General features: G+C 43.5%; 7 protein-coding genes across 14 annotated transcripts in view; 2 read left to right on the top strand and 5 right to left on the bottom strand.

The window, feature by feature from the left end:
* Positions 1-25,327, top strand: part of tead3a (TEA domain family member 3 a) — a 29,826-nt gene extending 4,499 nt beyond the window's left edge. Inside the window, exons 4-16 of one of the 6 annotated variants that reach the window (XM_061792321.1) lie at positions 2,915-3,155; positions 13,485-13,549; positions 13,696-13,758; positions 13,870-13,932; positions 16,096-16,107; positions 16,633-16,743; positions 16,846-16,889; positions 16,989-17,050; positions 17,712-17,845; positions 17,934-18,104; positions 18,350-18,490; positions 18,578-18,730; positions 22,362-25,327. In XM_061792321.1, the coding sequence (XP_061648305.1) occupies positions 2,915-3,155; positions 13,485-13,549; positions 13,696-13,758; positions 13,870-13,932; positions 16,096-16,107; positions 16,633-16,743; positions 16,846-16,889; positions 16,989-17,050; positions 17,712-17,845; positions 17,934-18,104; positions 18,350-18,490; positions 18,578-18,730; positions 22,362-22,475 (1,374 nt within the window). In that variant the 3' untranslated portion in view covers positions 22,476-25,327. The remainder of the gene's footprint in view (positions 1-2,914; positions 3,156-13,484; positions 13,550-13,695; positions 13,759-13,869; positions 13,933-16,095; positions 16,108-16,632; positions 16,744-16,845; positions 16,890-16,988; positions 17,051-17,711; positions 17,846-17,933; positions 18,105-18,349; positions 18,491-18,577; positions 18,731-22,361) is intronic. The other 5 variants (XM_061792580.1, XM_061792493.1, XM_061792403.1 and 2 more) reach the window with 5 other exon arrangements.
* A 2,900-nt stretch (positions 25,328-28,227) lies between these two features.
* LOC133486158 (plakophilin-1) lies at positions 28,228-41,952 on the top strand. Its single transcript, XM_061790953.1, has 15 exons — positions 28,228-28,425; positions 30,268-30,386; positions 32,404-32,571; positions 32,655-32,806; positions 32,906-33,047; positions 34,238-34,445; positions 34,519-34,687; positions 35,505-35,622; positions 36,854-37,018; positions 37,098-37,274; positions 37,573-37,726; positions 37,821-38,007; positions 38,545-38,629; positions 40,521-40,631; positions 40,752-41,952. The coding sequence occupies exons 1-14, from the start codon at positions 28,272-28,274 to the stop codon at positions 40,593-40,595; spliced, it is 2,073 nt and encodes a 690-aa protein (XP_061646937.1). The 5' UTR covers positions 28,228-28,271; the 3' UTR covers positions 40,596-40,631; positions 40,752-41,952.
* Positions 41,953-43,028: 1,076 nt separating this feature from the next.
* tnnt2a (troponin T type 2a (cardiac)) lies at positions 43,029-48,536 on the bottom strand. 2 transcript variants are annotated; one of them, XM_061791232.1, is made up of 14 exons: positions 48,344-48,536; positions 48,244-48,254; positions 47,851-47,910; positions 47,275-47,325; positions 45,848-45,877; positions 45,690-45,711; positions 45,489-45,552; positions 44,913-45,029; positions 44,763-44,840; positions 44,488-44,598; positions 44,302-44,411; positions 44,119-44,209; positions 43,634-43,674; positions 43,029-43,209 (listed from the first exon to the last, which is right to left on the bottom strand). In XM_061791232.1, exons 1-14 carry the CDS (start codon positions 48,379-48,381, stop codon positions 43,176-43,178), a joined length of 858 nt encoding a protein of 285 aa, XP_061647216.1. In that variant the 5' UTR covers positions 48,382-48,536; the 3' UTR covers positions 43,029-43,175. The 2 variants fall into 2 exon arrangements, with proteins under 2 accessions (XP_061647216.1, XP_061647296.1); XM_061791312.1 differs by lacking the exon at positions 48,244-48,254 and having other exon boundaries at positions 48,344-48,365.
* A 416-nt stretch (positions 48,537-48,952) lies between these two features.
* Positions 48,953-56,150, bottom strand: lad1 (ladinin). Of its 2 annotated transcripts, none has more exons than XM_061791077.1 (13): positions 56,009-56,150; positions 55,002-55,181; positions 54,471-54,681; positions 53,468-53,541; positions 52,457-52,628; positions 51,906-51,998; positions 51,721-51,764; positions 51,596-51,644; positions 51,175-51,218; positions 51,015-51,081; positions 50,088-50,216; positions 49,870-49,959; positions 48,953-49,417 (listed from the first exon to the last, which is right to left on the bottom strand). In XM_061791077.1, the coding sequence occupies exons 1-13, from the start codon at positions 56,044-56,046 to the stop codon at positions 49,334-49,336; spliced, it is 1,275 nt and encodes a 424-aa protein (XP_061647061.1). In that variant the 5' UTR covers positions 56,047-56,150; the 3' UTR covers positions 48,953-49,333. The 2 variants fall into 2 exon arrangements, 1 of the variants encoding a protein (XP_061647061.1); XR_009790976.1 differs by lacking the exon at positions 48,953-49,417 and adding an exon at positions 50,792-50,820.
* Positions 56,151-58,668: 2,518 nt separating this feature from the next.
* On the bottom strand, positions 58,669-60,027 carry tnni1a (troponin I type 1a (skeletal, slow)). The gene is made up of 5 exons (XM_061791577.1): positions 59,870-60,027; positions 59,647-59,778; positions 59,397-59,486; positions 59,137-59,313; positions 58,669-58,998 (listed from the first exon to the last, which is right to left on the bottom strand). Exons 1-5 carry the CDS (start codon positions 59,924-59,926, stop codon positions 58,894-58,896), a joined length of 561 nt encoding a protein of 186 aa, XP_061647561.1. The 5' UTR covers positions 59,927-60,027; the 3' UTR covers positions 58,669-58,893.
* A 3,536-nt stretch (positions 60,028-63,563) lies between these two features.
* On the bottom strand, positions 63,564-67,181 carry phlda3 (pleckstrin homology-like domain, family A, member 3). The gene is made up of 2 exons (XM_061791719.1): positions 65,180-67,181; positions 63,564-64,007 (listed from the first exon to the last, which is right to left on the bottom strand). The coding sequence occupies exon 1, from the start codon at positions 65,689-65,691 to the stop codon at positions 65,260-65,262; it is 432 nt and encodes a 143-aa protein (XP_061647703.1). The 5' UTR covers positions 65,692-67,181; the 3' UTR covers positions 63,564-64,007; positions 65,180-65,259.
* A 541-nt stretch (positions 67,182-67,722) lies between these two features.
* Positions 67,723-69,004, bottom strand: part of csrp1a (cysteine and glycine-rich protein 1a) — a 4,528-nt gene continuing 3,246 nt past the window's right edge. Inside the window, exon 6 of the mRNA XM_061791441.1 lies at positions 67,723-68,373. Within this exon, the coding sequence (XP_061647425.1) occupies positions 68,297-68,373 (77 nt within the window). The 3' untranslated portion in view covers positions 67,723-68,296. The remainder of the gene's footprint in view (positions 68,374-69,004) is intronic.

The following is a 69,004-nucleotide window of genomic DNA, read 5'->3' as shown; positions in this document are numbered from 1 at the left end:
TTTACTGCATGTGCACTTCGGTACATTTAAAAAATATAAAAAATCATCTGTAAGCTATTTATTTCTGAGTGTAAAATCATATGAAACAGTTTTGGGATCATAGTTTTGTTATATTTACAGTTTAAATAATTGATGGATGCATGTAGACCCACCCTTTTCAGGGGGGTGTCAATTAATTGTGGATTTTCACTATCGTGTGTGAGCGGTCGTGGGTTCACATCCGGGCTCTGACCTTCCTGTGTGGAGTTTACATGTTTTTTGTGTAGTGTTGGTGCGCATTGTCTTCCAACTTCAATGATGAGTAAAGTTTTCGTTTGCGGCATACCGGCCCCGCGACATCAGGCCACCATTAACGTCCGACGCACAGAGAAAACTGCCACGGAGGACTTGATTCACGTTTAGTAACCATACTGCTAAAGTTAGTGTTGTATTGCTCGAATCAATGTCGCATCTACTGTGCACAGGACTTGTGTTCACCTTGTAGGGAATGAGAGAGTGGTGAACTAATGTGTTAAACTAATAATTTTCATGAAAATGAACTCATTTTAGGGATTCTGTACAGTCAAAAGAACTGCTGTTCCCATCACTAGCACAAACAGATTTGCAGGGGGGGAAAAAGCATCTTTCTACTTTAAGACCCGTTGCACAACAACTTTTAAGTCCGTCACGTATCCCTCCCCCTGTATATCACAATGGTCTTGAAGACTTTACTCTCTGGGTCGGCCCGATTTCTATGGCAACAGCACAGTCCTGTCGCCAGTGATTGAAAATAGGAAAGCCCTGCGCCTAGTGCGTCCAACAAGCCTGCACCGCAGCAGGGGAAGCTGCGCGACCACACTGATCCCTCTGTGGCCCGACTGTGGCGTGAACCATGTTAGCCGCACTCTGGAAAACATTACACACCAGCCGGGGTTCTGTTGCAGATGTCTGCTCGTGTCTTTTAGGAGACTTGGAGCATCCTCAACAATAACAGAAGAATGTGTAATTTCCTCATGTGGCCCGTGCAGACGAGAGATCGGGCTTTTTTTAAGTTAATGTGAAGTAGATTTTGGCTCTGCTAGTTTAACCAGGGCTATTTGCTCAGGAAATGGACTAATATTGGAATCGGACTACACCTATCGGAGCTGATTTTGATCTCATCAGTTCTCGTGGCGTAAAATTGATTATGATAACCATAGAACTGAGACCTAGTGCTAGTGTGGCAACAAAAGCTGCCCTAGTCAGGTCATGTATTCTAATCAGTCAGGTCAAATCCACATTAAAACATGACAGAAATAATGGGTGATGACCTACTGTAATTGAATTACTTAATTGTAATTGAATTACTTCACACACACCGAAACTTTGGAGCCTGATTCGATATAACGCCGGCATGTTTACGTGCAACCGTTGGCTATATAAGGCTACAAAATATTTCGTTGCCTGCTTGCGAGCTGTATCATATTAAAAGTATGTGAACATACCTCGAGCAGGCCTTAAATGGACGTAATCTCCAGAGCACCGGTGACCACCAGCACACGGTTTTTCCCCATCTTGTTCTTATAATAGACGCGTCGCAATGTCGTTGCGATGGTAACGACTATATCCGGTCGCGTTTGAGTTGACAAGATAAAGCACCGTGATCGTAAAAGATGGGATGCGGTGGTATCGGAATACAAGATTTTATTGCAGTATTCTGACATAGTGCAATCGTGAAAGACCAAATTTGTCTGATCCAGACATCACGTGTTGTCTGTCTCAGACGTGTTGTCTGTCCCACACTGCTGACATGTTTTTTTTTGTTTTTTTAAATAACTATTGGCTGTCAGATTTTTACAGTAGTACATCAAAAGACATGCAACAAGGCTAAAAATAAACTAGCTTTTGGATTCAAATATACTGTACACGATGGCAACGCGGCATAAATGTCTTTTTTTCGGAGCCGATAAATGACGTCGTTGATCGAATCGGCGAATTATGACATTAAAGCCGATCAGCATAAATGCTATTTATTGGTCAATACTGATCAAGCCAATCAGATCGGTGTAAGTCTGTTAAGAATGTTCAACTATAACTATTAAAAGGTGCCTGTACAGTTGAAGGCTATCAATTAATACATTTAAATAACCATTTTAAGGGGGCATAACTTACTTACTTACTTATTCAGGCTGGTGCTGTCCTAACTAAGCTTTGTTGCATCAACTGATGAAGCCTGCTCGGATAAGAAGCGAGACGTCTTCTAAGATGACCAGAACAGTCCATTTGCGATCCATTCAATACCCTGAAAATGAAATGACTCGGATGAATGAGAATCTTCACAGGCATCAAATACTTACGTTTTTTTGCTATTCATGGCAGGGCTCAGCCCCTATAGCCCTACCCCCCCACCCCCAACGCAGGGGGGTTTATAATTATTGCTACTGTTGGGTGGCTATGCAAAACAAATGTCAGTACATTATTAAAGAGGTGTATCAATACAAAAAAGTGCATAAATACTGTATAATAACCAGTGACCACTGTATCAAAATGAGCCTTCTTAGTGAATAATTCTTTTTTTTGTTTTTGTTTTTTGTTTATTAACATTGGAAGAATCAAAACTCTGAGACCTCTCATGTAAATGACTCACTTGTCTCGCATCAGTGCCTCCTTAGCTCCTCCCACTAGTGCAATGAAAAAAATGGCAACTGCATCATGTGACTCCAACCAAAAATAGACTGGACTGAATATGGTTGCATTTACAGCATCTGTAGTTTTGTCTGTCTGTGGCTCTGAGGATGGCGGGCACCGCCCTAATTACATCAGTGCACACATACAAAAGTAGACGTCAAAGAACATCTCCATCAAAGGTGGATATAATATATTTTTTTTAATGCAGAAAGCAATAATTAATGACACTTTCACAAGTTCGTCCATTTGAAATGTCCTGCATTTTCAGGGTGTGGCTGGAGCCGTCATCATTGCGTCGGAGTGGAGTTGCCGTAGCAGCCCTGACGGGGCGCAGGAGGAGGGCGGCGGCGAAGGAGATGGACTCGGTGACGGGCCAGACCGGGGATTGGACGGCGACCCCGAGGGGGTGTGGAGTCCGGATATCGAGCAGAGCTTTCAGGAAGCTCTGGCCATCTACCCTCCCTGCGGCAGGAGGAAGATTATACTCTCAGATGAAGGCAAGATGTATGGTGAGGAAGTCTCTAGCTTTTTTAAAAAACATTACTTTTTCCAGTTTAGTCTCTAAAAAAAAATATATATATATATATATATATATATATATATATATATATATGAAAGGATCCCATAAAAGGTGTGTCAGAAAGGTTTCAGGTCTTGTTACAAAAGATGTTTCAAACGCTGACTTTTCCCCTTAAATGTGGGCCAGAGGATCACACAGCACATCGTCAAAGGGTTCCTGCAACGTTTGCTTCATTCAGTGCGAGACTTGTGGCAGCTTCACCATGACAACGCGCCTACTCACAATGCCTTGAGCATCCGACAGTTCCTGCCCGAGAAGAATATCGGCGTAGCAACATACTTCACAAGCACTGGCTCAGTTTTTTTGTTTTTGTTTTTTTGTCTTAAAACTTTTCTGACACAAGTCCTGGAACCTTTCTGGCACACCTCATATAACATTCTATGTAATGGCACATTTGGGACAGGAGCTTGGAAAACAGTGACCTCTAGTGGATGGAATCCTTTTTAATTAACCTTTTTAAAGAAAATGGGATCGTTTGAGATGGCTTTTGTTGAGTGACACTAGTGTTGGTAAATACATGACAAACAATCTACAACCTAATGTTAATAAAATGTGTTTAAGTATGTTTTTATGCCTGATGTATTGAAGGCTTTGGTGTGGGTCCAACATTCTGAGCATATTTTGTTGGTACACTTTTCTGTAGTAGACTCTTTGTCATGTAGGGAGAGGAGCTGGACCGAAGAGCAGGCGGAGGCAGATTGATTGTGATGAACAGTTTATTTAGGAAGGTAATGGGGGCGGTCCTGGGTGCATTGGCAGGCAGTGGTGTGGACAGCTGGCAGGCAGTGGAGAGGACAGGCGGCTGGCGTGGCGGCAGGAATGAGGTGGATCAGGAACACGGAGGGAAAACACTGAGAACAAGGAAAGACACAGGAGGACAAAAGGGAACGAGGAATAGAGTGGCTTACGTGAGGTAAATGGGTCGTGGTACCGCTGGAAGTAACTGCAATACTTTGGCGAGGATTTCCGGGAACAGCCAGGCTTATATGTAGGTGATGACGAGGGCTGATTGGAGACAGGTGCTGAAAGAGAGAGGGGAGGGGAGAGAGAGGGCACAAAGCCTCCTGCCAGGCTTCCCCGGTTGAGCTGTATAGAAGTATCCAGAAGAGAGGATGAGCTTACGGGAAATCCACGCAAGCTCCTCCGGCCCATAGCCTTCCCAGTCGACCAGGTACAGGAACCCCCTCGGCCTCACGTCAAGGATGCGCGACACATGATGGTCGTCAATAGTGGGGGGTGGGGTGGGGGCTCGGCCAGAGGGCTCAGGGCGCAAGTGGAGACAGGCTTAAGCAAAGAGACATGGAACGTGGGGTGAATTTTCAAGGACTGAGGAAGTTTCAACTGGACGGAAGTGGGATTGCTGATTTTGGTAATGTGGAAAGGACCAATGAAACGCGGAGTAAGTTTACGGGATGATGATACCCCGAGGATAAGCTGGCTGCTGCTCCCCACCGCCTTGCAGAATTCCTTCCAGACCTGATAAGAAAACTGGGGACCTCGATCGGAGACTGTCGATTGGGATACCATGGAGTTTGAACACATGCAAGACAAGGAAGTTAGCAGTTTCCAGGGCGGACGGGAGTTTGGGGAGAGGCACATAATGTACACATTTGGAAAAGCGATCGATGATAGTGAGAATGACTGAATTACCTTCTAAGGGGGGCAGGCCGGTAATCAAGTACACGGCGATGTGAGACCAAGGGCGGCTTGGAATTGGCAAGGGGCGCAACAGGCCAGCTGGGGGCAGGTGTGAAGACTTCCCTCGGGCGCCGACGGGGCAGGCTTGGGCGAACTTGGTGTCTTTGATGAGGCTGGGCACCAGAAGTGCTGCTGGATGTGCTGGGTAGTACGGGTGATGCCAGGGTGATAAGTGAGTTTAGAGGTGTGGGCCCACTGTAGGACTTCAGACCGTGCAGAATCAGAATCATCTTTATTTGCCAAGTATGTCCAAAAAACACACAAGGAATTTGTCTCCGGTAGTTGGATCCGCTCTAGTACGACAATGGACAATCAATTGACAGAGAACACTTTTGAGACATAAAGACATTGACAAACACAGTCACTGAGCAATAAAGGGTTGCTAGTTATCTGGTAATGCCGGTACAATTATTATTTTTTTAATTGTACAAAAAGAGTCCTCTAGCACTTAGAGCAGTTCGAATGACTAATATTATAATAGTCCGGTGCAATGACTATTGTGCAAAGGGCGCTGAGAGTTCAAGGAATATATGCAGTTTAATGTGACTAGTAGTGCGATAATCTGGGACAATGTTGATTGTGCAAATGTTGCAGATACTCCTCAGTCAGTGTGCAAATGGGGAAGATGCTACTCTGGCGTGAGTGGCCAGTATTGATCAACAACAGATATGCAAATAGTGCAGCGTGGCAATACTACTACAGTGAGTGCACGAGTAATATATAATTGGCCCAACAGAAATGTGACAACAAACTCAAGACAAAAAAATTCGCAGCATGTTGCAATGGAATTGTAGGTTAGCTGTTTAAGAAGTTGATTGTAGGAGGGAAGAAGCTGTTGGAATGTCTGCTAGTTCTAGTTTGCATTGATCGATAGCGCCTACCTGAGGGAAGGAGCTGATAGAGCCGGAGACTGGGATGTGGAGGGTCCGAGGGTTAGTCTTTTCAGCAGTTTTGATTGTCTGTTGCAGTCTGAGTTTGCCCTTTTTTATAGCAGCACCAAACCAGACTGTGATGGAAGAACACAGGACTGATTCGATGACCGCTGTGAAGAACTGCCTCAGCAACTCCTGTGGCAGGCCGTGCTTTCTCATAAGCCGCAGGAAGTACATCCTCTGCTGGGCCTTTTTTTAGGACGGAGGTGATGTTGATCGCCCACTTCAGGCCCTGAGAGACTGTAATTCCCAGGAACTTGAAGGTCTCGACGGTTGACACAAGGCAGCTGGACAGCGTGAAGGGCAGGTGTGGCGAAGGATGACTCCTGAAGTCCACGATCATCTCTACAGTCTTGAGCATGTTCAGCTCCAGGTTGTGTCGGCCCCACCACAGCTCCAGCCGCTCCACTTCCTGTCGATATGCAGACTCGTCTTTGATGAGGCCGATGACAGTGGTGCCATCTGCAAACTTCAGGAGTTTGACAGCCGGGTGCGTTGAGGTGCGGTCGTTCGTGTAGAGAGAGAAGAGCAGCGGAGAGAGGACAAAACCTTGGGGCGCCCCAGTGCTGATGCTGCGTGTGGATGAGGTGGTCTCTCCCAGCCTCACCTGCTGTGTCCTGCCCGTCAGGAAGCTGTAAATCCACTGGCAGATGGCAGGCAAGACGCTGAGCTGGAGAAGCTTGGAGGAAAGGAGTTCAGGGATGATGGTGTTGAACGCTGAGCTGAAGTCCACGAACAGGATCCTCGCGTAGGTCCCTTTACTGTGTTCTAGGATGAAGTGCAGTCCCATGTTGACTGCATCATCCGCAGACCTGTTCGCTTTCTGGGTCGTGGGATCCAGTACAAACAGGCGGTTTGGAGGCCCAGTCTTGGGATCAGGTTGGTTCTTTTGGGCCTCGTTGACCACCTGCTCGATCTTCCACGTGGCTGCTCCAATGAAACAAGAGGACGGGTGAATGGGTTCGGGTTCGGCTGAGCTCGAGGGTGGCGAGTGAATACGGGACAGGACATCTGTCTTGGTGTTATGGGAACCGAGACTGAAATTGAACCTGATCCGGAATAGTGCCCAGCGAGCTTGTCAGGGGTTGAGACGTTTATCGGAACCGAGGTAAGCGAGGTTTTTGTGGTTGGTCCAAATGAGAAATTGCTGTTCAGTCCCCTCCAGCCAGTGCCTCCATTCCTCTGACGGGTAAAAAAAAAATCACAGGGGTGTAGTTTCTGGGTATTGGGATTCCGCTGCGAGAGGACAGCTCCAGCGTCCGAGGTGTCAACCTCCACCACGAACTGGAGGGAGGGGTCAGGGTGGCACAGAATTGGGAGCATTGGTGAACAGGGATTTGAGTTCACTGAATGCTTGGGAGGCTGTCGGGGTCCATTGAAAGAGGGGGAGCTGGTGGATGTGAGGCTGGTGAGGGGGATTTGCGACCTTGCTGTAGTTGCGGATAAATCGACGGTAGAAGTTGGCAAATCCGAGGAAACGTTGCAGTTCTTTCCAGCTGGTGGGGATGGGCCAGTCGGTGATGGCTTGGATCTTGGCGGGGTCCGGTTGTAGTTGTCCTTTCGCAATGATGTAGCTGAGGAAATGTACTGAGGAGAGGTGGATTTCGCATTTTTCCGGTTTGACAAACAGACGCTTCTCTAGAAGGCGCTGGAGGACCTTGCGCACATGCATGTGGTGTTCTTCGGGGGAGCGGTGACTTGTTTTTTATAGTTATGTCGTTGAGTCCACGGTAGTCTATGCATGGGCGGAGCGTGGTGTCTTTCTTTTCCACGAAGACGAACCCGGCCCCGACCGGAGACGAGGAAAGGCGTATGGGACCAGCAGCCAGTGAGTCCCTGATGTAATCCTCCATTGCTTTTTTTTTTTTTTTTTTTTTTCCTCCGGACGGGATAGATTGAGCAGTCGGCTGGTGGGAAGTGGAGCTCCCGGCAAGAGGTCAATGGCACGGGGGTGGTTTAAGAGATTGCCAAGCCCTTGCTGAATACTGGGGAGAGGTCATGATACTCTTGGGGAATTTGTGAGCGGTCCACTGGGACGGAAGAGGGTGGTGGGTCTTCTGTGGGGGGAATGGCAGAGAGCAGACAGTGGGAATGGCAATGAGGGCTCCATCCTGTAATTGATACAATTGATAAATGATTCCAGTCTATGGCGGGGTTGTGAATTTGGAGCCAGGGAATACCAAGAACTAAGGGGGTCTCAGGGGAAGGAATGACAAAGAGGGAAATGTTTTCGCGGTGATTACCGGAAATGAGGAGCGTGATAGGCACTGTTTGGAATGGAATATTCCGCCACGGATTTAGCGCCCTGAGTGAGCAGCTTCTTTGTCCTGAACGGAGTGATCAAATACTTTACGGAGTTCGGCGGAAAAGGAATCGAATGAAAGGAGTACCGGGGAGGAGTTGTACTATAAGGAAGTGGACTATTTTGCTGCTTTGCCGCGGAGGAGGTTCGTGACATATGCTACTTTGGATCATTCGGTGGGATAACTGTACGGTTGAAGATTGAAATCGAGTGAGCAATTAAGTAGGAACTGGCTACATGTACCTAGGTCCCCGGAGTAGGGCACGGGCGGAGGGACATAAATGTTCTTTGTACAGGAAGCAGGGTTCCTTGGAGGCTGTGGGCTCAGAAGGAGTACTTACAGGAGGAAGGTCGGCTTGCATCTACGAGGTAAGCGGGAATACTTGTTGCGTGAGGGAGTGTAGGGATTGCATGATTTCTTGGAGTTTTTTCATATGTGGGCGCCTTGGATGGTGAGTGCGTTCTTAAGCGCCTCCGGGGTTGCTGGGTTCATAATGGCCAAAGTATTCTGTCACGTATGGAGAGGAGCTGGACCCAAGAGCAGGCAAAGGCAAATAGATTGTGATGAACAGTTTATTTAGGAAGATAATGGAGGTGGCCCTGGGTGCGTTGGCAGGCAGTGGAGAGGACAGGCTGCTGGCTTGGCGGCAGGAATGACTTGGATCAGGAACACGGTGGCGAAAACACTGAGAACAAGGAAAGACACAGGAGTCAGAAAGGGAACGAGGAATAGAGTGGCTTACGTGAGGTAAATGGGCCGTGGTACCGCTGGAAGTAACTGCAATACTTTGGCGAGGATTTCCGGGAACAAGCGGGCTTAAGGCCTCTTTATACTCCCGCATTGCCCCGCACGGCCCCTCTGCGTAGCTTGACGCGCACACGGCAAAAATTGTTGCTGCGTGTCGAAGGCCGCAGAGATCATCTCTCGTGATTGGTCCGTTTTAGTCACATGCTCTGATGACGTACTCGGTGTGCCCCTTGGTTCTACATTCCATCTACGCCGCCACCTTCTCGATCAATTTTGCAGCATAATTAAACGTATCATCTGGTGATCTAGGTCCATTTGTTCTAGCAGACACTGTTCCACGGTTGCCATTGTTGTTGCTTTGTTCCTTGTTACTGAAAGGAAAGAAAAACCGGCTACCGGAAATGGCCCAAAAATGCAGAGGAAACTCCACCCTGCGGTCTCCTAGCCAATACCAGCTGTAGCGACACCCCTGACTTGGAGGTGAACTGCAGTACATTTTCAAAACTGCACGTGTGGGTTGCGCTCGAGTATAAAGGCAAACTACGCGTGGGACAGCCGCAGGTGACAAGGGCTGATTGGAGACAGGTGCTGAGAGAGAGACGGCGAGAGGGCACAATACACCCTCCAGGGTCCAATAATGGTACTGCATGGCAGTACATGACACTCTTTCATGTGTATTTAAGGGTGGTGAGGATGTGTGGGTTTGTTTCAGAATTTTTGCACTTTCTCCCTTCGCGTAGTGCCCCCCACCTCCTTTTAATAATAAGGACGGTGGTAAACACACTTGCACATTGAAAAGTAAGACCGATCATGGCCCTACTCACTTTGATGCATGGGCATTTTCTTGCAGCATGTCGATGAGTATTATCTACCAACCGTTGGGAAAGGCACAAAACATAAATTTTTGTTTTATGAATCCAATTCTGACATGGTAGTGAGCTGATGTTTTATCAACATTGTCGAAACTTAAAAAAAAAATTTCCCTTGAATCACGATAGTTTTGTCTGATTTAATTTCTCTTAGCAGAACATGGAATTCAACAAAGCTCTTCTTAGCCGGAATGGAAAGCCAAAAGGACTACAACCCCAATTCCAATGAAGTTGGGACATTGTGTTAAACCTAAATAAAACAGAATGCAATGATTTGCAAATCATATTCAACCTATATTTAATTTGAATACACTACAAAGACATTTAATGTTCAAACTGATAAACTTTATTGTTTTTAGCAAATAATTATTAACTTAGAATTTTATGGCTGCAACGCACTCCAAAAAAGCTGGGACAGGGTCATGTTTACCACTGTGTTTGATCAACTTTTCTTTTAACAACATTCAATAAATGTTTAGGAACTGAGGACACTAATTGTTGAAGCTTTGTAGGTGGAATTATTTCCCATTCTTGCTTGATGTACAGCTTCAGCCGTTCAACAGTCCGGGGTCTCCGTTGTTGTATTTTATGCTTCATAATGCGCCAGACATTTTCAATGGGAGACTGGTCTGGACTGCAGGCCGGCCAGTCTAGTACTCGCACTCTTTTACTACGAAGCCATGCTGTTGTAACATGTGCAGAATGTGGTTTGGCATTGTCTTGTTGAAATAAGCAGGGGCGTCCATGAAAAAGGCATTAATTGGATGGCAGCATATGTTTCTCCAAAACCTGTATGTACCTTTCAGCATTAATGCTGCTGTCACAGATGTTTAAGTTACCCATCCCATTGGCACTAACACAGCCCCATATCATCACAGAGGCTGGCTTTTGAACTTTGCGTCCATAACAGTCCGGATGGTTGTTTTCCTCTTTGGCCCGGAGGACACAACGTCCACAATTTCCAAAAACAATTTGAACTCGTTGGACCACAGAACACTTTTCCCCTTTGCATCAATCCATCTTAGATGAGCTCGGGCCCAGAGAAGCCGGTGGCGTTTCTGGGTGTTGTTGATAAATGGCTTTTGCTTTGCATAGTAGAGTTTCAAGCTGCACTTACAGATGTAGCGCCGAACTGTATTTACTGACATTGGTTTTCCGAAGTGTTCCTGAGCCCCTGTGGTGATATCTTTTACACATTGATGTCGGTTTTTGATGCAGTGCCGCCTGAGGGATCGAAGGTCAGGGGCATTCAATGTTGGTTTCATTGTATTCTGTTTTTATTTATGTTTAACACAATGTCCCAACTTCATTGGAATTGGGGTTGTCAAATGACCAAACAACGTTAACATAACATTACATAAAGCATAGTAGGCCAGTGATTCTCAACCAGGGTGCCACTAGACTGTATCCAATTTACTTGATTTGTCTGAATTATTTTATTAATTATATCTGTGATTGTCTCTGTCAGGGACCTATCGTGACAGGCAGAACAATTAAATGCTCTTGCGTTAGCTGGTAAAGGGTACAATACAGCTGTGTATTCAGCTGTTGCCATTCATACAACAGAATAAGTCATGGCTTCCTAGGAGGATGTCTGCTTTGTGTTCAATTAAGCAAGCCCAGATTTCACACCGAGTAAATCCATTTGTGAGTAAATTGTGAACAGATTATTTCAGGATTTTTGTTTGGTGGTGTGCCCTGAGATTTTTCTCATTTAAAATTGGTTCCCAGTTGGCTCAATAATGTTTGGGAATGACTGCTCGAGGTTGCTAATGTTAGTTGGTTCCCTTCTACATTCATGACACCTCCTCTACACTGTCCTTTGAATTTATGCTACAGCAATTTCTACTCTACAAAAGGAAAGTCTACTTCAGGAGCAGTTGCAGCCTGCAGTTTATGTTCGTGTCCTGTTTTGGGACTTGGAGGTGACTGCCCTGTCTCTGAGTCAGCCTCCTTCGTCTCATCTGGGATATTCTTTGTTCTGGTAAATCTTCTAAGCTGTTATGACTCAGCGACATTACTTCCCAGAAGGAGAGACTGTGATGTTTATGTTGTTAGCACGTGTGTGTGTTTTGGCCTGGATTGGATCAGCTCAACGAGGCTTGATTAGATCGCCTTTGTCCCTATCCTCTTTATTTCTTTGCAGCAGTGAGTAGACGAGCAGCTGTTTGGGTGTGGTTGGGAAGGCTGGGAGAGAAATGGCTGACCAGGCGGTTTGTCCCAGCCACATTTTGGAAGCCTATTAACTATGATGACCTCCATTCTCCTTTTTCACTTCATCTCCCGTGGACCTCTGCCAGCAACAACTACCAACTTTGATTTTCAATTTAAGGGAGTCTATAAAAGCCTTGCAGCAGTCTAAAGTTAATCCTCCATATGGTTCAGACTATTTTTACTGTGATGTTCATATTCAGTGCTTCATTTCAGGTTTAGTTTTACATACAAATACAGTTTTGGATTTTCATAGATGTAGTATGAATGTGTCAGACCACATCCTATATTTCAGTTGACGTGTAATCTTGGTTGAGATTTATCATTTTCTTATCTCACATTTTATGATGTTTTATAAAAGTGTGAAGTTGTGATTGTAAACATGAAATCTAAACTGAAATATTGTTGGGAATAAACAAAAAATATATGGTTGCTTATACTGTGTTTTCTGAATACACACCTCAAATTTTGGATTCCATTTCAGTCCGCATGGTTTATTAAGGGGGTGGGGGGAATATTTCTTCCATGCTGAAGTGTTTCAAATCTGTCAGATTTCAAAATCCTGACCCATTAAGGTAATTTACTCACAGATTGGCTTTACATCATTTTTATGATCCACAAATTTGTTGCCTTTCTGAAATATGAAATTCCTTTCTATATTTCGACTCTTTTTGGGGGTACTCACCCACCTCTAAAATCTCAGCACTGTTAAAAATAGCGCTGATGATTGTACCAGTAATAAAACCACAAGTACGTGTGTACAACTCACTGTACATCAGCATGAAGTATGATATTTAGTCAAGCATATATATATATATATGTGTGTGTGTGTGTGTGTGTTGCTTTATTTTTTTTTTATTTTTTATTTTCATTTTTTTGTAAGTTATCCTCAGTAATAGGATGTTTCATGGTGAACATGGTCTAGTGATGGTCTACAGTCGGTAGTGTAGTGTCTTTTTTTTTTAAAGCTATTTTTAGTTATTCATATACTGTAGTCACTAAACCTAAGAATGTATCAACTACAGTTAATGCTCCAGCCTCAAACGGGTGTATTTTGACTAAAGTTCAAGTGCTAAAGTTGCCCCCATCATGACGATGCCGGGAAGTTTCGTACACATCTTAATGGATTATTTGGAACTGTTCATAAGTCCCTCTAGCTTGACTAAAGCCGAAGTTCTGGCAAAAAAATAAATCTACATTAAAATTAAAAGGTTTTACTTTAAACAGTGTGCTGGTTGTTGTCATCGTGACCGACTTCAGAATTTCCTGCAGTTTGGCAGTCTGACAAACTTGCCCAAGCCTGACAATTTCTTTTTTGTGTTCCTGTAAGGTAACAGAGAAAAGCAAAACATTCTTGCAAAGAAGAGGATGAATGAGTGGCTTTGAAAGATAACATAAAATTCTAAGTACTGTATAAACCAGTTGTTTTCTGTTGGACAACATTCGCGCTTCAAGGATGAGTGCCATTGTGATTATCATTTCTCTTTCTCACCTCTAGGTCGAAATGAGCTGATAGCTCGCTATATTAAGCTTCGGACAGGAAAGACACGCACACGCAAACAGGTACGAACACCACATCACTTACAACGCTGCAAACTATGAGCCATCTTTTATTGTTGTGTATCCACACAAGTTTAAAAAAAGAACAAAAACATAGCTCGTCCTTGTAAAAATGTTCTGTCTTTTCTAATATTAACCCTGGCAAATAGGTGTCTAGTCACATTCAGGTTCTGGCCCGCAAGAGGGTGCGCGAATACCAGGCGAGCATCAAGGTGGGCACTCGCCGGAGTAACTTCATCCCTCTGTGCTGATGTTCTGTTGTATTTTTCTTTTCCTCCTATCCTCTTCGCTGCCTTCCTTCCTACCTTTACACCCGCCTTCAGGTCTCTAGTCACCTGCAAGTCTTGGCCAAACGAAAGTCTCGTGAGATTCACTCTAAGCTGAAGGTACACTCACTCGGTGACGCTGCCATGCTTCCGTCTCTGCTCTGCCTGCCAACCCAATCCACGTCAACCCTTTCGATGAGTCGAGGTTGACTGGCATGTCCTTTTTGTCAGGGAAATAACCTTTTTTTGCTACATTGAACTTGGGGAACAAATTTCTAAATATAAAGCACTGTAAGGGAAGAGAATAGGGAATAATTAGTGCATGACGGGCCTTTGAGACTTTGAATACCATTATTGGGGCTTTGACGTTGATATAGATTGTTAATGGGCCTTAATGTCAATAAGATTTGGTTTGGATCTATTGTAATTCAGTATGTTCCGACTTTGTCCATTAACAGCTGAATGGGTTGAGTGCATATATGGTCAGTTAAAAATTGAGCTTTACGCGATCAGGATTTTTGGGGCCAATCAGCGAGTTTAAAAAAAATAATAACGATCACCGATCCGATCACAAGCTGAAGCAATGTGTCTATTTCAATGACCTGTTCATTTACTGTATATACTTGTGTACTTAATTACTCCAAAAATTATATTTACAATAAATAATGTATCTTTGTTCCTCTATTTATAACAATGAGGCATAATGACAGACAGAACATATGAATTGTCTTCTATTAGATGGCAGGGAGTACATACAGTAATTAATGTATCCACTTTTTGTGACTTTTGTTTGTTGGTGTGCCGTGAGATTTTTCAATTGTAAAATGTTCCTTTAGCTCCATAAAGGTTGGAAATCACTGCTCTAGTCAGATCGTGTATTCTAATCAGTCAGGTCAAACCAACATTACAACGTGACAGAAATAACGGGTGCTAACTTACTATAATTAAATTACTTTATTGTAATTAAATTACTTCACCCACACCGAATCTTTAGAGCATGATTCGACAGAACGGCGGCATGTTTACGTACAACCGTTAGCGCTAGCACTAGCTTGCTAGGCTACATAACATTTTTGTTGCTTGCTTGCGAGTCGTATCATATTCAAAGTACGTAAACATACCTCAAGCAAGCCTTAAACAAACATCCTCTCCTGTCCTGAGCACCGGTGACCACCAACACGTTTTTCCCCCCCATTTTGTCTTCATAATACAGTCGGCGCGATCCACTCTTGTTGTCGTCGGCATGGTAATGAGTGTATCCGGTCGCATTTGATTTGACAAGATAAAGCCCAGGGATCGTAAAAAATGGGATGTGGTGGTATCGGAATACAAGATTTTATTGCAGCAGTCTGACATCATGAAAGAGCAAATTTGTCTTGTCTGATCCGGCATTACGTGTTGTCTGTCCCACACCGCTGATGTTTTTTTTTTTTTTTTTAATAGCTTTCTTGGCCGTCAAGACATTTACAGTACTACGTCAAAAGACACACGACAAGGCTAAAAATAAACTAGCTTTTGGATTCAAATATACTGTGCACGATGGCGACGCGGAGTCAATGTCTTTTGCGGAGACGATCAATGACGTCATTGATCGGATCAGCGAATTATGACCTTGAAGCCGATCAGCTTAAAAAGCTAATTATCGGGCGATAAAATCGGTGTAAAGTCTTTTAAAACATTTCTCAGGTCATCACAGCTTAACTATTTTTTAGGTTCTCCTGCCCGTTTTATTTCCATTTTCTCGAGTCATCCACTCTGAATTTATGTTGGTGTTTCGAAGTCTGTGTTGGCAAACTTTTGTTTTTTGTTGTTATTTTTTTTTGATAATGCACAAGTACTTGTTGTATGAGATTCAGTTGCTGGCTTGGCTGACCAAAGTGTCACATGACCCAGCATGCATACGCGGAAATGCGCGGGGAAGTTTTGATGAGCCCTCATCATTCATGAATTCTTGGAATTTTTTCTGCTTGTAATGTTCTTCATGTTCACGCTCTTGGACATTTCCCTCAGCTTTTAAGATCTTTCCTGGTTTAGAGTTTTTGTGTGGTTTTACCATGTCCTGTCACAACATGCTTTGTCAGTCAAATATATTAAAGTACCTGTTAGTGCTCTGTTTTCTGTTATAATCTTAGATGACAGTCACATATCCTATCATTTTAATAATGTATTTTGGTTTAACATTTGTTGGATAATAGCGTATATGTTAAGTATAGCACGGCAATTCCCCTTGACTCTTAATTGGGACTGCTGAATTTTTAATTTGACATTTCTTCTTTGCCATAGGCCATGAACTTGGTAAGTTTTGGTCATACTATTACAGCATTCTGCTTTTGTGCTTAATTTGGCTTCACAGTTAACACTTGCCCTCAATGCAGTGCAACTTCTGCATACAAAATATCTGCTAATATATATTTATTTATTTATTTGAAGTGGCTTTAGTACAGTCATGGTGGCGGCTGCAGTTTTCTCTACTAGCACCTATGGCTTTGGCATCTCACTGTATCTGCTTTGCACTCTGTTCTGGATCCCTCGTAGTTATTGCATCATGCTGAAGTATTTGAAGACATGCATGTTTGGTTATTTGAAGACTTAAAATGACCTTTTAGGTGTGAGTGTGAGTTTCTGGCCATCACTACAAGCAGACCCATATACATTTGGATAAGCTTCAAGCTGTATATAAAATGGATGGATGGAGTATCGTGTATGCAAGCTGGCTTGCTGTCAGGAGTGGCCATGAGTGTCACTCTTTGTCATGTTGACTTAATATCTCTGGATTTGTCAAGGCGGAACAACATTATTTTTGTTCTTGTCCATGTTAAGGACCAGGTTTCCAAAGACAAAGCACTACAGACAGTGGCCAACCTTTCATCAGCTCAGATTGTGTCTGCAAGTGTGATGAAAAGCCAAGCTTCTTTCCCTCCACCAGTCAGGGTAAGAAGACACACATCAAACTTAACAGCACTCACACATCTGGATAAAAGACTCGCTAATAAAGTTTGCTATATCCCCTCTGCGCTCTTTTCTTTGGTCTAGTTTTGGCCCGGCCACGTGCCAGGACAGCCTGGGCATTCTCAGGAGTAAGCATCCCTTTTGCCTGACACGGTCGCTTGAAGTGCAATCAGAGAATCTTGCCAGCTGAAATTTGTACAGTTTCTTAATCTTGCCTTTTCTTTTAGCATCAAGCCCTTTGCACAGCCACCATACACAACACTAGCAGCGCCTGTTCCTGCACCTGTCAGTAAGTACAAAAGATCAAACTCTGCATAACTGTACTGTAGGGCAGTACATGGCATGGCATGTAAAATTGCCCCGTGTGGGTGGCATTGTGACATGAAACAGAATGTAGCCAATCAAAGAAGCGCCCGACTCAGGAACAAGGAAGTGGGTTCAAATAGAAACGAGCATGTTACCGGATGTCGCTTTTTTGTATACAAGTGGGTTCCCCAGACGGCAAGAAGTATCCTTCAACGCGCCCGCCTCCGGTCCCTTCAGAAACACTCTGCAAACATCGGCGCATACCCGGAAGGGACTGCTCGTCTTTGATTTTGTGAGATCACGTGAGATTTCTGCCTCGAAGGACTTTTTTTTTTTTCTTTTTTTTTTAGATCGGTGGTGGAATAGAATATTTGTGTGTTGAATGGAGTACACCACTCACAATATCAACAAAACCATTAAATGACAGATTTTTTTTTATATAAATCTTTCTGTGGGTTCAGTCATAGATAAACCTTTAAGATTTTAAAAATCCTTACTCATGTATCACACCTTATCTTTCATTGCTGTACTGTACTTTGTTCTTCTCTTCTGTATTGAATTTACTAAGAGATTTACCACGACGGTGCCTTATTTATGACGGAAAATGTAAGGTTAACGGCAACACGTTTTCATCTGTTTGGCAGGCTATGAGCCCCTGCCTCCCCCTCGCCCGGCAGCAATCGCAGCTCCTGTTTGGAAGGACAGAACCATTTCCTCGGCGAAACTACGGCTTCTGGAGTACTCTGCTTTTATGGAGACTCAGAAAGACAGAGAGATGGTACAGTCCATCGTCAATGGATGTTCAGGTCCATCTTTTCTACTTGTTTCCCTTTCCTTCTTACCATTTTGATTGTCTCTTCTTGCAGTATAAGCATCTGTTTGTGCATATTGGCCCATCCAACCCCAGCTACAGTGACCCTGTACTGGAGTCAATAGATGTCAGGCAGATTTACGACAAGTTCTCCGAGAAGAAAGGAGGCCTGAAGGAGCTGTATGAAAAAGGGCCCCACAATGCTTTCTTTCTTGTCAAGTTCTGGGTTAGTAGTCTTCACTGCCATAGGACTGAGCAAAAATACAAAATGGGATACTTACTATTTTCATACCAAAAAGGTTTCATGTGAGTGCTTTGTGAGGTTATACCCTGCTCTTCCACATGGGGGAGGAAAAGTTGCAATTTACAGAGCACTCATTCACATACTGATGACATTTGGGACAGTTTGTAGTTTTAGTTCTATAATAGTCCACATTGTAAAAGAGCTACATTTTGCTAATGTATTTTTAGGCAGATCTGAACAGTGATCTCGAGGAAGGTTCCAGTGCATTCTATGGCGTGAGTAGCCAGTACAGTGGAACAGAGAATATCACAATCAGTGTCTCGACAAAGGTCTGCTCATTTGGCAAACAGGTGGTGGAGAAGGTTGAGGTAAGCAAAGCTAGAAACCACTTTCAATCCAAGTAACTATCAAAACGGCAGCAAGTTGTCAGCGCTCTTTCTCCCCACACACCTCAGACAGAATACGCACATACGGAGGGAGGCAAGTTTGTGTTCCGCATCCATCGTTCACCTATGTGTGAATATATGATCAACTTCATCCACAAACTCAAACATCTACCAGAGAAATATATGATGAACAGCGTGTTGGAGAACTTCACCATACTACAGGTTGGTACATGTGGCTGGTAGTGTGGAGTTAATGCTGGTAGCAAGATTACAAGAGTAACGAGTGTGTTAGTTTTTACACCATCATAGTTGGAGTCACCACTTTTCACTGGTAAATAACCACACCCACTGTGTGATCATCCATTTGTTATATTGTCATATACTCAGAGTACATCTGCTCAGAAAATTGAACATGTCCCTTTTAGGGGGGAAAACTACAGTGGCTACAGAAAGTATTCAGACCCCCTTAAATTTTTCAGTCTATTATAGCCATTTGCTAAAATCATTTAAGTTCATTTGTTTTCCTCATTCATGTACACATAGCACCCCATATTGAAAGAAAAAAATGGAATTGTTGACATTTTTACAGATTTATTAAAAAAGAGACTGAAATATCACACAGCCATAAGTATTCAGATCCTTTGCTCAGTATTTAGTAGACGCACCCTTTTGAGCTCATACAGCCATGAGTCTTTTTGGGAATGATGTTCTGTCAGGTTGGATGGTGCAAGTTGGTGGACAGCCGTTTTCAGGTCTCTCCAGAGATGCTCAATTGGGTTTAAGTCAGGGCTCTGGCTGGGCCATTCAGGAACAGTCACAGAGTTGTTTTGAAACCACTCCTTCGTTGTTTTAGCTGTGTGCTTAGGGTCCTTGTCTTGTTGGAAGGTGAACCTTTGGCCCAGTCTGAGGTCCTGAGCACTCTGGAGAAGGTTTTCGTCCCAGATATCACTGTACTTGGCCGCATTCATCTTTCCTTCGATTGCAACCAGTGATCCTGTTCCTGCTGCTAAAAAACACCCCCACAGCAAGATGCTGCCACCACCATGCTTCACTGTTGGGACTGTATTGGACAGGTGATGAGCAGTGCCTGGTTTTCTCCGCACATACCACTTAGAATTAAGGCCGAAAAGTTCTATCTTGATCTCCTCAGACCAGAGAATCTTATTTCTCACCATCTTGGGAGTCCTTCAGGTGTTTTTAGCAAACTCCATGCAGGCTTTCAGGTGTCTTGCACTGAGGAGAGCCTTCCGTCAGCGCCACTCTGCCATAAAGCCCCGACTGGTAGAAGGCTGCAGTAATGGTTGACTTTCTAGAACTTTCTCCCATCTCCCGACTGCATCTCTGGAGCTTATCCACAGTGATTTTTGGGTTCTTCTTTACCGCTCTCACCAAGGCGCTTCTCCCCCGATTGCTCAGTTTGACCGCACGGCCAGCTCTAGGAAGGGTTCTGGTCGTCCCAAACGTCTTCCATTTAAGGAAGGCCACTGTGCTCTTAGGAACCTTAAGTGCAGCAGAAATTTATTTGTAACCTTGGCCATATCTGTCTCTTACCACAGTCTCTGAGCTCTTCAGGCAGTTCTTTGACCTCATGATTCTCATTTGCGCTGACATGCACTGTTATCTGTAATGGCTTATATAGACGGGTGTGTGGCTTTCCTAATCAAGGCCAATCAGTATAATCAAACACAGTTGGCCTCCATTGAAGGTGTAGAACCATCTCAAACATGATCAGCAGAAATGGACACAGCACCAGAGTTAAATATGAGTGTCACAGCAAAGGATCTGAATACTTATGGCAATGTGATATTTCAGTTTTCTTTTAATAAATCTGCAAAAATCTAAACCATTTTTTTCTGTCAATATGGGGTACTGTGTACATTAATGAGGGAAAAGAACAAACTTAAATGATTTTAGCATATGGCTGGAATATAACAAAGAGTGAAAAATTTAAGGGGGTCTGAATACTTTCCGTGCCCACTGTACATCTTTCTTCTCCTCATAAATTCAGTAAAAATATTTAAGAAATGAAATGACTGTTAGCTTTGTGACCAGTTATGTCCTTTTCACACTGCAGTGCGCTGTCAACCAACCCATTCATTGTGCATGTGCTGCTGCTGTTTGGGGGGGGGGGGGGGGGAGTTCAATTCTGACAGCATTGCACTGTAGCAGGCAACACGTCCAATAGGAGAGGTAGAGATTTCAGCATGAAATCTGCTCGAGACGTTGACGGAGTTGTACAGTAAACAACATGGAGATAGTGGAGGAAATAATAATTACAGAGCAGCCAAATGTTACAGAATGTCAGTATTTTATTACGGAAATCACTTAACACTGACTTATGGCAGTAACACCGATTGTTCCGGATATTTGGAGGGGGGAGGTCCAACGTCCGACATTACCGGCCAATACGGCGCTGTGTCCAGCCACTCTGATGAAAATTTCATAAATGAATTTGATGAAATAAACATTGTATTATTTTTTTTAAAAAGATGAAAAAAAGCTGCTTGGAGACATGTTATTTTATTACGCCACTGTCACCCCACCCACGCGCTCACGCAATGGGAAAATATGAAATATACATATATAATATAAATAGCATTTCAGAGAAGACTTATACAAGTACATTTCACAAAATGGAAATCTAAACTATTTTCCATGCATAAACTAACAAATTCAATCTATCAACAGTTTTGTTTATTTGCAAAGTAGAGTTTTCATTGACTTTGAAATTGGATTAATCTAATTTTAATAATCTTTCTTATGATGTGCAATTGAACAGTATGTAGAATTATTTTTATCCTATTGAAACATATAGTGCAACAACTGTCCCGCTGTATTGTTCTTGACCAAATTTTGAAAATCTGGAAATTCAGGCAAATTTGGACAAATTGTTCTGGAAGTGAATTTCTATAGGTTGGCATCTCTGTAATTACAAATGCGGTGTCTCAAGCTTTTGGACACAAGACCAATGACTTACCGTCACTTACAGTTAACATTTTAACAATACCAAAATTTGCCCCAAATTGGTCTGGGTATTGTTAACAATCTCATGATTCAATATTAATTTTTCCAATGCCAATTCAGTAAGAAGTAGAAATACACGAATAGAGTACTTGTTGACAGTTTTTAAAGATTTATTTCCATGCTCATGTTAACATACATTGTAATATGTTAGCTCACATTTTTGAGCAATTAAACTAGAAAATAAAAATGTGCACAATAACAAAAATGTTTAAAAAAAAAAAAAAAAAAAAAAAAAAAAAAACACTTCTGTAAACACTAAAAGCTCATGTAAACTTAAATAGTATTTATTTCCTCTTGGAAATTGTAATTAAAATCAAAATGCTGCCAAGCCCAGCTTAAAAAAGACGATACTTTTGTCTATTTCCTGTGTTCTGGATGAATGCAAAGCACACCTACTGACCAGGAGGTGAATCGATTCATAGGATTTACAGAATCGATGTTAAATTGGGGAGGGTAATATTGCAATGTACTGATTAATCAATATTATTTAAACCCTCCAGCTATGAATAAAATATAGCATAGGCACACATGCTTCACTTGTAACGTCTCCCCCGCTTACCACATCGTACGCCCTGCCCCACGGTGAACCCCACAAAAACCAAGCGCTGTGTGAAAAGGTCTATGGCATGCTCGGACTGAAATACACAACAAAACGAAAAAGGATAACAGCAAGAAAATAATTGGTCGAATTGCGACTTGTCCTAGCTTTGAGTCATTTGATTTGAGAGGTGCTACTGTATTATTATAGATTGTGATTATACAAGATTAGGTTACTGTCGCTGGCCGTTAGTCATGTTCTGACCTACGCTTTTTCCTTATCGTCCACCAGGTGGTGTCCAACAGAGAAACTCAGGAGACTCTGTTGTGTTTCGCTTTTGTGTTTGAAGTTTCCACCAGTGAACACGGAGCACAGTACCACGTTTACCGACTAGTTAACGACTAGCGCGTAATGGGCGCGCAAAGACTGTCCCGACTGTCTTACCTGTGTTGCATCAGTCAGCCATTTTCAGCTCAAGAAAACAGATTCTCACACACACAAACAGTGTACGCCTCCCCATCACTGCAAAGTGCGGTCATAAGCAGATCACGCAATTTGAAACACTAAAGTCAAAACAAAGTGTAAATCTGTTCATGTTCTGTTGTCCTTGTTTATACATGTTCACAAAGAATAACTAGCCTCTGAAAGAAAAGTGCTGAAGCATTTTAGTTGGTTTAAAGTGAGCAGATCTGAGTGGTGATGCGTTCGAGGTCATTGCCAGCAAAGCCGACGTGTCGTTGACTTAATTTAGAGTGAGCGGTGACTTTGAATTTACACTGGGTATAAAGGTCTAAACACCCCAGTTCAAACATTTTCGTGAGGGGAAGCTAAAAATAAGCAAACTGTGATCGTGTGGTTGCAAAAGTGTGCACACCCTGGGTTGTGGCTGTGTTTGGAAGCAAGCAGTCAAATTCCAACTTCTGTTAACTCATTCACTGCCATTGACGGCTGTTGAATTCAAATATCAAGTCCCCTTTCATTAACCTCAAGTAATGTTTAGATGTTTACTGTCTTTTCGTGACTTTTTTTTTTGCTTTCTTGCAGAAGCGTAAAGGTTTTGTGCTAACACTGACTGGTATTTGTGAACTGTTCATAATTCCCTCCACTTTGACTAAGGCCCAGCTGCAGAAAAACAGCCCCAATTATGAGGCTGCCATCATGCTTCACTGTAGGTTTGGCGGCGTTTTGGTGCTAAGCCGTGTTGTGTTTGTCAAACTCTGCCCTTTGGAATTATGGCCAAAATGTAAAATTTTGGATTTATCGGACCATAACAAATTTGCCCACGTGTGTTTGGGTGATTTCAAGTGTGGTTTTGCAAAATGTAGCGGGGTGTGAATGTTTTTGTTTGTAAGATAAGGCTTCCATTTTACCAGCCCTGACATATCAAGAAGACGGGCAATGTTTGTCTCATGTACTGAACAGCCACTACTTGCCAGACGTTCCTGCCGCTCCTTCGTTTTCGCGGTCGGCCTCTTGGTAATCTCCTTGATGAATTTTCTGATTGTCTTTTCATCAATTTTGGAATTTTGGATATGCAGTTCTCAGTAGTGCAATGTTCTCCACTTGATGATGGCCGTCTTTTTTATTATTTTTTTATTCCTTGGAAATTCTTTTGTACCCTTCACCTGACGGATGTCTTTCCACTAAGACATCCCTCTGAGGCTGTGGAAGCTCTCTGTTGACCATGGCCTGTGTTGGCAAAAGTGACTCAAAAATTGTCAGGAAAGTTATTAGAGGGTGTGCTCACTTTTGCAACCACATTATCTCATTTATTTTTATTTTCCTTTTCAAAGATTTTCTTTTTGTTTTCATTTGAGTTGTACAGGCTATAGGTCACATTAATGGTGAAGTTTTGAAATTATTTATCTTGGTCTCATTTTTTTTATGTCACAAAAATCTGGCATTTAAACGGGTGTGTAAACTTTATATAGCCACTGTAGATTTTTTTTCTTTTTTCTATTTCATCACTCTTATCGTAACTACCATAACTGTCTTCAGCTGTTCTGTCTCTAATGACACGATAACCTGAATCAGTCAAAAGTGCACAAGTTTGGAGAATGATGATACATGAGAAGATGGGAATTCAAATTCTGAATGGAACAAATAGTGTTGAATAGTCCCTTTTAAGAGTTGATTGGGAGTAAGAAAAGAACAAATCTAAAGCAAGTGTTCAAGATTGCTTTAGTCTTTCTGGCCACAAAGTCATTGACGCGAATGCGTCGGCGTTTTGAAAGGAAGATAATTCCCCGGACTGTTTATTTGCACCAGCACGGTGAATGACTGGTTAGCGCATCTGCCTCACAGTTCTGGGGACCAGGGTTCAATTCCCGGCCCCGCCTGTGTGGGGTTTGTATGTTCTCCCCGTGCCTGAGTGGGTTTTCTCCGGGCACCCCGATTTCCTCCCACATCCCAAAAACATGCGTGCGAGGTTGATTGAAGACTCTAAAATTGCCCGTAGGTGTGAATGTGAGTGCGAATGGTTGTTTGTTTCTATGTGCCCTGCGATTGGCTGGCGACCGGTTCAGGGTGTACCCCGCCTCCCGCCCGAAGATAGCTGGGATAGGCTCCAGCAGCCCGCGATCCTAGTGAGGATAAGCGGTAAAGGAAATGGATGGATGTTTATTTGCTTTTGCTGCATTATTTCTACCTCCGTGTGAGTTGGGATTCAAATGTGCTTTCATAAAGCCCTGACCTGAGGAGCACTGACGCACTGTATAGGACGTGTACACTACATTTTTAATGGTACTTTTTATAAGCCAAAATGAGTGAAATATACTTTTTTTTGTAAAAGCAAATGATCTTTTTATCAACACGAGCTAATACTCTAAAAGTCTTTTTATTTTTTTTTTTATTTTTTTTTTAACGTATGCCAGCATGGTACAGTCCGTGTTACGGTAACCCACAGTGCACTGGGGTAAAGTCCTCTAAACTGACACTTGCGTTTTGTTTTGCTCTGTGGAATGTCTTAGCCTCTCTGTACACTTAAGCATTATTTAGCAACACCTGTTAGTTGACTATCATACCCTCAACTACTAGCAGGATTATCAATGATGTGAACGGTGACAATGATGTGTGTTTTTGTATTGGCACCATGAAAGTTTGAGCCAGCACTTTCACTCGTCAATAGCCACAATCGCTGAGCCAACGTGCCGCCGTTTTTGCCGTATTCCTGTCTGTATTCACATCTGCTCATGAAGTACATTTGATTATGTGCCTCTTGGGCTATGCCAATAAAATCAATCATGGTGTTTGCAGGACCCACCAAGTACTGTTCCAGTTCTTCAAGTAACCTTTGGATTACAAATGTCCAGGCTGTGAAAATGTGTCATTTAATGCCGTATTTGAAATCTGTGTGTGTGTGTAATTGAAGGGTTTTATTCGAAATGCAGCAAAGAGCACTTGTTCAAGAATCAAGCTGCTTGTACAACATGCACAGCGCATTACATCTGCTAGGTGGCACTGTTGCCTCTCATTTACTGAACGCTTAAACGTCTACTGTACATAAACCTGCCAAGCAACTGGCTGACTAATATGGTAATGCTTACAAATATTTGTACACCGTCACATGGTCAGTTGTACTTTAAGTTTATCATAAAGCCTAAAAAGTACAGTACTGAATAGGTAATATTCTTGTACGCCACTCTTAACAGTTTAAACATTAACTATGCTTGAATGTAGGAAAGTTTAAAACGTTTTTGAATGAATCTATTGAAATGTACTGCACAAGTTGAATGCAATTTGACCTAAATGTGTAAAAACAAAGTTCATAAAGCTCGAATGCAGACATATTGAACTAAGTTAAATACAACTGAATTGTATTCAGGCAGTGATTCCTTCATGTACCACTAGAGGGAGACTGCATACCACACTACAAGAATCACTAGTATAGACATTTGGCTTAAATGGCAGTTACTGTGGATTATTATTATTATTGTTTTAAGGCTAAATAGTTTTCAACCTCATGTGAAACAATTTGGCCTTTGAGCTGTTGTAAGCATCCATAATGACGCCCATTGTTAAAGCACTGGAACTTTACAGACATAACATTCAGTTGTTGCTTTGCAGGTGTGAAGGGTGTGGTGGGAAAATGTACACTTGCACAAATGTAACTAAAAAACAATCCGGTTATGCGCTCACATGACTGTTTAATTTTTTTTTCTCTCCTCGTCGTCTTTGCAAAGCTTGCTCGTGCCATGACCTGTTCCTCCTCGCCAACATAATCTTCGTCTGACTTTGAATAGCATTAATGGTTTGCTCGAGATTGAAACCAAGCGTGTAGGGGAAGGGGAAAACTGACAGTCGTGAACTTTGTTGGAAAGGAGGAGAAACTTGTGTACAGTGAGTAATTATTAGTTTACTATCTAAGACAGCAGAAAGAAAGAAAATGGGTGGAGAAGAAACTCACAAAGCAGTGAGTCATGATGACCCGTCACAACACCGAAGGTCAACCTAAACTCACAATTGTTGTCTGGTGTTTCAATCTCACAAGATCCGAACGTAACTGAAGCCCAAGCCGAACAAGTAACAACTTGCTTCTTTTCATCCGAATATTATCATGGTTTCTCATAGAGCTGCACATGGAACGTTACAGTTCGGACACAAAATGTGTTTTCGAGAGGTGGAATGCAGAAGTGAGAGAGGCTACGTCACCTCACGTCTGTCTACCTGCGAGAGTTTCACTCAAAAAGGGGCATGGAGCGGCAAGAGTAAAAGTGTTCAGCGTTACAAGTATGGACCGGCAATTTCAAGGGAATGTGAGGAGTCGCCCTCAAGGCCAAATGACGGCATCTCCATTTCACAGTGGCTAGAAAACCTCGTCAGACTTCAGGTCTTGTCCAACTGAGGAAGAGGTTCCTAATTGGACCCCAATAGTCGGAGCTAATAGAATGGCAGCATCGGTGAACCCAAAGTCCTCGAAGAAACCAAATCTGAAGTCTTGCGTATAGGGAAGGAGAGAATCCTACTGTGGCCAACAACGGGCTTGTCTTTCGCCATTGATGGCTGCTATAGCAGGACGTGCTCTAAAAACACCCCGCGTACTTTCTGACAACCTTTCTCGAGAACATTTTCAGCCCTTTGTCTTCAAATACATAAGTCAACATCACCCGCTACTAAATTGTGTGAGCATCTCTAGTCAAACCGATATAAAATCCGGATTGTTCAGACACACGATTTGGGCAAGCCAGGCCCCGATATGAGCAAAAATTCCCCTCGACCACATCGTCCTCTTTAATTATTAGCCATTCTTAAGTTCTTCGGATGCTTTCAGGCCTCAAAACGTCCCCCACCAGCATATTGTTTGGCTTGCTAGAACCGTCGTCAGCTTTGCTGCTGCCACTTTTGCCGTCGACAAAAGAAGCTCCTGCGCACGCCGAAAAGAAGACAGGCGCGCCGAAGCCACGAAGGTAGGCGGCCTCCCCTCTGACAACCTTCTTCAGCCACTTGTAAAGCTTGCATGTGTGACCTCGCCCCAGTGAGAGTGATGTGTTTGAGGTGACTGCTCCAACAGCAATCGTTAAACACTTGTTTCTCATTGCAATCACATTCCTGGGTCAGTTTGACCTTTGTTTAGACAGTCCCTGTATATCAGTATTGATTCCTTTACTATTATTACATCACACATCATCATGAAATATACTCTTATACAGTAAACCCCTGATATATATATATATATATCTTTAGTTTTTCATTATTGCACATTTTTTTTAATTTTTAACAACCAGTTAAGGCAATTGATAGTACAGGTAGTCTCTATGGGGTGCAAATAAATTTTTAAAAATTTTATTTTGATATTTTCGCCATTTTTCTTACCCATTGCTCTTACTCTCTCTCTCAATATGTTCACATGTGCGTGTATTGTTTTAAAAGTGTGTTTGAAGACCAAGTAAAAAAAAAAAAAAATAATTTATAAAATTTTATTTTTAAATTTTTTTTTTACCCAAACATTATTTCTATAGGCATTTCTATATCGTGGATTTTCACTTATGGCGGGAGTCACTTATTCTATCACACCTCAAACCGAAGTACGCCGACGTGCACTCGCTTGCATGTTTTGCAGTCGTCACCGTGCGAACCGTCGTCGGCGGGGCGCGGCGTCGGCAGGGCGGAGCTGGGCGACGGGTCCGGACCCCGCCTCTGCTGTTTTTCCCTCGCGCACGTCCGGACGACAAGCGTTTCCGTCGACCGAGCGAGCAGGAGCCGATGATGATGCTCGCCGAGCCGCTGCGTTCGGCCGTGACTGTGGGCAGCCCGGAGGACACCTCGCTGGCTCTGCCCTCCGACGCCAGGCTGCACACGGGGGCGCACCGGGTGCTGGATCAAGTGCAGACCATCAAGAGGAGCAAGTCCAAACACGGCAAGAACGGCACTTCTCCACTAGTTTGGAACTTCTACATAGTAAAATGTTTCCATCTATTTTAGCACCAGATTGAGTGCAAAATACGAATATTTCTTAATAGAGCATCCATCAAAATATGGTGCGAAATACAGTAGTGGTGCACACAAGCCAAGGAAACATTTGAGTACTGTGTAGAACCTTCCATTTTTGTGAGTGTAGCACATCTGACACTTTTAGATTATTATTTTATTTCATTTCGAGTTTGTGGGAATCGAATTCATTTTCACGGCGGGGCCATTATGATTCATATTGTGACTGTTAATCATGAAATGTATCACGTCGTCGTACTATTATGGGAACACAATTGCCTACGCATTTCTAATTATAACTGATTATATAGTTTTCAACAATGAATTGTGTTTGACAATAGAAGTCATGGAAAATAGTGACAGCCAAATTTGATTGCTCTGTTTTGGTTTGGGGGGAAAAAATGCTTGGAATATGTAAAAAAAAAAAAAAGTTTCGAAAAAATGTAAATTAGAAATTCTCAGGTATAGTCTTGCTCATATGCATAAAGTGACAGCAGTGCAGTGTGTGGGAGATGCACGGCCGCATCCGCTCAAGCACTTTGTCCAACTTTCCCTGCAGGGACGTTTCGCTGACTCCAAGAAAGGAATGTGACCCAGAGGCTTTCGACTCCTCACACACAGAGGCTTTTTTAGGCTTGAGTGCTCACACACACACACACAAAGTGCAAGAAGCAAATCACACGAAGAAAAATTCAGCAAAATTGTGAATCTTAGTATAGAACACTAGTGGCTGTCAGATGAGTCTAGACATTCCCATGTCATGATTTGCTGACACTTTGCCCGAGTGTGAAATGTCGTACGCAGTTGGTAAAGTCACGTCAGGCCTTGTGCCAAACAGCCCATCCTCAAATTATCGGGACGTTTGGCACGCATCTTGATGTTAGACTTGATCAAGAAAACAAAAGTAGGGCGAGCGAGTTCCAAATTCAGGTTTGTTGTATTATGTCATCATGCACGTCGTGTTTCAAAGCGTGCACCCTTGGTTTTTTTCCTGGAAAAATAAGTGAGTACAGAAAGAAAAGAATAACCCCTATCTTACAGTCAAGCTTGTTTGATACCCCACTACATTACTGGTTTATTCAGTAGAAGCTGTTTTATTGTGGTTACCCCCCCACCCCCCCAAAAAAAAGATAATTTTAAGAGTAAATCAATTGAATATATTCTTCCTGCTGTTACTGACTTATCGCTATAGTTTTAGTTTGGGAGAACTTGTTAGAATAATGTTGTTATGACTCATGTTGATTTTGAGCGTGCAAATAGAAGAAAGAGTGGCAGCAAACGTTTGAGTAAAAACATACTTGAACGCGGTGGCAACGTGAAGACTAGCCCCCCGTAATCCTTTCTCGATTCTGTTGATCTCGGCGCGATGATTAGCAAACGTTTATGAATCACGCATGACGACGAATAAATGTGCTAAAACACGTTCACGTGATGTCACGTCTGTGTCACACCCAAGCACCAATGTGGGAAAACCACGAGGGAAGTTTTTTTCTTTTTTGTCTCTAAATGTTGTATTCTTTTAACTTGTGTTTGTACACTGCAACAAAGGTGGAAACACGACTCGACTTAAAGACAATTAAAAGTAATTCTGTCATGCGTATGTGATGCTCATTAAGAGGCCTCGCCATGTTTTGATTCCTTCTGTTAATCCAGACAAACATGTTTGACAATCATCCCTTTGGCATGCCGCCCTGTGCTTGCGTGGTGCTTTCGTGTGTTACTGTTTTATTTTCTCCCCCGCCCCGCCCTCATAAGTGTCGTCTTTCCGCAGGCCCCTCTTTGCCAGCTTTGTCACCGCTGGACGAGTTTGGAACGTTCCAGTTTTTGCCGAGCAAAGCCAACGGCACCTTCGGCCGTAGCGTCTCCAAGTTGGCGGCGTACAACAAAGCGGTAATTGTTTCTGTTGCGTAACACTCCCGTCGCTTTCTGCGAGTGCGCTTGAAGAGAGCCAAATCCGCTGATTCTGAAGCGTTTTATTTTGTCATTTGTTTTAGAACATTGCCACACTTCTGTAATGAATCATGAATGTGGCATGCATGCATGGAAAACTCAAACTTGGCGTGAATGGCTGTTTGTCCGTATGTGCCCTGTGATTGGCTGTCGAATAATGCAGGGTGTACCCGCCTCTCGCCCCAAGTCGGCTGGGATAGGCTCCGGCTCACCTGCGACCGTAGTGAGGAAAGTGCTAAAGAAAATGGATGGATGGATATGGGACTAGGATTCTTCAACTCTCACTGGAGAGACTCACGCTCTATATCTAGGTCCCAACTCATGTATCTATATGACGGCCTTGACTTACGAGTAAAATTTATTGTGTGACCACGCTCAAACTAAAAAAACTTGTATCTCAAAATATTTTCCCCTCCTGGAATGAATGGAAAGTGTAAGAATCCGTTCCAGTCCTTGTGCTTCTTCTTGTGTGCGTGCTTTGGCCACCGGGGAGCAGTACAGTACAGTACAGTCATACAGACGCAAACGAAGACGAGGTTCACAACTAAGTGACTCAGCAAGCTGCAGTAATACGAGTAATTTTTCACAGAGGACAAAGAATATATGGCCGTGAGTATTGTTATATTGCCGCCCCAAAATAACCGGTGCTTGAAGCGTTATAACGCCGCAACATAAATGCTATTCATTAGCACTTCTTTGGCATTTTGCGTTATGTCTTAGCAATTAAGCCAGCAGACATTCAAAGTGATTGAGGTTGTTTTAAAAAAACACAATGTCGAATTATTTTATTTAGTTATGTACAGTAGTTTTTGTTTAGTTTGATAGTAAAGTTTCAGGTTAACCGAGCAAACAGTTGTAGTTAAACGTTAAGTGATGTGACTGCCTATCGATCGGCCAAGCAAACACGGGGACAGCTTACCGAGCCAAACAATTAGTCATGCCTTGTGAATGTGACGGGCTGAGGGTATGCAACTTTTGTTATGCTGCTGGATGCGTAAGAGAAATCCACTGGTAATTATTATTATTACATATGACATAATTTACATATTTTTACACAATCAGCAAGTCATTAAATACCATTTGTTGCTATGTCGAACACAAGGAGCAGGAAAAGCGTGACGGAAACAACACCCCCAGACAGTTACAATACCGAGTTAATGTTTGGGCAATTGAATGCAATTGTCACAAGCAATCTGTGTCAATTTTACCACAGGTTATGATGAATTATCAACCATAATCAAAGCAAATGTTAAAAATAAATAAATAAATAGTAATTATAATAAATAAAATTTAAAACCCCAGATGCACTTGCCGGTCACCATTGAATTGCTCCTTTTTAATTCTATTATTGTACTCACTAACTGCAAATAAAGTGGTGATCTTCTACTGATTGTAGGCCTCTGATTAGATAAAATAACATTGTCTTTTAAAATAAAGCACCACTGTCCATAGATAAAAATAACCCATGCTTCGGGTAACACTGTTGACACATGTAGAACTTTGAAGCAGGTGGGCAAAAAAAAATCTATCCAAATAACAGTAGACTATGCCATTCAGGTAAAAGTCATATTAATCATCCGCAGTGATTAATTATGTTTTACATTTTACCGAGAAGTCAATCGTGGTAGGGCGCTCACGGGCAAAATAAACTGACGACGCAACAGAAGAGATCAAGCTGTTTCATTGCACCGGGACTGAACTGGGCTTGAGCTCGCATGCACACAAAGCGCTTCTGTGTTTAGCCGCTCTGGTTGAGAGTCTCCAGTTGCACATATTACGTTACCTGCTCCTGGTCTGTGTGTGATTGTTCGGTGCTTTCTGCTGCCCTCAACATAAACCGGAGAGGGAAAGAAAAGCGAAGGCATGCAGCCTTTGTATGAGGGATTTACACGGTAATCCAGCAGATAAGGACTTTTTCATGTTGCTGTTTCTTCAAATAAATGTTTTCATTTTGTAGCAATATGCCGAAAGGAGTCGGTCTCTGTCCACCAAAAGCCTGGGAGTAAGACATCACAGCTCCTCCGGTGGATGGGATCAACAAATCAGTGCTTCCAACTGTCCTCAAAGTCCCATCGGGATGAAACCCAGCTGCAGTGATCCTGCTTTGGCTCCTGCAAGCATCAGGGTGATCACTTCTTCTTGTGGCAACTTGCTGACGTGTTTTCATCATTCATCCCAGTACTTATTTAGGCGAGTGTTATTTCCTAGAGAGTCAAAGGGCAGAGCAGCCAGAGTAACGTGAAGAGACTCAGCACACACTCCACGAGCAATGGCTTCCACACAGGCGCGGGCCAACAGGGTTTTTTGGGAGGGCCTCCCGACCAGGCCATTAAAACGTCCAAGATTGAACAACAATCGGCGTGAGTTTGTTTCTTGTTGACATGTTTGTTTTTTTTGCAGCAGCAGCAGAAGAAATGCATTGCGCTTTACTAAACCAAAAAAAATGTGTTCGTCCGCAGCGTCACCAGTTCCTTGAACGTCTCGGATTTGACCATCAAGGAAGCTGTGGAGTTCTTGTCTCACCCTGAGGAGAAGTTCCAGCAGTGTGGTGCCACCATCATTCAGCAAACCACTTTTAAAGACGATCGTGCCAAACAAGAGGTCAGTGCACATAGCAGACTCTATTACCAGATTAACGTGTTCTAGGTTACCATTATAAGTCAGTACATCTGCGTTAAAATCAGGAAGGTCTTGTCAAGTTCGTTTCTTAATTAACATCTAAGGAAGAAACCTCGAACAGAAGCCAGGCTCCGTGGGCCCACCGTCTGCCTCTGTCAGTTGCTTTGAGATGGAAAGACAGAGCGGAGGGAGAGATGGTCGATAGAGCAGAAACAGGAAAGAGGGGCAGAGCAGCCGGGAGAGGGACAAGAGAACAATGGGCACAACAACAGCCGTATCAACAACGGTAAGAGGCCCACGATGAGGCAAGACTGACGATACTGGTCCGCTCCCAACACCACCGTTCCTGGCCTCACTGTGATCCAATAAGATCCTGCAGCAGTCTTGAGCTATGGCAGCAGAACCAAAAGATGAGCCAGGACAAGCCTAAGTCATCCCGGACTTTAATCTTCATCATAAAGGAAAGTTTTATGTTTACTCCTGAATAGTAGGACTATGTAAAGAAAATGGTTCCATTGAAGAGGAACCTGATAGCTAAAGACTCTACCTCCTGGCCATGAAGTGTTTGGTAGTCAATGCTTAGAAGCTAGTACAAAATTAGGATCTCTTCTCCTGGTTTTAGTTAGAACTCGTCCAGTGACTTTTGGGACCAGCTGGTCTTTACAGAATTACTTACTTACTTGTTTCATAATAATCCAGCCGCAAGGTCACAAAAGGGTGAACTAGTTTTTCAGCATCAGTAAGCATCAGGAATTTTTTTGCAAGTGAAAAAACTTTGTTCTCGACACGTTTTGTACGTGGGAATTAAACGCAAGAGCCTGAGAAACATGTGGAAGCCGATCTACTAACCGGGCATCCCCCGGATTGCGTCTGCCGTTTCAACTCGAACACACAAAATATTGGGAAGAGGAGATACAAATAGATTATTTTAGCACGCGCAAGGAATTTATGTCGGCATTGCGTCTTCAGACGCAGCGTTTGAGAGGCAGCTGCAAGCCGGCATCGCCGAGGATGAGCCATAGTCTTTTCCACACGTCAACCTTTTTGAAATGCCAGAAACCACAAAGAGAGAGTTTTATTGGATGTTTACATGACCAAAAGGACTCAATCACGCGTTGGATTGGATTGTTGTTGTCTACGTCCGTGCGCTAATGCAAGTGTTTCTCTATCAGGTTCTCCAGCTCGAGGGGATCCCAACTCTTGTGTCCCTGCTGCGCAGCCCGAGTCCGGCTGTGAGCCAGGCCGCCGCCGGGGCCTTGAGGAACCTGGTCTTCAAGAACCACAAGAATAAGCTGCAGGTCCAGCACTGCGGCGGCATAGCGAAGGCGCTGCAGTTACTAAAGGAGACAGAATGTAGCGAGACCCAGAAACAGATCACAGGTGCGCTCTTACAACCGATGCAAAATATCATTTTTGGGCAAGAGGGACCGAGTGTTTTCTTTGACAAGCGTAGGCCTGCTGTGGAACTTGTCGTCCGCCGACGAGCTAAAGGGAGAACTCATAGCCACGGCGCTGCCCGCCCTGACGGAGAACGTGGTGGTGCCGTTCACGCGCTGGTCGGACGACAGCGCCACCAACAACATCCACTCTGAGGTCTTCTACAACACCACGGGCTGTCTGCGGTGAGCGCACACTCGGATGTCAGGGAAAGACACATTTCGAGCGTTGTGCTTCATATCCAGCTGAAGGGCCGTGTACTAGTGCACCCTGTTTCTCAGTAACACAATTGAGTGCACTAGCAGAATGACTAGGATGTACTAGTAGAAAGACTGTGTCTAAAACACTGTCATTTTTTTCCACTGCTAGTACCACTTTTGGCTGACCAGTATGGAATTAAACTTTACTAGTGAACTACTGTGCTGCACTAGTAACTAGAAACTAGTGCACTCTTTGTCCTCACTAGTAGAACAATTCAGTGCACTAGTAAAATGACTAGATTTAATCTTTGTCCTTACTAGACAATTCGGCACACTAGTGGAAAGACTATGATGCACTAGTAGAACGACTGTGCCTTCAACAATGTAATTTCTTCCAGTACTTGTATCACTTTTTGCATACTAGTATGCAATTAAACTTTACCATTAAACTACTGTGCTGCACTAGTAACACTACTATGCCCAACCCGTACGTATGTGTCATGTAATAGTGGCCTCCTGGACCCTACTAGTAGCACCAAAATGCCCACGAGTACTTTTGCCTCACTAGTAACATGTAGTTGTGAACTAGTATGCCAAAGTGCTCCTACTAGTGTGCAGAAATGTTATACTGCTGATGAAGAAAACAAAAAAAACTTACGAGGAAGACACTTGTTCCACTCGTGCGCAGAGAGCGTACTAGTACATGGACCTTAGGCTCTCGAATTAAAGCTCAAAGGCCATTTGTGACTTCATCATAAAAAATCTAAACCTCCTGACTAAGCAAAAATTGGACCGTTTGCAGCAACCTGAGCTGTGCTCAGCTAAGGGAGCGGATGGCAATGCGAGACTGCCGCGGACTTGTCGACTCCCTGATGTGCTACCTGCAGTCCTGTGTTGCCGACGACAACCCCGATGACAAGGTTACCACACCGCATTTTCTGATAGGCCTGCAGGGAGTTGTTTCACAGCACAAAAATGGGTGCTTGTCAGTGGTCAGAAAAGTCATTCGTTTGTGCATAGTCAGCACTCGTTCACGCACGTCAAATTAGCAGCTGACTCTATGGTCGCCACAGTTTCGAGAAACTTGCCATGGAAAGCCTAAATTGTCATACGCGACGGAGCGTGTGACAACCATAAAGCTTCTCAAACTCACGCTGAACTGCAAAATCGTGATGCCAGGCGGCAATTTTGCTATGTCGCTCTAACGTCAATTGTTGATGGGCAAGGCAATCATTTGCTTACAAAAACTGCAGAGACTAAGCTGTCAAATGCTGATGGCCTCACATTTGTCCAAATGATACCTGAAACGAAATAGAATGAGAGGTCTAAAGTGACTTTTGGAACACCCTTAATTAAATAACTAAAATTCTGGATCATGTTGCATCATTAGCATCATTTGGCCGCCTGACTGGAATTTTTGGTACTGCGCAAGGTTAACGCCCATGTCTCATGTGACTCTCAGTTTATATAATGAGTGCACGCTCCAGATCATTTGCATGCACATAAAGCTTCTTTTAAATGGCTTGCAATGGCTTTTCCTGTCAATCTAGCCGTTGGCATCAGTACACAGTAGTGAGTATTCAACCTTTGTTTCTCTTGAGATGCGCGCAGTAGACCTCCTTAAGGAAAGACAGCTTGTGTTAAATCTTTCTTAATACCCGATGGACTTCTTTATTGCAATGGTTCTCAACTGTTGTCACCCCGAGACCCCTATTTTCCTATTGTTGCAAAGTCGCGACCTGCTTTCATAGACGTTAAGAACAATAAAGAGTTTTTTTTGTGGTTTAAAATAGCCCCTGAAAACATACAGTAGGTACTGCCAAAGGCATATTGCTTGCCATGACATCCGCTCGCCAAAGGCTGAGCTGCGCTGTATTTGTTTCAACTAGCTGTCTGCGACCCACACAAAATGCGTACGGGACCCACCAGTTAAGAATCCCTGCTTTAATATATACAGATGCATGTCAATAAATCAGAATATCGTAGAAAATGTCATGTATGTCAGCGGTTCAATGCAAAAAGTGAAACCAACTATCAAAATCAATTGCAATTTCCACAATGTTCAAATTTATTAAGCTGCGCCTGTTTTTAATTTTTAATTCATTTTCAATTCAACGCTACTTGAATTCTATCTCTGCGTCCTTGATGCAGTCTGTGGAGAACTGTGCCTGCATCCTCCATAATTTGACCTACCAGCTGGAGGCCGAGTCCCCCAAGTGCTTTGCTGACCTCATCCCTTTAACGGAGAGCCAATCGGGCAGGAAAAGCCCCACGGTTGGCTGCTTCAGCCCCAAGAGTGGCAAGGTTCCAAAGCAGGTAAATAGCACCCAACCCCCCAATCGCCCCATGCAGCTTTTTGTCCGAGGTGACCACTTCCTTCTCCTTTTCTCTTCAGTTTTCATTTGACACTGTTCAAGCCATGTTGGACGAAGGTGACCCAAAAGGTGCCAAGTGGTTGTGCCACCCTAAAGCCATGCAGACCTACTTGTCGCTGCTGACCTCGTCCCAGAAAGACGGCACCTTGGAGGCGTGCTGTGGTGCACTGCAGAACCTGACTGCCAGCAAAGACTTTGTGAGTGCATGGAAAATTCGGAACACAGTGGATAAGAAAAGTCTACGCACCCTTGTTCAAATGCCAGGTTTTTGTCATATAAAAAAAAAAAAAAATTAGACCAAGATAGATACTTTCAAAACTGCTTTCCGTTATTAAAGGGACCTATAACCTGTACAACACAAATGATGATTATTATTTATTTAATCTTTTCGAGATGGGTAGTAAAAATAAACAACTGAAATTAGAATTAACCAATCACATTCGAACTCATGTTAAATTCCAACAAGGAAAAGCTAATGAATCGTTTCTGTTCCAGGGGTCTAGCGCCATGAGCCAGATTCTGGTCCAGAAGTTGGGGGCTCTGCTGCACATTACGCCTCTGTTGAGGTCGCCTAAGCAAAGCCTGAAGAAAGCTGCTGTCTCCCTGCTGGGTAACATCGGCCGAACCAGCAGCCTGCAAGCCTCCATGGGTGAGAAGCATCAGATGTTCACGCGCAGCCACGCGTCGTCTCCAGTCCTCGCGTTTCCAGGGTGTCTTGAGTGTCTCCTTTGTCTTTTCTGTAGCAAAGCAGGTTTTGCCGGAGCTCACCGGCCTCCTCTCTGCTGGCCCCCGAGAACTGGGCAACTCCGACGAAAGCGTAGCGACGGCTTGCAACACAGTGCGGAATCTGATGATGGCGGACACGGAGGCCAACAAGAAGTTTCTCGATAGCGATTTGGTTTCATCACTGGCTGACCTCAGCGGGAATGGGTGAGTTTCAACTATTCAAAACTGTGTCAGTGGTATTCGCAACATAAGCCTTGAGGCCCGCCGCACACGCAACGACGCAGCTGAACTGGACAAATTGCGAACAAATGACAGTCAGTGACTCACGCCCGCACACCGGCCGATTGAGCCTCGCATTAATATCAAGTCGCTAAAACTGAAAAACTGCAACCCTTGAAGTTGTGACATTTTGAGGCACTACATATTACATGACACCATTGTCAAGGAAGAAGCGCAATTGCCTGGCCGCTGTATTGCAGCTATATTAAAAAAAACTGTGACAGTGACAATAAAGTTCTATTCTATTTTACAAAAAAAGAGGAAACGTATGAGAAATAAAGGAGAGTGTGGATATTTGACAATGGCAATGATCGTCCCATTCATTAACTGTACTTGTGCATTTCAACGACAGAGACTCGCCATGCTTTGCTTTTTAGCCACTAGGTATTACTGTATATGAAGTGCAGTGTTACAATATGGCAAACATATATAGTTGTTTAGTTTTTTTCCTTTTCCTTCCAGCGCTTTTCCCAAAGGCAGCAAAGCAGCGTCTGTGCTGCTCTACCATTTATGGAACGACAAGAACTTGCAAAGCATTTTGAAAAAGGTAAATGACAAAAACAGTGCAACGTAACATGCACACTTACTGTAATTTCTCGTGTATAACACGCACTTCTTTTACCCCAAAAATTGTCAAAAGTCAATAGTGCGCATTATACATGGGTATAGGAGAAAATGAAAAATACTTTCACATTTTATAAATGTATGCCGCCATCTAGAGGTTATGAAAGGCTGTACACTTTCATTCCACTATGCCACCGCCCCCAAGAGGTTATGAAAAAGTTGTAAACTTTCATTCTAGTATGCCACCTAGAGGTTATGAAAAAGGTGTAGACTACACTTTCACTCCAATATGACAGGGGTACATATGACTGCATATATGTACAATTGTGCTCATAGGTTTACATACCCAGGCAGAAATTGTGAGATATTGTTGTTATTGTTTTTTAAATAAGACTGATGACTGAACAACAACCATCATTTATTTCTTTATGGTTATCTTTTGTTTAAAGATAATGCTTTTCTGAAATGCTTGACAGTTTCATTTGAATCCCATTAAAATACAATTAAATGTGTTTTGCCTGGTCCTTTGTGTTTTCTTAAAAGAATTGTACACATCTTACAAATTCTGCCTGGGTAATCAAACATATGAGCACAACTGTGTGTTTTCTCATTTACTAAATAAAAGTAGGGCTTTGAATTTCAAAGTAAGAGCAAGTAAATTAAAAAAGTATTGTGTGTTCAAAAAAAGTGCTTAACCAGAAGTTTTTTTTGAAAAAAAAAAAAAAAAATACAGATAATACTTCATGTTCTGATAATATGGGTAGAAGCAAAATCATGGATTGTAAAATTGCATTATACATAGGTAGAAGTGTTTTCCAGAATTTTGAAGTCAACTTTGGGGGTGCGTATTATACCTTAAGTTACGGTAATTCTTTTGGCTCCACAGACGCACACACATACGACATGGCCAGCCATTTGTATTCGCTTGTGTGTTATTACTTCGGCTGAACATTCACTTTCTCTGGCGAGCCCCACCCAAGTTGTTGAGTGAATACAGAAACAGTCTGGTTGGAATCCTGGCAGACTGGTTCTCAGCACTCACTGTCTATTGTGGGAGGAGTAATGGAGGGAAATTGAGAGATTATAAAAAGGTCAGGACACTGAGATTCTGCAGTGTTGCTGTCAGGAAGAGTCGCACAATCTGCTACTTGGCATAGGGAGAAGTATGACATACTTAATGACACGTATATGTTCGAGCACCCACTGCAAAGTTCACATCTCAATTGAAGAAGAAGGCAAAATGTAATATTGCAGTGATTCTCAAAGTACTGTATGCTACTGGTACCACGAGTGGTTTGCTAAAGAATCACTAAGCACAGTTCAGTTGTATTAAAAAATTTAGTACATTTGTATTGAATCATTATCAAAGTATTTTTTTTCTTCCTATATTTAAGCACAGTGTTAAACGGGACCTTTGCGGTGTTAAAACTGCTAGCAAGATTTGAATGTAGCCTCACTTCGCTAATCCGCCACCACGTTAAATCTCTGACCAAAGCCACGCCTCTCACGAACGATTTTCCAACATTCGTGATGGCATGCAATTATGAAAGTATGTAGTCGTGATAAATAGTCACAGAGAACGAAGAAAGATGTATACCATAGTGTCAATAAAATAGCGGCGGTAGTGACACTAAGCTAGCATTAGCACGGCTGCTAGATGGGTAGCATTACTTATTCTTGTATTACTACAACGCTAAATTTGATCACTTAATAGTTTTTTGGGGGGGAGGAATGTACAATCAATTAAAAATATATATTTTATATTTTACACATGCGATGACATAGGTGGAAAAGCAACTTGTCCATCAGACGCGCATTGCAAGCAATCTACAATTCTCTAACAGCTTTTCTTTTTTTAACCGTTTGATCCGCAGCTAGGAATGAGCAAGTCATTATTCATCAACGACAGCACCACGGCGGCGTACAGGTCCGTGCAGATTATCGAGTGACGGAAGCCCAGGGAGCGACGCTGCGTTTGCCCAGAGGTATATTCCCCGGAATGCTTGCATGTTCACAATCGGAGCTGTTAAATGCACAAGAGCGGGATTAAAACTTTTCTCCTTTTGTCTCTGCCTCTTTGCATGCATGTTTGTGTGTGCGTCTAGATGGGAATCGGCATGTTAAGACAGTGTTGCGGCCGCACCCTTGCAACACGGAGGGTAAAATTACCAGCTTTAGCAATTCAAAATCTTATCATTGCTGTACTGTGTAGGAAGAAGAAGAAAAAAAGCTTTTAACATTGTCAAGAATCCTGCGGATCGGTTTGCGATTGTGTACAAATATAGTATAAATGGGCAAGTGTGTTTTTCGCTTGGTTAACATGAGTGTGCTTTTTTTATTTTAATTTTATTATTATTATTTTTTTTTAATGGCCTCAACTGAGTACGAAATAAATGCAGTGAAGAAGGATAAATACTTACAATCACATCTTTCTTCTGGCCTTGAGGACACAGGAGACGGAGATGTATGAAAGAAAGAAAAATGGGAATGTCTTTTGTGTTGTTAATTTAATCTCTCTTTCTCTCCCTCAACAACAACTTTTATGAATATTGCTAAACATTAAGTTATGGGGAAATTGCTTTTGATGATATTAGAGGAGAACCTATCCCACGTAACACAGTTAGCCTAGCTTAGCATAAGCCTTTAAATCAGGAGGAGACACTTCCATCTCCTTGTACCAACTCAGTGGTAATTTGTGAAACATTAAATAGCACTAAACATGTGCATTTGCGGCGGCACGGTGGCCGACTGGTTAGAGCGTCAGCCTCACAGTTCTGAGGTGCGGGGTTCAATCCTCGTCCCCGCCTGTGTGGAGTTTGCATGTTCTCCCCGTGCCTGCGTGGGTTTTCTCCGGGCACTCCGGTTTCCTCCCACATCCCAAAAACATGCATTAATTGGAGACTCTAAATTGCCCGTAGGCATGACTGTGAGTGCGAATGGTTGTTAGTTTCTATGTGCCCTGCGATTGGCTGGCAACCAGTTCAGGGTGTACCCCGCCTCCTGCCCGATGACAGCTGGGATAGGCTCCAGCACGCCCGCGACCCTAGTGAGGAGAAGCGGCTCAGAAAATGGATGGATGGATGGATGTGCATTTGCTATATTAACCCACTATTAGCAACTTATTAAACTCACCATGACCGTATATTTACCAATATGTACAATTAACTTTAAATGTTCCTTTTCTGTTAATGTTACAAACAGGCAAAGTCAAATGATTGATATTTTATGTTACACTTTGTTTTTTGTTGTTGTTTTTTTTTAACATTGTCTGTTTTATGAATAAATTGAGGAATTAAAAAAAACAAACAGTTTTTTGGTAATTATTTTGTATTGTACCCAACCTATGCATTTTTTTCAATAAATGAATTTGAGCAAACCAATGGAAGAAAAATTGAGCAAATTGATAACCTGGCTGATAGCATCATCAACATTGCCAAAGCCATTAATTATCATTTTCGGGGAAAAAAGACAAAACAACAAGCAGGAAGAGTCCGTTATGTCAATTCTACTTTTGCGGCTTACTATGACCTGCGTGACTGTGAATCCTCACAGACCTAAAGAAAAAAAACTTTTGAAGTTTTCTGGCAATGTATAGAATTTAAGCCATATAATTACCAGCATTTACTCAGTCACAGAATAACTGCGCTTAAACCTCCCATATAACTGTATTCTATGCAAAGTTTTGCACAGCAAATGATACAACAATGCATTGTCAAATCTCTTACTACAAGCAAATACTCAGCGCCCGGATATGAACTAGTTGGGAATGGTTTGGTATAATAGTAGAATTCCTTAATTCATCTCTTTCTTCATTTGCTTGTCTAATATATCGCAATTTTTTTTTTTTATCATTGATGCGACACTACCTTTTAAGGTTATACAATAAGAGCTTGGCTACTTGGTTCCTTTATTAAGATGATTTTTTTTTGTGTGTGTTTGTTTTTCTATCCACTATCCATCTTCGACTACTATACTGTAGTCTGACATTATATGCAGGAGGTGCACTTAATATTAAACCTTTCTGACATTGCACTTCCTCTTGTTGAGAACAGGCAATGGACCTTATGGATGCATTCAAGTAGCCGCTGCAAATTTAATTGCGGTTCCATCACAACATCGCAGCATTTTATGTATTCACTAGCTTTGTCGCATTGTCCCATGATGTGAATTCAGCATGTGAGCGTTAGTACGAGGCGCAACTTAAGAGTCGCAGTCATGTCGGAGCCTGTCTCTCATTAGGAAGTCGTCTCATCTTTCCTTTGGTTTAGGCTTTTGGAAGGGTTTTCATTCTTGCACTGCTTCCGCTTTGGAGTTTTCCGTCTATCAAGACCCGAATTTATGCAGTCTGACTGTCCACAAAGTCAAGAAAAAAAAACATTGGCCAAATTTGAAATGCTTTTCATTCATTTACATCCATAAATCCAGTACTACTATGCAGCGTGTGTGTGTGACAGTGATATGATTTTTCATATAGAAAGGGTTGGGAGTGAGGGTTGGTTTGAGTTTTGTCGATTGCTGCAAGACGGCATCTATTTCCTCAGGCCCCTCTTGGTCCTCTTGGACCTGCGGAAAACACAAAGTGCGTTAGGAGCAGCTTTTGTTGCGGGCGTTCTCGTCATCCTCTGTAACAAGTCTGTTAGCGGCCCGCTGTGTGAAACATTCTGTGCCGGAGGTGGAGACGCTTGACTGCTGCGCCGCACCCAACCATGCAGCCAGCTCGTCCAGTTAGAGCAAAAAGAGCAGGAATGCGTTTAACCGCTTTCCATTACTCCCTTTTTTTTTTTTTTGCAGCATCGCCAAAGCGTGATTTACAAAAGTTGGCCTGAGACATGCACAATTCACAAGAAAGGGAGGGTCATTCGGTCACTGCGTTAAGGGACATTCCATCAATCATCTTTCCGAAGAAAGATGATAGAAAAATGACAAATAATGAGTTGCAGGTCGCAGGCGGGATTTATATCAAATGGAATTCTTTGTGCATTCGTACGTTTTCTGATGGTCACTGACGCGGTTCCTCAGGACGTTGATCTGCAATGGAGAAAAGGTCGAATGATGACAATTTACAAAACCACAGGAGTCGGCGGGAAACCCTCCTTTAGGTTACAGACCGCCCCCCGCAGTAGGTAAAATCTGCTAAGTAGTGACCACATTTTTTTTTTTTTTCAAATTGTATGTCCACAATTTTATTTTACCACAAACAAATGACAGCATACACTCAAAATCCAGCGATATGGGGAAATATGGGCGATATGTCTATGAAAAAAAATCTGCGATACACAGAATCTGCAATCGGTGAACTGATATTGCGAGGGAAGACTGTAATTGAAAATTAATTTGTACTTGAACTACGTTTCACAGTCTGGATTTTTTTATTTTTCTATTTTTTTACTTTGACTATTTTGTCATCCTCTGCAGGCTTCTCATTGGATTAATGTTGTTGCATCGCTAACGAGGCCTCCCGCACGCAGGCACCTCATATTTTTTGCTGGTGATCTGGTGCTGCAGCTCGAACTTGTCGGCTTCCAGCTGTTGCATCCACTCCCACAGCTCCTTCGCTTTCGCTCTGTGAGTCACCGGTTGGGACAAACAAACGGTGCTTGAGTTCTTTTTTGAACCAACCGGGAGTTCACACGCAAATCGTATTTTTCCACATACTTGAGTTGCTCCTGGTCGAGGTTGTCAACATCCAGAGATTTTCGTCGTTCACTCAGGATCTTCTTCTTTTTCTCCCTCTCCGTCTGCTTCTTGCCACTGCGCTTTTCTGTCTGTGGGTGGGAAAGACGGCTCGCGTTGGGTTGGCAACGATCGGCTTTTCCAGCGGGAGGCCCGACGCTTTCTCACCAGTTTCTGCATGTAGCCTCCAAAGTGCAGACTGGTCAGCGTCTTCTTCTTCTTGGCGTCTTCTTCCGCTCTCTTCTTGGCCTCCTCCTCCTCTTTGCGAGAGCGCTCCTCCTGAACGCCACCCGTGGCATCATTGAAGATTACATCTCACGCACTCCGAAATGCTCTCATACGTTCCACTGAAATACGTGTTTCGGTAGTGTCCGAGACTTTCAGCAGTCTGTACGAGAGCATTTCAGTAGTGCCAGAGAGGAAATCCTCGGTAGGTTCTCTACCTCCAAACGTTTCTGTCGTTCCTTCTCTCGCTCGCTGCGGATTCTTTGCTGCTCCGCTCGCTCGGAGCGGCGCCTCTCCTGCACATCAAACCAATCTCAAACCCACTTTGTGTTTGCATGTGCATGCGTGCGTGTGTTTGGAGCACTCACTATCCTCTCCTTGAGATTAATGAGCTCGTCTTCTTCCTTCTTCCTGCTCTCAAAATGGACCTCGATCAACGTTTGAAGCTCCATCAGGTCTTTCTCCATCCGTTTGCGATGGATGTCCTGCGAAAGCCAACACGGGATCCTTTGTTTTATTTGGAACAGTGCATACAAAAATGGATATTGATTTAGAAAAAGTTACATAAATAGAAAGTGTTTATGTTTCTAATTTTTTTTTTTTTTGGTGCAACTCTAAGCATTGCAGTGATAATAGAGTTGAATGAAAGTCATGGAAACAAAGTCATGGAAATGCGCACCAGTGTTGTTCAACTGCACTCCATCATTCTAGCAGTTTGCAAAACATCTTTAGTCACATGACACGGGCAAACTACGAGAAACACATTTCAGCATCATGGAATTTTACATCACTGATAATAATAATAAAAGGTACCCGGTAGTAGTAATAATCAAACTACTGTGGGCTCGTTATGTGCAGGAGGTGTACTTAATATTAAACTGTCTGAGTATATTTAAAGTTACATAATTAAACCCTGCAGCAGAAATATATGCACCTTAACTCACGTCAAAATCAACCTTCTCCCCATCGGGAATCTTGGGCGGGATGAGGTTGGGCATCATAAACGGCCTGGAGTGGATAAGACAAAGAAGAAACTTGGGAGTTTTCTCTTCTACTGTACAGAACATACAATATCCCATATATATATATATATATATATATTGATTGTCGCACGAGAGCAAAGTAAATGAATGGCTGGCGCTTACTTGAACTTTGGTTTGCTTTCCTCTTTTGTTGTTGAGACGAGGAAAGAAGAGAAGAGCGAGTCAAGCCCGCGCTCGCTCATTTGCAAGTTGAGAATGTGTTTTACAGAACGCGTTCATCTCAGAGACAAACATGAGCTCGTTGTCCGGGTCATTGTTACCTTCTCCTTCCTCTGCTTCCGCGTCGCCATCTGGAAACAAAAGCGGAATGTGTGACTAACGAGAACTCTTTGAGGGACAGACAATGAAGGATAAGCCAAATGCAATTTGCTCGTCTGCTTTCTCAGAGATGTTGAGGGCGTCTGTGGACATTTGTGAGGTCGCTGCGACAGACGGCTGATTTTGCTCCAAATCAACGACACAACTTGGAAATGACATGTCGGGAATCAGGAATCTCCCGAATGGGGCCCCCGACGAGCAAGTTTGTTGTCCAAGGCATCAAACAATCAAATGAAGCCGACTATTTACTCGCGTCGTTCAAACCCCCCCCCCCCCAAAAAAAAAGGAGAAAAGAAAAAAACATGGTCGTGGTGGTGGTGGATAAGTTTTTCTGTTACATGAGAAAAGTCATGACGCATCAAAGTTTACTGCACGTTATTAGTTGACATTAGTTAAACAGGAGACCAGCTAATAAACTAGTTGAGACATTTTGTTTTTAATCATTCGGATAATTTGGCACATTTCAGATTTGCTCTATTTATATAACGAATGAAAAGTTGCTTTCAGTGTTGGTCATCGTTGATTATTCGTCGTTGATTATTGATTTCATGTGTGAAATGCAAACACAAAATTTGAATGAAAAGGAGCAGAGATCCGAATAAACCACCTTTCTGCCTCTTTTTACAGTAAATATTAATTTCCCATTTGAATTTGCCTTTTGGCATTGTAGCGTTGCCCTTTTAAAGTTGATTTTTAACTTTTGTCGCAGACCACTGCGAATTAATCATTTCAGAATCCTGCGATACCCTTGTTTTCATGACCTTTAAAAATATATGAATTGACCTTTTACTCTTTTTGTTCCTTTGTCAAGGTTGCGCCGTCACGTCGCACATTTCACTACTATTTCCATCCCTTCAGTTCGACATCTGAGTATTTTCAAGACTTTTCTTCCTTTCAAACTGTAGTTGCTTACTCTTTTTTTCAGGCTTTTTAAAAAAAAATAAAAATAGTATTAATTGTATTTATTGGTCATATAATTTTGAATAGCTATGTCTTCTGTCGTCTTTATATCTTTTCTTATCCATCATCCTGAACTTTGTTTCCCCCCCCTCCCCTTGGGAGGAGCTACAGGCTCTTTAAACATCCATGACTGGGATGACAAAATGTTAGTATATTAGAATGATTAATAGTGACTAAAGTCAAGCCTCGGGGTTGGAAGGCGTGAGTGTGTGTGTGTGTGTGTGTGTGTGTGTGTGCGTGCACGCTCGTCAATTAGCAGCAGTCTGTCGCATACCAAAGTGACATCTGACTCAGATAACTCAAGTTTCTCAGCAGTCTCTGAGAAAACACCCGCTGACACATTTGCGTGGTTATCTTTTGTTTTTACGCGTTCACATTCATCCTGCCCCTGGTGTTTCTCCTCTCATACCTTCCTCTTCGCCGGCCTCCTGGTCCTCCTCCTCTTCTCCAGCGGGTTTGTCTGGGAGCGAGACAAAAAAAAAAAGTCACATATGAGCGAGAAACTTTGCAGTCAGAGAGTTGTTAGAATACGACGGGGTAGACAAAAAAAAGCTCACTGGACGTCCATGAAGGCCGGCGTGGCCCATCGCTGAGTTGAAATCTTTGAGATCTGTCATGAGCTCGGATATGATGTAAAACATTTTGCAAGGTGGCAAATGAACTGAATCGCTGCCTGGTTGCTGAGCGCTTCTATTTGAATTGGCCTGGACTGAAATGTTTATTATCTCTTTCTCCGTGGAGGCCAGGAAGAACAAAAAAAAAGTTCATCTCCACCCAAGCTCGTTGGAAACAGATGACAGCAATGAGATACCCACCTCTGGTATTTCGAGCACATAACACTCAAATACAAGTGTGTGTGTGTGTGTGTGTGTGCGTTTCTCAACATTTCAATAATGGCAACAGAAATGTTGAGCACGTCAAAGAAGGTTCCTTATCAAACAAAATGCAATGCAGTTCGTGTTTGAGCACAAATCCCAAGCCGTACCTTCCTCCTCCTCCTCCTCCTCCTCGTCTGCTTGGCCTTCCTCTACCTCCTCTTCCTCCTCTGGAGAAATAAGAAGTTGCCGTGATGTGACCGACTCCTCCAAAATGGTCGACTAGCGATTTGAGCCTCAATAAGGAAATTTACAAGAGAATATCCACCCCCCCGCCCCCCATCCATCCGTGATCTACACCACTTTCGAACAATTTAAGGGGGAAAGAGAAGGATTTTGAATTGAATGGAAAACAAAAACAAACATTTTCGACGGAGAAACATTTTTAGCACTTTGATCGCGTTTGTCTTTTGCAACTTCTGCAGTTTCAAGAGACTTTTGGGAGGGGGGGGGGGGGAATGCGATGAGTGAGTGATGCCTTCATGAGTGATGCCTTTTCTTACCTTCCACCTCCCTGTTAGAAGTCAAACACATTCATCACAGTTAAGACTCGGCCTCCAAATCTGCTTCGCGTGCTTTGCAATCTATGACGAATCGACTTACTCGTCATACTCCTCCACCGCCTCCTCGTTGTCCGACATGACCGGCGGTGACCTTGAGCACAAAACACGCCCTCAGTTTATCCAGAATGTCTTCATTTACTCACAATTTCAAGTGCAATTCTGCATCGTTGTGCGTTTTCTCTTCATGCAAAGGCCACCTGTGATCAGTGATGCAGGGGAACAAAGATCCTGTCAGGAGAGGAAAAAACGTCTGACAGTGGTGGCCCGCATCCACTTTTGTTGCGTTATTAATAACCGTTCAGATAGCTGCCACTTTGCATTATCAGCATAACCAAATAAGGCAGAGTGCAAATGCACACGCGCACTCCCTTCTATAGCAACCGTCCGCTGACGAAACAGACGCAGAACTCTAATCTGCAGAGATAAGAGGATGGTTACGTCTAAAATTAAACTTCAATTATGAAGGCAGTTAAGAGTTGCATGGTGTGTTTTATGGAAAGCAGGGATCTTTTCTATGAAGATGGAAAAATAAACTAGAAAAACATTTCAATGTCATCGCACGATGCCTACGCCTCGGATGGATTGGAGGTGTTTTTAAGTAAATCCAAAATGTGGTGTTAGAAAGAAGAAGAAAAAACTGACAATGATCTAAGTGTCGTTTGTTGTATTAAAGGGTTTTATTTCACAGGTGGGGACTTTCTCATTGCACATGCACAACAAAAGATTTCATGTGTGGATTGGCACACGATCTTACTCTTTAAACTGCTTATATTGACAAATTACATTTGTACTTTTAACATGAAACGGATCTAACTTTAAAGAAGTCTCATCCTTTTCAGTCTTCCAAGATTACAACTTGTTTTATTTTGATTTTTTTTTTTTCCCCCACCCAGGAAGGAGACCAAGGGTGGAAAGACAAATAAAAGCAGAGACAAATACAGCAGAATTCAAGTGCTTCCATTTTCCATATTTGCAAAGAATCAGATTAAAAACGTTTCTCGTGCTTTGCCAAATATGACGAAATCATCTTTCACTTGTAGATTTGTCCTTGTTTGGATTTTGTGACGTTCTTAAACAAACTCCTCTTGCTGGTGAAGTCCACACTTTTGAAGTCCTGTAACACAAATATTGGAGGATTGTTGTTTTTGTTTTTGCAGGTTGTTTTTTTAAAAATGATTTTTATTTCCTTACATTGCATCGTGTTTCAGTGGCTTCGAATATCGAATATACTTTTTGGAATAAAAACTGTCTCATTTTCACTGACGTATTTTAATGTTGGTCATGATGGTGGCACTTAGCGTTAAAAAGTTTGGAGAACCACTACTTTTTAATTTGTTTTTGGGTAACCAGCTCGTATCTAACCTAAGACCCAAAGGAGTCCCGAATAAGTTTTGTTGGTTTATGTTGGTGGACTAATGATATCTGTAATATTTTGTGTCATTTTTTAAATTTTGTGTTTTTGCTTAAAAGAAGAGTAGCACTGCCTCCTAGCGGCCACAGGCTAACATGCTCCGGGTGTTCTCTTATGCACAGGTGCAGTCAACATGTTGCGATGGCTGATCGAACCGTAGGATTGGAGGTGCATCCGATTGGGGTGGTCTTGTCGAGCCAGCGGTCGATCCGGTCCGACATTCCTGATGTAGAGCCCCGAAATTCCTGAAGATTGAGGTGCATTAACACTCATTCAGTTCCAGTCCTCCATGTTAACGTGGATATTTGAATTCAACAGCCGTCAATGGCAGTGAGTGAGTTTGAAGGAGAAAGATGTGAGCTCGCGTCCTTACGTGTTTGGGAGGGCCAACTGGGGCGTCTGCCTGCGGCTCCTTCTCAAAGATGCCCCTCTTCCTGGACACTTCGTCCAGCAGGTACAAGGTACGCTGGCTCACATCGGGACATCGACCCGTTTCCGATTTCTGCGCAAATGTCAAATGAGATCACTGAGAGTGACGTCGTGCTTGATCTTTCTGAAGACCAGATGGGCGGGTCAAGGAGCCACAGATTGTACTCAAGTAATTACTTTAGAAGAATACAACTCTTGTAAAGGTAAAAAGTAGTCCTCCAAATAATTACTTGCGTAAAAGGATTCAGCAGGGGGAAATGAACAAACAAAAAAACGACTCAAGTGCTTAGAAACTGGCGACTAACTTGTGTTGTACTTTTTAAATCAAAGCAAGAACATCGACTCGGCAAAAATATCAAAATGGGAATATGCTAATTCAGATATTGCCCAACCATTTCACTTTTACTGAAACATTTAATCTCTGTCACAAGAAATTATCTTAAATAAATAAAAATTCCCCCCACACCCATGAAATTGCACAACAGGCTCACCAGGCAGCGATTATTTACATAGCGTTCTTTTCTGTTGTTTTTACCAGGCTGCTTCTGTGAGAGTTTGTGTGCCGTCATGTGACTGCTTGGCTCCGTTTCATTGGTCAAATCGAGTCAAATCACTCGCACTTCAATCGGAATGGTGAAACATACTCACGTGACCGCGCCCAAGGCGGAAGTCTCGAACTAGCACAACAATGGAACGGAGTGAAAGAAAAAGAAAGCAAACAAAAGACTCAAGTCAAACTAAAAACAAGTATGTTGCATTCAAGCTACGACGCCAAGTCCAATTTAAGCCTCCCAAATGTCTTACGTAAATGTAAGCGAGTAGCGTGACGACGCTCCTCTGCTGAAGAGCGCAAAATAAAATAGCGACCGACCTGTGCAGCCTGGGCCAGCCTGTCCATTTTCTCCTGGATGGACCTCGATGACACTCGCTGCACGGAACTACACCAAAGTTTTTGCTCTGGTCAGTCAAGTGGGGCACTGCCGTAAAGGTCTTTTCCCAAAAAAAGTACTCAAGATTTCAAACAGACTCACTTCCTCTGGAAAGATGGTGCTTTGTCCTCATTGAGGGCTTCATTCTGATCCAAAAGGAAAGCAAACAATTGAAATGGGACCCCCCGCAATTTACACACTTGTGCGCAAAGCTATTGAGACATCCGCGACGTAGGGAGGCAAACCCATATGGACTCGTCTTCCTCCAGGATGTTCGCTCAAGGAGTTTTTGGCCACTCTTTCACAAGAGCGTTTGTTGTGTCAATCAATCTTGGATCTACTTTGTGCCAAAGGTGTTCGATGGGCATTTTTGCCAGTCATACTGGGACAAAAAGGGCTTTCTAAAACTGGTCCCATCTTGGCAAGATTATAAAGATTCAAGAGGAACTCGGATTGTCGCTGAATTCAAAATGTCCCAATGCCTTTGTCCTCATTGTGTACTTCTCAGTTGGAGTGCACTGACCTTTACCGTCTTGCATTCGAACTTTTTGGAGGCCACCCTGACACTCGCACTGTAACAGAGAAACAAAAGTAATAATCTGGCACGGACAATGGCCAAAATCCAGTTGTGAAATAATTTCTTCTGACCTTCTCTGCAATGGCGAAGTCTCCTCCTCTTTCTTCCTCATCATCTGTAGACCGAGCACACGGCATGTGGTTTAGCACGAATGTTGGCATTTTGCCTGGCGCAATGTGGACGTAATCATGTGACATGTCGCGCACGACTTGATATTAAGAGAGTGAGCGCTCCGGTGGCTTGAGTATGCATTTACCCGAAAAGATATGGTCCTGGAGCTCTTCCTGATTAAGAGAGCTTTGGTGGTTTGCTCGCCGTTGTTGTCGGTCGAGGAGCTCATCACACTTGTCTGACAAATTGTACAGCACAAGAAAATACCAGAGCAGATTGAGAATATTCACCGTGCCACGCTAGAGATCAGGCGCCGTGTACAAAGGGATCCAATCTCACTGAAATGTTTTATTCACTGCAAATAATCTTTCCCCATCTATCTATGCCAGCAACGTGCAGTGACAAGCAGAACCTTCCAATGCTCGTCCACTAGATGGCAGAGCTGTCGAAGGTCTCAGTGAGTAGATCGGCTCTGTTTTCAAATAAACAGGCCCAGATTGATGAAAGTGCAACATTATTGCAGTACGTATTCTTTTTGGAACATTTATTAGGTGGTTTGTAATGTAAAATAAATGTGTTGTGTGTGTGTGTAAACCAAGCCAATCTGCCATGCTGATGTTGGACACTAGAGGGAACTGTTGCAATTTGTTTTTCCATTGAGTAGAGCCAACTGACCCGTGTGTGCGTGTGTCGTACCTCGAGTGCGTGTCCATTGGGAATGGGGCTCCTCAGTCCATGAGGGGAGGGGCTACTGCATGGTGAGGACCATTGTTCTCGAGGTGACCTGGGGGTCCGCGGCGAGAGGGGGCTCACAGGGGTCGTGCGCCCGCTAGCGGAGGGGCTCTTGTCGAGACAGATGGAGACAGAACTACAACCGCACAAACACAAGTGGGAAAACCTCATGAAGCAACAGCACCAATTCTCACCGATGTCGCCTCTGAAAATACATATTTCAAATGACCTGTCGTAATATCATTTACAGGTATTGCCATTTTTGAATGCAGCTTATTTTGCTCATAATTACACCGCTACACTTTTTATTTTTACAGTGACAGCAATATGAATAATGTGAATTGATTATATATATATATATATATATATATTTACAACTGTGTTAAGCATCTTAGTTAAAGATGCAATTGCAACACACACAACCCACAAGGTAAATTGCACTAATACCTTTGCAGGTGAACTTAATTCTGTAAACATTTAAATGCACGTCCATCTGTTCAATATTTCAGGACTTTTCACATAATTTTTTTTCTTGCACGGAGCTGAATGGGGAAAGGTGTTTGATTCATGAGAATTTCCACAGACGTCCACTTCTGTGCCTTTCTGTGACTCTTCCAGTCTTCTGTGTTGCAACCTGCTGGTGGGATTCTGTGACTCTTAAACTCAGTGGAAGATGTGAACAGCATGATGGTGTCTGTTTAACTATAAATTATAATCCAACCAGGCAAATGTATTGGTCAATTCATGGATCAAACACCTGTTGGGAATTGTGCATTTCAGCTCCAACAGTTGGACGATGAAAAGTTTAAAGACGATCAAATTAAGTTCACCCTTAAAGGTTGTGTCGTGCTTTAGGTTTGTGACTAGTGTAACTTTGCTGTAATATTTTTCAGTGCATTACTTTCTTTGTCACCGGGGATTGGGAAGAGTTCTGAGAAAACAAAGACTAATAATGGAAAAATAGCGCTTGTCGACCTGACAAACTTGCGCGTCGTGTCGGATGGTTGCCTGGAAATGGCGTCTTTCTTCAGTGGTTCTCCGTTTTCTTGCTAATAAAGACACACACACAGTAGACAGAATCAACACAAAGCCGCCCGATACACGCCTCGCATTACGTAACATCCTCGGGGCATGGCCTCAGTCGATAAGTCGCATGTCATAAAAACCTCCTCATATAAATCTAGGCGGTCACTTGATTGACTAAACATTGATATAGGGAAAGGATCCGGCTTATATAATAAGTTGTGAGGCAAAAACATCCCAAAGACACCGACAATCCTGTCCACTCTCGCCTGAGGGCCTCAGAAGTGGAAGCTGTTGTTTTCGCCTTAGTTGTCTCGGTGTTTTTAGTTGTCTCGCCCTAAGGTGGGCTTTTTGCCTCTCCGTATGCCTTTTGTGCTCCCGTGGCTCAGTTGCTGTTGGGAACTGTGGAAGATGATTAACATGACTTCGTGTGGGGCAACAGCTGACTGCAGGCCATGTGTGGCGTTGCGCCAACTCAGCCTCCTGGGTACTCGTCTGTACAAATACAATGTCCCCCCCCCCCCCCCCCCCCCCCCCCTCCCCCCCTGCATAGTTGTGTGTGTTTATTTTGCAGTGGAATCCTCAACTATTTGCGAGAAAATTAACCTATTCGCACATAAGACGGTGCCAAAGCCCTGGCTAATGGGATAGTAATTGGTGTCAAGGAAGTATGTTGGAGTGTTGAGCTCTCAACTGAAAGAACTTTTGCAGGAACTTACCTAGTTACCCCGGTAGTTTGAGAACCCCCGTTTCCCCACTGAAAAAAGCTATCAGGGTAGGGAAGGTTCCCGATGGATTAGGGATAGGGTCTTCTGAAAGCTACAAGGAACTCTTCCTGTGCTGTGCTGACGAATGCCGTATTTTTATGGTTTGCCAAATCTGAATTCCTTACGTGTCTGTCTGTGACAATAGCGCGCCTTCGCTTGTCGATGTCTTCGGGAGGGCAAGAGCTCACCTGTTGTGGCTGATTTGTTTTGGTGGTGGATTTGTCCTGTTCCGCAGTTAGCTCCTCCCTGCGTCGTCCTCCTCTCCCTCCTTCCCCGCCAGACTTCTCGTCCTCCTCCCCGACGCCCTTCTGGCGTCTCAGCGACTCCATGCGCCTCATCCCGCACCTTTCATCTCGCACGCGCAGCATCCCCACAAAGTCCAGCTGCATCTGCTCCACGCTGGAAACAAAAGACGTGTGTGAACGAGGCGCGTATGATGGCTCGCCTGCTTTGTGAGACCGTTGACGCGCTGTCAAGTCCAAAAGATGCTTTTGACAAATTCCAAGTCGCCATGCATGGTGTTAGTTGGAGGGGTGTGCAGATGACGCATTCCCGTGGGGCAAAGGTATTCAATTCTCTTTTGTCTCTGGAAAGCCAACGCCCATTGTGGCCGACCATCTAAGAGGAGGGAACTCTCAGCATGGCACCTCGGATGCCGGATGCATGGGAAGACGCACAAGTGGAGCACAAAAAGCATTTTCTTTCACATGAACTTTAACCTGCTGGAGTCCGGTGAGGTCTCAGGTGGGCAGTCGGCCTCCCGGTCGCTTGCGGGCGTATCAACGGGCGCCGCACTGACGTCGCTCTCGGTGTCGCGGGCGCTGCTTGAGCTCTTCACCCTCCTCCTCCTCTCCCTCTCCACCTCCTCCTCGTCCTCCATTGTCCACTGGCGCGCCAAGCTGAGGGCATAGTGCGCCGCGTGCCCGCTTGTAAAATGCAAACGGCTCGTCTCGTATCAATCATAACATGGCGACAACTACTTTAATAAATGCACAAGGGAGGTTAAAAAAGGGGAGATTACGTTTTGAATAACCGTTAGTTGAAACCTGCTTTACTTGTCGAACAAGGTCTGAGCCGCTTTATGTCAAATGTTGGGGATGGGAAAGTATACGCCTGAAGTCTGTTCAAATGCTGAAGAGGGGTGAGGTTCTCTCAGTGAGCTCATTTGTCAGAATATTCCAATTTTGACTTATCACCTAAAAAAAAAATATATATATATATATATATATATACACTGCTTGAGGCTGTTTTAAGTGTAAGAAAGACAGGACTGTAAAAGTTGCTGTGATGCGGATGTCGCAACTAAAATGCGTAAACGGATTTATTAGACCGCCAGCCGTCTACTGTATGTATGTAAGACGTGTTTTAATACATACTCTTGCCATTTCACTGAGCTGTCTACATTTTATCATTTTGAACAGGAATCAGGATTTTTTTTTTAACTGAATTCACCTTTTGACTGTCAAATTGGAGCCAACGCACGATCAATCGAGCAATGAACCTAAAATGTTCTGTTCAGAAACGCAAGCAAATCCCTGCCACTGGGCATCTTAATCACAAAATTAATATTTTGGTCTTTTTTGGGTTGATTTGAAAATTCATGAATAATTAGGATATTTTCAAATCAGAACTCATTTGAGTTAAAAGCTGTTCGACATACTCAGTGTTACATTGCGTGACATGTATCCTCGGGATAATGCGCTCTCTTTGGGAAAACGAGACTTACCTGGACAACGTGGACCAGTCGCTCCGACCGACGGACATGCTGGCCGGGAAGTGCGTCGCGGTCTACTCCGCTGGGACTGCAAGGCAGCGGACAGGCGCTTGCTCGGAGGGCGGTGGCCAGATCGCAGCGCTAAACAGTCCACCTTTACCCTGTTGACTCAGGTGTCACATAACCACAAAGGTGACCTACCCACCTGAGAGAGAGAATAACTGAATGGAAATGACGCAACAGCAGATAGTGATTGTTCAACTACTTATCAGCTATTTTGCAGTTTTCCCATGCACGATTGTGTTGTCAAATACTGTGCAACCCTGTCTCAGCTTTTTTTGGGAACGTGTTGCAGCCATACAATTCGAAGTTCATGATTATTTGCTAAAAAACAATCATGTTTTTTTATCAGTTTGAACATGAAATATCTTGTCTTTGTAGTGTATTCAATTCAATATGGGTCGAACATGATTTGCAAATCGTTGTAGTCTGTTTTTATTTATATTTAACACAACGTCCCAACTTCATTGGAATTCATGAATACTAACCAAAGTATATATATGTCGCCAGTGTGCCACATAGCACTGTTTCAAAATAGAGAGCGAGTCTTAAGAAAATCCAAGCTTACAGTATGTGTCCAGTTGGGCGTGGGAGTCCTCGTGTTGTTTGCTCTTCTGTATAATCCTCAGCCATCCCTGAAGCCATCCGTTCGGACTCTGGCCCAGGATTCGTCGCCTCACCTCGCTCGGCGTTAAAATATCACACGATGCGATATATCGCGTCGTGCCGTCCCGCAATAACTGACGCGGCCGCCAAATGTATAGATGGCAGATGAAATACAACCTGAATGGTAAATTGTGTAATGAAGCGGTACATACAGTATCTGGCAGATATTTTGGTGTCATCTGATTAGGAGGATTTATGCAAACGCTTTTTAGCCCATTGGAACAATAGCAGTGTGGTGCACGGCCAGATCCAGCAGATGGCGCCGCGGTGAAAAAAGTTTGCTTATTCGTAATGTGACTCGCTCTCACCTACAGGCAAGTCTCTATTGAATTGCCTCAATTACGTGGGTAACTCAGGCATGACTTTTGTTCCTTGCTTTTAATCATGTGAAGAGCATTGAGTTACCGTCGTGTATGAAATGCGCTGTATAAATCCATTTACCTTGCCTTTAGTGCACGTCGTGATGTTTGTTTGTGCGTGTCCTGACACTTCTGATTTTGACCCGGTGCACTATCTGGAGTCAACCTTAGCAGCAGTATTACAGTATACACTTTGTGCACTGCAAGTTCTGTGGACACTTGTACAGTACCTGAATTAGAGTTGTGGAATGTTGTTCATTCGTGAGTACACATGTTAAAACATTTTGGGGAAAATTGTATCTTACGTTCAGCTTTTTGACCCCCCCCCCCCGCATTCAATACATAAAAACTCAACACTAATCTTTAAAAAAAAATGAAAATAACAACAACAACTAGTAAACTCGCTCTGTAAACTAACTGAAGTTGCAAAACAAAAGTCGACATTAAAAACAGTAATGAAACATCCAAAGCTTTTATAACCTTGGTGACATCACATGAGGCCACCACCATGTAAACCATCAAAGTCTCTTTTTTTTTTAAATTATTATTATTATCTAAACCCGGGGTGTCCAACTCATTTTAGTTCACGGGCCACTTATAGCCTAATTTGATTGAAAAGGGGCAGGACCACTAAAATCTCACCATACCTCATATAATAATGTTTTTCTCTATGTTTGAATGCAAAACAAATCAAATTCATCAAGAAAATCTTTGTATTTGTTTTTGGTTTTTTTAAATTGATTTTACAAAACAACCTCTGATTTCGGCGGCATGGTGGCCGACTGGTTAGAGCGTCAGCCTCACAGTTCTGAGGACCCGGGTTCAGTCCCCGGCCCCGCCTGTGTGGAGTTTGCATGTTCTCCCCGTGCCTGCGTGGGTTTTCTCCGGTTTCCTCCCACATCCCAAAAACATGCATGAATTGGAGACTCTAAATTGCCCGTAGGCATGACTGTGAGTGCGAATGGTTGTTTGTTCCTATGTGCCCTGCGATTGGCTGGCAACCAGTTCAGGGTGTACCCCGCCTCCTGCCCGATGTCAGCTGGGATAGGCTCCAGCACGCCCGCGACCCTAGTGAGGAGAAGCGGCTCAGAAAATGGATGGATGGATGGAACCTCTGATTTCTTGAATCTTTTGCTTCGGTTTGTCATCAACAATGTGTGCATATTAATCGATAACAGTGATTGTATTTTAAGGCAGCCGTGCCCCCGCGGACCGGTACCGTGCAAAGACGGTTGGGGAACACTGTTTTAAGGCACAAAACTTGAAGTCACAGGTATTTGGAACTGAAAAATATAGTATTGCACTTTAAAATAGAATCAACTTATAAAGACCTACGAATGACTACCATTCCATTTATTTATTTATTTTTTTACAGCAGCATCATAATTCTCAAAATGATCCTTAGTCCCCACCTCCACAATGTCTTTTTTTTGTGTATTTTTTCACTTTCAAATTCATCCTGCGGGCCGGATTGTACCCACCAGTGGGCCGGCTTTGGCCCGCGAGCCGTGTGTTGGACACAGCTGATCGAATTCCCGTAGTGCACGTGTGGCGCTGGTGTTTGAAGGTAACACGAAACATCACCAATAAACCGAACTGATTTTATTAGGATGCGACTTCTGTTACTGATCACCACGGCGACGTTTCCGAATACATATCGAACGACAATAGAAACAAGCAGTCGCGAAGCTCGGCGAATAATCTTATCATCAAGTCACATCAAATAAAGCTGAGAAGTTACAGACATTGTGTCGTATTAACCGAAGAAGCCGAAATCCTTTGTGAGACGCGGGAGGAACTCGGGTTGTGGGTTCACTGGGCGGAACCTTTGGCAGCGTCGAACATCTTCTTTCGTCCCTCCATGCCCGACATGGCCTCCACGTTTTTCCTCCAGTCGCTGTCCTCCACTGGCCTCTTCTGCAAAACACAAACGATTGCTAGGTTTCTTTGTCGAGTTTTGAACGGATGCCCGAGACAGAGTGCGAGTGCAGTCGGAGCGTTTATAGCACGTGTTAAATGTGCAAGACATTTATTGCCACTTGACAGCGCTCACACCTTCTCCGTGTCCTCTTTCTTGACCGACTTGAGGTTGGCTCGGAGGTCCATGGAGACTTTATGCTTGGAGCCCAGCAGCGAGCGCAGGATGGCGTCGGCGGACACGCGAACGCGCCGCAGGGCGGGCCTCTTGAATTTGCCCCTCAGGTCCAACACCTTAATGCTCAGATCTTTAATCTGGACCACAGAGAGAGAAGGAGAGGCACTTCCCGTTAGCGATGCAACAGCTGGAGATTTTCCGATGCGGCGGGGTGATGCACCTCACGTGTGTTGAGCATGACTTTGGCCTCGATGTCGTAGCGCTCCTCATCTACCGCGTCGATTTTGGCGTGGAGCTCTCTGCACAGATCCTGCATGTTGAATACATGCACACGAATCAATGCTATTAAGGATGCGCTTCAGCCTGTCGACTGTTGCGTGAAGTCGAATCGCAGCACTTGTCCTGCTTTTGAATGACCGAGGGGTTAGCGAAGGGAACATTCATGCTCGTCGGGTCCACGCGCACCAAACCTGCAACTGCGCCACGCTCATGTGGCCGATGTTGAGGGACGGAGCTCTCTCGGCCAGGTAGCTATGTTTCTCCCTCTCTTTATCGACGATCTCTTGCTCTAGTTCCTCCTTGGCCTTCGCCACCATCAGACTCTGAAGAATACAGAAAGACAAAGCGAGAGAGCACCCTGACTCACAGAGCACGATATCTGCTGCCCACCCGCGGCCGAAGCTTTTCTCGCACCTTGAGCATTAGCTTCCTCGAAGCTGAAATCTTTGGTTTTCTCTGAATGAAGAACATGAGATGAGATCACTGCTGAGCCAGTCTCGTTGGTTATGTTTCATTACAGTCGAATATTGTTCGAATTGTTGCTCCCGTACGGCAGCTCTTACCTCGGGCCTGGAAGAGACGGACACGACGGTAAAGAGGAGAAAATATTTGTTATCAAGGCAGGCGAAGTTATCAAATGCTTGGTTTGCGTGCAACCGGGATGCTGTTCATAGCGGGCTAAATGCGCAGGTAAAGTGAGTTATACGCAGTATGTGACACTAGAATGAAGCAATAGACCGATACCCGTGATCGCTGTGGCAATTTGTCACAGTTACGTCCACATCAAAGCGTATTGATATAGTTGTGCAACTCAGGCATATCCAAGGTTCTAATTGTGTTAATTAAAATATTGTTCATCGCCTGGATCTTTCAGAATAGCCCAAGACATCGTGTTTTGTCAAAATGGTTCGAGCCCATTAGGGATATGACTAATTTTCAAGATGTAAAAAGCAATACAAATGGAATGTATTTGTTGTCTTTCGCCGCTTTCGTGTGTCATTTCCAGGTAGAAGATAAACATTCAACGAATAAAAATCCAGTTTAAGCGGATATTAATCATTTTGAGCCTAACTGGATGCATGAGTATACGGGGCGAGTGAAGAGTCTATAATAAGAAGACGTCCTCATAACTCACAAATGCTCCGGCATCCTGGCGACGGAATCTGATTGGAGGAGAGAGAGCAGCGATTAGACCAATGTGATTCAAATCAGGACGTTATGCTAAGATAATCGCTCGACAACATCATCGTAAGAGGTTTTTCATAAGAACGAGGCAAAGCACGTTTATTTGTATAACACAATTCCACAACAATGTGACTCAAAGTGCTTTGCGGAGACATGAAAAGAGAAACTTAAAAGATTGTCATTCAGACATTAAGACAGAAATGGGAGTTAAAATAGCAAAGGATTGAGCATGAAAGTTGCGGTGCAGTGAGTTAAAATAATGCATTTAAAAGCAATGTGAGTAATAACCTAAAAGAACATTCTCGATCGATTCCGATGATTATCTTCCGTCAAACGTTCACACTGAGGCGATGAATTGTTGTAACAGGACAAAAATTCCTCTTTTTGCTCTCCGACGCGCATCCGCGGACCGCCGCGGCGGATTAGGAACATTCCAAACGGATAACTGCGCCTCATGCAAGTTCTGTCCCCTGTCGCTGTCTTTCTCCATGGGATTATCTTGCACAGAGGAATCCCAATGGCCCGTCTCCCCAAATAGACACGGGGGGGGGGAACATCTGATAGACAGCTGTGGAGGGCCGTTTGGTCCAGGGATTTACCTTCAGTAACTCATAAGATGCTTGAAAACCTCTGAGGTGCAGCCAACTTTGCAAAGTAATACGGAAAAAAAAAAAAAAGCCACCAAAGCTTCAGTGCATGGAAAGGTCACATCAGCTTGCAGGTTTCGCCCAGTAAACCGGATGATTTGTCAAGGATACAACTTAGGAAATGATATTCATGAGTGACCATTTTAGCCCCAATACTATTATTGGGACTGCGTCTACGTTTTAGCTACGTGTTAAGTCAATGAAGACTATTTGCTTGGCATCCCAGTCAGTGACCCTTGAAAACATTGCATGCCACTTTATTACCGGCGAGTCGTCGTGGTAGTCACAGCAGTCTACAATCGCATAGTTAAAGGATCTTACCAGTGACGGAGGACGCAAAGAAGATGCGAGCGCAGAGCGACGGACAAAATCGGAGCCCACCAATTTGGCGGCCCTCTATTTAACTGCACCTCCCATTATCTCACTTCTCTCTCTCTTTTGTTGGCGGAGGCTATTATTAGCCCCCTCCCCCCTGACCCCCACCCCATTTATCTCATTGCCTACTCTTCGTCTGCTCCCCCGCCCCAACTTCTTTCTCACAGATCCATCTTAAACGAGCAAGTCTGGCTCACGGGTGACCAGCGGTGATGCTGCCACCTCGCGTGAGTTTTACCGACGAGAGATCGTCAAAGACGGGCGTCAAACTTCTTTACGTGAGGGTGAGAATCTGTTGCGATGGCCGTTACGGTTGGAATGGAGCGGTCGTAGCGAGAGAGATAAATAAATCCTGTTCATCCGTTCCAGCCACGGCAAAAACCCCCAAAATTATTTTTTTCATAGAAAAAAGGCATTGAATAGTCATTTTTTGGGGATACAACAACACAGCAATCACACTTGCTGGCTTAATGGCGCATTACTGCCATCGAGTGAAAGCAATCTGCATTGATGGCGGTTGGATGTTTGGATGTGTGCTGCCGCCATCTAGCGGTGGGGGTCTCAAATTTTGCTCGTATCAAAAAAAATCTCCAAAAAAACCCCAAAAAACTTCTATCTTCTATCTCAGGGCAATGTATGTCACGAAAGTGGACACATAGGTTAATTACGTACTTCCGTGCATCAAGTGGAAGGCCATTTAATTGTTCTGTCAGTATATGTCACAAGCATGGACAAAGAAACACTATTTGTTGAAAATACATGGTTTTGGAAACAATGCCGTGAAACGAGATCATTTACCGCGGCACACCTGACAATCTCTCATGGCTCACTGGTTTGGAATTGGTGGCATTAGATCAGGGGTGTCCACACGTTTTCCTCCGAGGGCCCCCTTACACCAAAATTGAAGGAGGCAAAAGGCCATTTTGAAATTCTTCAAATTCAATGCAACCTGCTCTAACCAATCCATCGAGCAATTATTTATTGGTTTTACGACGACGTCACGGGATTCTGTTAAAGGGTTAAGCTAAATCAACGATTTGGGATTATTCTGGATTTCTGTGACAGCTCGCGGCCCTGTATCCCACTAGACTAGATCCGCCCCTGCCCTGAGCTGCTCTCCACATTCAGACCCAAAACAAGAGCAACCCGTAGGAAACGGACTTTTTTTTTTTTTTATACTGGAGGAGCACTAATACGATGTTTACAAAGAAGACCTCGACATGGACCAGAGTGAAGCGAACCATTTTTCATTCTGAAAGTGAATGAAGTTGTTTATCCGTAGAGTTGCGCGCCTGGCTCCATCACTGGGTGTCTGAATGGCGCTTCCTGGCTGACTCACGAGGTGTGGCAACAGCTTTGGGGTTTTCCGTGGTGTAATGAAAGACGTCCATGACACCATTATCCCTTTTTGCCCAACTCTGACTTGGACTCGGCTGCATGATTGAACACGCGCTTGAATGAATAACATCTGCTCGGGTTGGCTAAAAACCGGCTGATGGCGAGACTTTGCCAAGTTCGGCGTTGGTCATTAGTTTTCCAAACATTCGGTGTCCTGAATGCAGCGTGGATTCATGTACCGCACTGGTGTCAAACTCAAGGCCCGGGGGCCAGATGTGGCCCGCGACAGCAAATCATTTTTTATTTTTTTTGCTAAAATACCAACGTCACAAATTGTTTTATTTTTTTAAAACACATTACATAATAGAACAAAACGTTTTGACTGGCTTCTGATTTCAAAACTAGTTATCCATCAATTTGTTCTCGATATGTGATAATATGAAACGATCATACATTTATATAGTTTGACTTCTGTCTGAATGGAAATGTAACTGCGATGTGGCCTGTGACACCTCTGATGTAGTTTTATGCATGTGGTTGGCGACAAGAATTGGAGTTCACTGTTCAATTGTCTTCGTAATGTTTTATTTATACCATACATGATTGTATTAAACACAAATTATACCACAAAAAAGAGTCAAATCGTTTTTTCTTCATGTTAACCTTCAGACACGCATGCAAAATCTTATCAGTCTGTATTGTGGGAGTTTTAAAAGTCAGTCAAACAGCATTCCCCCCCCCATCAAAAGCGAAGAAGTAAGACATAAAGTGACTCGAGTCGAGGGTGTTTGTGAAATATCAAGGCACACATGGCGAAAGAATCCAAGCGTCGCTGTCTTGATGACACAGGGCTATTTATCCACATTGTCGGAAATAACGACGACAACAACAACAACAAAAATCTGTCTGAAGAAGAGTGAGATGGACTCATTTCAACATTTGCATCCAGTCACTTGGAAAAGACCGAAGAGCGATTTTTATTGGTTCACTCCCAGGATGTAGAGATGCTGAAATCAAAACAAAAGCTCATTTAGCAATGTAAATATGACACTGTTGCCGCGGCTACTAGGCTAATTTGGGAACCCGGGCTACCGGGCTCACTGAAGGAGCGCCGCTGCAGATTCCTGCCCCGTGAGTCATAGTTCAGACTTAAACGCTTGCATCGCAGACGTGCGAGGTTTTTGAGTAAGTCACACTTGTTGTCACGGCTGCCCCCCGAGAGTTCGCACATTTAATTTCCCCGTCTGCATATTGGATATCTCGAATTGTCTGTGATGTAGTTTGCCTGCGGTGGACTGAGGGAGGACTTGGTTTCGAGTTTAAGTGAGGGCACAATTACAGTTAAGTTGGCTTCCAGATAGCATGTTCAAATGTCGACGTGAAGTGTCCGGAGACAAGCGCGTGCTTAAAAATACTCGGCGGCCGAGCGAGGGAGAGGCCGGCCCGTGTTGTTACTTTCCCGAGCTTAAATTGCAACTTAATAACGGCCTCGGGGCAGACTTTTGCTTTCGCCGGGACGACCGCGTCGCCATCGAGACTACCCAATAGGAGGAGGCTGCATTTCAAAAACATCGGCCTTCTGCGCCACCTCGTCGGAAACAACGTAGATGTTTTCAGTCCGTCCGTCGAAGTGGCGATTAGCACCTGATACAACGGGGGGAGATGAAAGCTGGTACTTAAGAGGCCGAACATCTCACGACACGCTTAAGGACTCTCGTTCATCCAGTGTGTCCTCACTCAATTTGAGATGTTTGAAGGCACTTCCCCGCTCTGGAGTCTTTTCAGCTCACCAATTCTGTTTTCATGCGCACAAAGGCAATTTTGTCCTGTTTCTTATTGACCGAGGCCTTCTGTTGTCACTAAATAAGATTAGAAACACTTCTCTGTATGACCTGCTAATAGATGCAACAACCTTTTTGTTTGTTTGTTCATTGTGTACAACGACGGATCATTTCTCTTTTGACCGAGCCGTGCCGCGAATAGCGAAAATCTGAGTCATTGGCGCCCACCTCGAAACGTTTACAATTGCCTACATGCGATTAAGAGATGATCAAGTGTAACATGAAGCTCCTCAAATCACTCCAACATCGGTCCTTGGAACCGAGATGGCACCAAAGCAACACTTTTATTGTTTTGGCTTGAGCAAAAAAAAAAAAAAAAAAGTGAGCCACAAAACTACCAAACTGCTGAAGTCGATTTTCCGAGTCGAATCGGTAGCTGTATTTGCGCGTGGAGTTCTCCTGAAGTCCAAAGTCGCGGTCACGGCTCGTCGTCGTCGTGCAGGTGCGCGCCCGAAAGGCGCCTCTTCCTCCCCGTGCGCACGGCTTGGAGGTTCTTGTACCGGACCAGGGCCAGCGCGATCTCCGCGTTCCACGCCGTGCCGTCCTGCGGGCAGCGGAAGTCGATCTCGCGGCCGCCGGCCATGACCACGGTGAAGTAGACCAGGCCCCGCTTGTACTCCACGCAGTCCACCGTCAGCATGCGTTCGAAGGGCAGCTCCTTGGCGCGGGACGCGGAGCAGCTCCAGGCGGCGCAGGGCGACTTGGCGCGGGCTGCGGCGGGACCCTCGCAGCCGCGCAGCCGGAGCCCCTCGTCGGTCAGCACGCAGCGCTTCTTCTTCCACAGCTGCAGCAGACCGCCGCTGCGCTTCTCCAGCAGCCCGTCTCGCCTCACTCGGGCCGGGAGAGACATCGGCGCTCAGCGGCGCGCCTTCCCGTCGCTGCTGCTTCACGCGCTCATGCGCCGGGATGTGTCCGGACTTGCCCGGCGTGGGGAAACGCCAACGCTCCCGCCCACCTCCGCGCACGTGTTCGCGCCCGCTTCTCGCTCGTGACGTCACGACCGGCTTCAAACAAAGTCACGCCACGTCACGCGCCGCCTTGTGACTCAAACTAAAGGCAAGTGTGACAAAACTAGATGAGCTTCGCAACCTTTATTGAGACGAAAGCACTAAAGCGCCCATTTTACATGAGGGGCAAAATAATCTGACAGCACACCACCTTACAAAAAAATGTCACGCTGATGGTTTACGCGCTAGTGGACTTTTGGTGAAAACTGGCCCATTTGAATAGAAACCAAGCCGCTATTCTCACACTTATTTCATTCCCGGGCACGCCGCTCGGTCCTAAGTCGAAGAAGCTTTTCGAAAACGAAATCTACCTCGCCCACCGATTCCGCTTGCACGATTCGAATTACTAACCTGCTGCTTTTGCCGGTCTTGTTTTTAAGTGCAGGAGTTCTGGACTTGGGTCAAAATCAGACTGAAATGTACTAAAGTGCAAACTTAACTTTTTACTGTCAAGTTTGCTTTTTTCTTTAAACCAAGCGCTAGCTAGCATTGGCTCGACTGTCACGCTATTAAAATAATGTGCTTACATAGCTTTGCTAATGTTGTGAACTGCCAAACAAAAAAGGCTAAATTATTTTATGATCACTTTTATTTATTTTTTTCAAAATTAGAAGGCCGCACAAGACACAACAAAATTTAATATATTCGATATGAAAGATTTATATCGGCCATGTTGTTTGTTTGCATAATAGAGTGCCGAGGTGTTCTTGAAATATTTTCTTTACACATGCTCTTATGCAAATTAATGCATGCAATAGATATAAATTAGTGCACGCATTCACCTGAATGATCACAGCACCTACAAGTGTAAACATGTCCATCTGTATTTAAACAGACACGCACATTAAACCCGCGTAATCACAACCCAACGACGATCACGGCGAGACACGAACACGGAAAAGGGACAGAGAAACATAACAACACAAAAGTGAATCGAATCAAAACAAAAACACAGATCATGACAAAAATTAAGATTTGTGTCAAAATGAACGAGGGACAACCGAATGCGACTGTCAAAGGACGCAGAATAACATTTTCATCGCCACCGCCTCCGTTGCAGGGAAGGTCTACGATGGCGTTGCGGAATGACAGCGTGGAATTGTCGCGCATGTTTCACATCCTTGAAATACCTTCACGGCCGGTGACACGTTGCATTTATGGGTGGATCAAGCCCGTGACGTTTGATGACTTGAATGCGGTCACGCCATTTTTTGCTTTGAGAGGAATGTTTAAAATGAATGGGCGCCATGTCTTGGAACTTGAATACATGTCACTCTTCCACTTTTAGTTCTCCTTGCTGTACAAGACGTGTTTGCATCAGTGATGTTCAATACCGCAGATTTCCTTTCGGATGCGATGCCAGGAAAGATTTAAGCTAGTATTGGCGATACCGATCTGATTCGACACTTTGTGCAAATGTACCTAATGTGCATAGTAATAACGAATACAAGGCATCGGAGTAATTTATGTATTCATTTTAAACTTGGAAGAGTATACAAAGGTAGGGGTCAGATGCGGTTTTCTACGTAATGCTGGGTGACTCATTGAATTTGCCAACTGAAGTATTAAAAGTATTGATATGTTGATTTGAGAAGCGATTTTAGAAACCAAAAAATGTGCTATTGGTGGTATCAATGCTGCAACCGTCATTGTACTGCGTTGGTGTACGCACACATCATACACTTAGCTCATTCACTGCCAGCCTTCGGAGCTAACATGGATATTTGACTTCTAAAGCCGTCAATGGCAGTGAATGTGTTAAAACACATTGATTGGTTTTGGGCTGTGACAATCTCCACCTAATGGCCCTTGGTCAGAAAAAGTATTTGTATTCATGAGAATGTTTGCCTTTTTATTGAAAAAAAGAGATCTACTTTTCAATCCCGACCTTTAATATTTATTTTAGCAATAACACCAAATATTCCATATATAGTGTGAGTATATTGTGACAGGTTTTGATGCACGCCCCATATTTGATATTACAGGATATTACAAAATAGGTTAAATTTCGTGCCATTTTATGTATAAATGTGTGCTGGCATGACAAAGTTCCTCGAATCCTCATTAATGAACGTTTAATGACCTTGGTTAGCCGTGGGCTCACGCCAGCTAATCCAACGATACATTTTGCAATTTAATGCAGTTTATTATAACACAGGTCCAGTCCCCACAACATTTGATACACATGCGCAATCGAACGGGATCTGATACAAGACTTGCATTATTTTTTGTATTCTTTTTTTATTTTTTTATTTACTATGATGGAAAAATGGATGGCACCATGCTGAAACACATGCATAGAGGTATTATTTTAATAGAGGTCCTGCATACGGTCTCATTAGAGTAGTTAGTGCAGGTGTACCTAATGTTGTGGCTGTTTAGTGTACAGTTATGTGTCGAGCGGGCAGTGACGTCACTCCGATGCCGCTGTTCTTTCGTCGGTTGCGCCTATTGAGTGAGTGGCAGAGCTCCGGCCCCACCACCGTATCCGTACCCCTTTGGACCAAAGTTTTTCGCATAACACCCTGTGGAACAAAGCAATGCCGTCAGAAACAACATGTATAACTAGCTTCCTTTGGTTTCAATTATAAGCAGTAAGACTATATACTGTAATTTACCTACCTAACTTCATGTGGGGAACACTAAGGATGTGTGTGTGTTTATTTTATTATTATTTTTTTACATTATTCCTTACAGTGAAACCCAATATATACCCCAGACTGCCACAGTAGGAGAAATAAGGACATTTGGCTCATCTTAGTAGCTTTAGTTCAAAGGTCAAAGATGCTGCATGTCTAGGTTAATGCAAACAACACGAATCTTTGTTCATTACTACTCATCAAATGCATTTTTCTATCTTCACGTGATGGCAAGTCTTCAGTGGACCTTGACATTTATTGGGCGTAAGGCTGTGAAAACAACAGCATGTTTCAATTGATATTTCAAAAATATGACCAAGTTACATTTAAAAAAAAAAAATGTTTTGTCTTCTGTATTTTTACATTTTCGGGTCAACAAAAACTCGTCCCAGTCAGATGTCAGTTTCACATTACTTGATTTACATCTTCATGAAATTGTTGTCTTGTCTTGTTGCTCTTCACCCTCTTTAAAGTTAAAATTCCAATCATCGCAACCCGCGATTACAAAACGCCCAAA

The sequence above is a fragment of the Phyllopteryx taeniolatus genome, chromosome 1 (genome assembly GCF_024500385.1).
Source record: "Phyllopteryx taeniolatus isolate TA_2022b chromosome 1, UOR_Ptae_1.2, whole genome shotgun sequence".
NCBI lineage: Eukaryota > Metazoa > Chordata > Actinopteri > Syngnathiformes > Syngnathidae > Phyllopteryx > Phyllopteryx taeniolatus.
Note: the sequence above shows the minus strand (reverse complement) of the source record. Positions and strands in the feature narration are given on the sequence as shown.

Bases quoted from the DNA above. Each gene is read 5' to 3' on its own strand.
- tnnt2a (XM_061791232.1), bottom strand. From the start codon at position 48,381: ATGTCGGACAACGAGGAGGCGGTGGAGGAGTATGACGA. The intron at 44,841-44,912 runs GTGAGTGCTCCA...TTTGATGTGCAG, and splicing joins TTAATCTCAAGGAGAGGATA to GAGAGGCGCCGCTCCGAGCG. The intron at 44,412-44,487 runs GTGAGAAAGCGT...TCCCACCCACAG, and splicing joins GAGGCTACATGCAGAAACTG to ACAGAAAAGCGCAGTGGCAA.
- phlda3 (XM_061791719.1), bottom strand. From the start codon at position 65,691: ATGTCTCTCCCGGCCCGAGTGAGGCGAGACGGGCTGCTGGAGAAGCGC.
- lad1 (XM_061791077.1), bottom strand. From the start codon at position 56,046: ATGTCCGTCGGTCGGAGCGACTGGTCCACGTTGTCCAG. The intron at 52,629-53,467 runs GTCGACAAGCGC...GTGCGGTTGTAG, and splicing joins ACGACGCGCAAGTTTGTCAG to TTCTGTCTCCATCTGTCTCG. The intron at 51,219-51,595 runs GTCAGTGCACTC...CTTTTGGATCAG, and splicing joins TCGAATGCAAGACGGTAAAG to AATGAAGCCCTCAATGAGGA.
- LOC133486158 (XM_061790953.1), top strand. From the start codon at position 28,272: ATGATGATGCTCGCCGAGCCGCTGCGTTCGGCCGTGACTGTGGGCAGC. The intron at 34,446-34,518 runs GTGCGCTCTTAC...TGACAAGCGTAG, and splicing joins GACCCAGAAACAGATCACAG to GCCTGCTGTGGAACTTGTCG. The intron at 38,630-40,520 runs GTAAATGACAAA...TTTGATCCGCAG, and splicing joins TGCAAAGCATTTTGAAAAAG to CTAGGAATGAGCAAGTCATT.
- tnni1a (XM_061791577.1), bottom strand. From the start codon at position 59,926: ATGTTCTTCATTCAGAGAAAACCAAAGATTTCAGCTTCGAGGAAGCTA. The intron at 59,314-59,396 runs GTGCATCACCCC...TCTGTGGTCCAG, and splicing joins TCATGCTCAACACACGTGAG to ATTAAAGATCTGAGCATTAA. The intron at 58,999-59,136 runs GTGTGAGCGCTG...TGTGTTTTGCAG, and splicing joins AGAAAGAGGACACGGAGAAG to AAGAGGCCAGTGGAGGACAG.